At 40.7% G+C, this 71633-nt stretch overlaps 3 protein-coding genes and 1 long non-coding RNA gene across 6 annotated transcripts; 1 reads left to right on the top strand and 3 right to left on the bottom strand.

Moving 5' to 3' along the window:
• Nucleotides 1-1512: 1512 nt before the first annotated feature.
• LOC145421447 (uncharacterized) lies at nucleotides 1513-6009 on the bottom strand. Of its 2 annotated transcripts, none has more exons than XR_013902801.1 (2): nucleotides 5879-6009; nucleotides 1513-5453 (listed from the first exon to the last, which is right to left on the bottom strand). It is a non-coding gene; the product is annotated as an uncharacterized LOC145421447 (long non-coding RNA). The 2 variants fall into 2 exon arrangements; XR_013902800.1 differs by having other exon boundaries at nucleotides 1513-3807; nucleotides 5879-6001.
• Nucleotides 6010-11392: 5383 nt separating this feature from the next.
• On the bottom strand, nucleotides 11393-21964 carry LOC113009483 (sorting nexin-4-like). The gene is made up of 14 exons (XM_026147793.2): nucleotides 21853-21964; nucleotides 20821-20945; nucleotides 20507-20645; nucleotides 17686-17835; nucleotides 17491-17538; nucleotides 17331-17386; nucleotides 16600-16672; nucleotides 16225-16286; nucleotides 15620-15685; nucleotides 15429-15518; nucleotides 13324-13423; nucleotides 12579-12724; nucleotides 12361-12475; nucleotides 11393-12273 (listed from the first exon to the last, which is right to left on the bottom strand). The coding sequence occupies exons 2-14, from the start codon at nucleotides 20943-20945 to the stop codon at nucleotides 12226-12228; spliced, it is 1218 nt and encodes a 405-aa protein (XP_026003578.2). The 5' UTR covers nucleotides 21853-21964; the 3' UTR covers nucleotides 11393-12225.
• A 3741-nt stretch (nucleotides 21965-25705) lies between these two features.
• On the bottom strand, nucleotides 25706-38420 carry pnpla3 (patatin-like phospholipase domain containing 3). The gene is made up of 9 exons (XM_026146758.2): nucleotides 38108-38420; nucleotides 36362-36594; nucleotides 36215-36280; nucleotides 33415-33624; nucleotides 27356-27416; nucleotides 27069-27242; nucleotides 26846-26978; nucleotides 26627-26734; nucleotides 25706-26418 (listed from the first exon to the last, which is right to left on the bottom strand). Exons 1-9 carry the CDS (start codon nucleotides 38292-38294, stop codon nucleotides 26196-26198), a joined length of 1395 nt encoding a protein of 464 aa, XP_026002543.1. The 5' UTR covers nucleotides 38295-38420; the 3' UTR covers nucleotides 25706-26195.
• A 1223-nt stretch (nucleotides 38421-39643) lies between these two features.
• Nucleotides 39644-54127, top strand: sult4a1 (sulfotransferase family 4A, member 1). Of its 2 annotated transcripts, XR_003270192.2 has the most exons (8): nucleotides 39644-40008; nucleotides 44339-44469; nucleotides 46768-46848; nucleotides 47324-47450; nucleotides 47565-47659; nucleotides 48676-48814; nucleotides 53626-53697; nucleotides 53824-53963. XR_003270192.2 is itself a non-coding variant. In XM_026147831.2 (7 exons), exons 1-7 carry the CDS (start codon nucleotides 39840-39842, stop codon nucleotides 53934-53936), a joined length of 855 nt encoding a protein of 284 aa, XP_026003616.1. In that variant the 5' UTR covers nucleotides 39651-39839; the 3' UTR covers nucleotides 53937-54127. The 2 variants fall into 2 exon arrangements, 1 of the variants encoding a protein (XP_026003616.1); XM_026147831.2 differs by lacking the exon at nucleotides 53626-53697 and having other exon boundaries at nucleotides 39651-40008; nucleotides 53824-54127.
• Nucleotides 54128-71633: the final 17506 nt, after the last annotated feature.

Raw genomic sequence — 71633 nt, 5'->3', positions numbered from 1 at the left:
CATTTCACGCTTCCATCAGAGCTAAATGAGTCCATGTCCTGGGATTCATGTATTCCTGGGATAGATGCTAGAGAACCTGGGCGCATGACTTTGGGTAACTTGCATCAAAAACAAAAAAAATGTTCCCAACAGTTCTTCATCAATCAGCCTATTAGTGCTTCCCAAATCTGCTTTTTCAAAAACTCCCAAAGGCACTTTTAAGAACCACGTCAGTCTTTTTTAAATATGTACTTACTGCTGCCCTTATTTGTTCGTCTCTCTGTTTCTGCCTCTCTATTGGTCTCTCTCTCTCTCTCTCTCTCTCTCTCTCTCTCTCTCTCTCTCTCTCTCTCTCTCTCTCTCTCTGTGTGTGTGTGTGTGTGTGTGTGTGTGTGTGTGTGTGTGTGTGTGTGTGTGTGTGTGTGCTTATATCCAGGTGAAATGGAGTGGAGCATATCAGGATGGGGCTGGTTTGACACTAGGGGAGGAGGTGGAGCAGTGTCATTCTGTCAAAGATTGCAATTACCACAAAACATTAGTCCAAAGCATGCGAGAAGGCCAAATCCTGCACTAGATTTGAAGTGTCTAACTATGATGAGAGAAAATGGTAACATTACGTTTCCTTTGTTTGCAGGACAGACATGCTAACTCTTATGGCCATGCACTGGAACCAACAAACGTTAGACAACCTGGCCACCTCCCTGACCCACCAATATCAGAAGGTCATGATATTGGTATTGTATTTTTAGATGATTACTCCTCTGTGTTCTAAATATTTGGAGTAAACATGTCTTTAATGCTTTGTTTTTTAATCCCAACTTTTTAATGTGGGCCACAAAAGCTGTTCTAAGCCAGCTTCAGTTGGCAGTGACTGACAGTCAACTGGATGACTGTGATGTAAAGGAGCGGGCAGAAGAGTTGAGCAAAAACAGGTTCAAAAATGTGATGCTGATTGCACAATGACTTTATGTTAAGTGCAACTATCTCATTTCTTCTAAGCAGCAACAACAAGCACACGTGAAGCACAAGCTTCAGCTGTCAACCTAAAATCACTTACGACTTCAGACGTTCTTTGCGAACTGATCTCTAACTTTGCTCTAAATGCATTTCAGTCTGTCAGCCTTAGAGCAAAGAGAAAGGCATTCGATATCATCATGGCAGTAAGAAGACTCGAGGAGGAAAAGAAGATTGTTGTTAGAGAGATGGACCATCACTGGAAATCTCTTTCAACTTATGATGATACCCTGAAAGAGCCGTCCTGCCAGTGACATATTTAAAAGTATGTATTTAAGTTATGCATACATACAAAATTTCAGTCAGTTCAACTGCACATAATAATCGATCAAAGTCCAAATGCCACCATCTCTATACACTAAAGACAATTAATGTATTGGTCATTAAATTATAGCATATTTCCATAAATTATGTGGTTTAACGTATTTGTCATGACATCCTAAATTTTATACTACTACATAATAATAATAATGGAAACTTTAAGTCTCAACATAAAAAAGTACTACAAGTTCGCACATCTCAATGAACCTTAGATTTTTTTATTTTGACTTGCAGTAGCAGTACTCAGTATAATTACACCAGCCTTCATAGTTATAACTAAACAAAATACATGCTTCTAATGCCAACTTTATTTGAGAAAGTACAGGAAAGAGAGTGATGGGTTTATGGGCTCAGTTGCTGGTTTCAGATCATATTCATGGCAACATGACACTGACTATGTGAATTACAGCCTCCAGTACAGTCAAAGGGACCCGGTTAATGCAGTGATGCGAACCACTTTTCACATTTGACACTCACTTTTTACAGAATGTAGTGAAAAAACAAATGTTGTACAAAACATTAAAATCTTGAATTAAAACATTCAAGAATACAGAACTACTGTTGTAGGTAACAACATAAGATAAAGGTTTTTGCATAACACAATGCATTTAAACAAGTATAAATATGTGTCTAACATTTCTAACCAATCAAACTGCTTAAAATGAACACAGTCAGTTCACCTGTCAGTGAACAGCAAAGACCAATGTGGTATCTGGATGTATGGATCTTTGGTTCCACATATTTTTGACACTTTTCTCCATAGACAGTACACAACTACAGTTTGCAGGCATTATATTTTACTTGTTTGTAGAAAAACAGTCAACACAACATCATGAAAAGGCTTGCTCAGTGGCTGAAGGAGGTGGCACATCAGGCATGGCAAAGTGGGGGATGTAAAAAACCCTGAAATCTGCTGGCAGTTGGAGCGTTGGCAGACCGGACCGAGTTTCGATGCTTGAATCTTTTAGTCTTTATTTTTGGTCCCCACTATTTAAAACTGATTTTCCTCTCAGGCAAATTCGGTAGCTAACTTTTATAAACTACCCAGCGAGACTCTGTTGACATATTTGGCAGGTGTCGCAGACTATAGGTTAAACGGTTATCTGAAAGGTGGTAGTGCTGAGGGCTCAAGCTCGAGCAGATCTTTTCAAAACTACCAGGAGAGAATCTGCTGATATATTTGGCAGCTGTCGCATACTTCGGAAGAAGACACACTAAGTGGAGGCAACTCGTTTAGTGTACGAGTCAACGTTAACTAACAGTAACGTTATCATCACAAAACCGTCATCTCAAAGGTGGTAGCTGAGGGGTCGAGATGACAGAAAAGCTGGAACAGATTCTGTCACAGCCTGACATTGAAGTTATTCAGCAGGTATGATTAAAGTTAACGTTAGCATTACTTTGCCCGGCTACAAGGGAACTTTTTGACACGGCTGCTGTAAATACGCTAGCTGATGTTTGTTAAGTTTTGGTTAGCTAACTGTAATACCACTGGTACTGATATTTAACACACTGGGTTCTCATATTAGCTGTTTACTGCCTGAATAGTTGGTACCTTAAATAAAATTCAGGCTTCGGTTCAGAGTCAAACATTTAGTAAACAATTAAACAAATAAAAGTAAACTGCAATAAATTACAGGTAGTAATAAAATACACTACTAACTCTTTTACGCTACGTCCCCACCTACACGGGTATTTATGAAAACGAGGCTGTTTCTATGTGTTTAGGCCTTTCGTCCACACATAAACAGCGTTTCGAATCACTGAAAATAGAGATTTTTTAAAACTCAGCTTTTGTGTTTACGTTTGGACGAGGAATACAGAGTTCGTCACGCAACGTCAAAGGTGTGTGCCTTTTTTCACGTCACGCTGTGCGCCAATTGTTGTTTACATGAGATGAATTTAATAATAATAATACATTTTATTTATGAGCGCCTTTCAAGTCACCCAAGGACACTTTACAATAGGATAAAACACATAGTAAAACAATGGCAGAATAAGAACAATAAAACAAAAGCACAAGACAAAATTAACAAACAGTGGATTCACAGTGAATATGCAGATTTGAACAGATGAGTTTTGAGTTGGGATTTAAACTGGGGGAGAACCAATATTTCTTATTTCTGAGGGCAGAGAGCTCCACAGCCTGGGAGCAGAGCAGCTGAAAGCTCTGCTTCCCATGGTGGTGAGGTGGAAGGAAGGTACAGCAAGCTGGATAGAAGAAGAAGATCGAAGTGAACGGGCAGAACAAGTTGTGGTTAACAGGTCAGAAAGGTAGAGAGGAGCGAGGTTAAGAATGGCCTTGAAGGTGAGCAGAAGAAGTTTGAATATTATCCGGAATTTCACAGGGAGCCAGTGAAGTTCCTGAAGAACAGCAGCAGAGTTCTGAACCAGTTGAAGCTTATGGAGGGATTTTTGGGGGAGACCATGCAGAAGAGAGTTGCAGCAGTCAATACGGGAGGTAACAAGACTGTGGACAAGAATGGACGTAGACTGGGTGGAAAGAGAAGGAAGCAATCTGTTAATGTTACGTAGATGGAAGTAGGCAGAACGGGTGAGGTTATTGATGTGAGATTTATAGGAAAGCGAACTGTCTAGGATGACACCAAGGCTCTTAACCTGAGGAGAAGGGAAAACTGTGGAGTTATTGATGGTGAGTGAGAAAAGGTTCGCCTTCAAAAGGTTGGATTTGGTGCCAATAAGGAGGATCTCAGTTTTATCCTCATTGAGCTTTAGAAAATTAGAGGTAAACCAGGATTTTAACTCGGATAGACATTCTGTAAGGGAAGAAGGTGGGAGGGAGGAATCAGGTTTGCAAGAGAGATATAACTGGGTGTCATCAGCAAAACAGTGAAACTGAAGATCAATCAATCAATCAATCAATCAATCAATCAATCAATCAATCAATCAATCAATCAATCAATCAATCAATCAATCAATCTTTATTTATAAAGCACTTTTCATACAGAGAAAATGTAGCACAAAGTGCTTTACATAGTTAAAAGCAGCCCACCCCACCCTCCAACTCACTCCCCACACTCTCAATACACATATATCCCCCCACCCACACACACATACACACACGCGCACACTTAAAGAGTAAAAATTGGGCTGGGCTCGCATGAGCCAAGTGAGGAAACACTATAACAGGGAGCCGTCTGCACCGGGAGCCGGTCACAGACCGCAGCCTCCAGGCTGGGCACACAGCAGGAGGGAGGCAAAGGAGCCCCCCAGCCAGTCTGAGAGGACCCCAGAGACCCAGCAGCCACGGTCAATAACAGCCCCGGTGCAGAGAGCGCCCTCCGAGGAAACACTGGAGATATGACGCAATACAATATATATAGGGTAAAATGATAAAATAAATAAGAACAGGATACAATATAAATATAAATAGAATAAGAAGATTAAAAAACGAATAAGAATAAAATCAAACAAATATTAGGTAAATCCTAAATTAATAATAGAATAACAGGATAGAATAAATAAGCATTAAATAAATAAACGCTAAGTAAAAGCTAAATTAAAAAGGTGGGTCTTGAGCCTGTTCTTAAAAACATGTACGTTCTCTGCGGCCCTGAGCTCCTCCGGCAGGCTGTTCCACAGACGAGGACCATACCACTGAAAAGCTGCCTCTCCGTGAGTATGTGTCCTGACTTTAGGGACAATCAAAAGGCCAGTACCAGAGGACCTCAGGGTCCGCGAGGGTTCGTATGGTAAAAGCAGATCTGAGCGATAAGAAGGCCCAAGACCATTAAGACATTTAAAAACCAATAAAAGAACTTTAAAATCGATCCTGAAACACACGGGGAGCCAGTGCAGCGATTCTAAAACCGGTGTAATGTGGGCCCGCCCTCTGGTCTTCGTCAGCACACGAGCTGCCGAGTTTTGCAAGAGTTTGCGGAAAATGGTACCTAGAGGGAGGATGTATATTATCAAGAGAAGAGGGCCTAAAACTGAGCCTTGAGGTACACCAGAGGTGACGGGGAATAGACGAGAGCGGAATGATCTTAGTTGAATAAACTGGGAACGGTCGAGGAGATATGATTGAAACCAGGCGAGGGGTGTGTCAGAGATGCCGAGAGAGGAAAGTCTGCTTAGAAGTACAGAGTGAGAAATGGTGTTGAAGGCTGAGCTCAGATCTAAAAGGACGAGAATGGTGAGAAGACCAGAGTCAGCTCCGATTAGAAGATCGTTAGTGACTTTAAGTAGAGCAGTTTCTGTACTGTGACATGAGCGAAAACCAGATTGAAATCTCTCGTAGATGTTATTATTAACCAGGTGTACATGAAGTTGAGCTGCAGCCACTTTTTCGAGTATCTTAGAAATGAAGGGTAGATTGGAAATCGGATGGAGGTTGTTAAAATTTCTACAGTGGCGGATAGAGACAAAATACTGTCAAATATGGTCACCCTAATATTTCAGTTCAAAGTGGGTATAATGTTCCAGGACATAAAATCTATATGTAACTTTCTATCTCTGTTTAGAAACTTTTTCGACCCGGGGTAGTTTTGATACAGTGCAGACAATGCACTGCCTAATTCAGCATGCTGGTATCCTGTATTACCCTGGTGGTTGTCCTCGGTGGGATTCTCGTTGCACACTTTGTGCTGAGCTTGACAAAACCCATGGCTCCAAACACTCCCCTGCAAACATCCTCATGGGGAAACTGGGGAGAAAAGAAAGAGAGAATACCGCCCCCCCCCCCCCCCCCCCCCCCCAAAACAAAGCATCAAAACTACAGCTTACTGGGTGGGGCTGCCAGACATACAGACATAACAGGTTCAACGACTGACCCTGACATTATGGCGGAACCAACAAGGTTTGACCCCTAAAAAGGGACACTGTAATGCCAGTCCTCGAGGCCAAATAGTAAACTATTCCTGCTGTCCATTATTGCCTTGGTCAGTAGCAGGTATTCTGAGGTTAGAGGAAACACCAAAAAAGGTCTCTAGAGGGGGTTAAGGTCACAAACCTCTTGTTATGAAAAGACCAATGAACCACCATATCACTTCCATATCACAAAAGAACAAGTGTGTTAAACTAAGATATTTTTGTCAGAGCATTATCAACATATCCTTTGAAAAAGTAAAGTATTAATAAAATGCTACAGGCACAACACCTAGCAGGAAAACATTTATTTTAAGGAAAGGGTTTTTAATGTTTATTACACACATTGGGTTTTGGTGTGAGTACTTGGAAGAAGATGAACTACGTGTGTGCATGTATGTGAGCCTTACCCAGCCACATCATGGATATCTGTCTCTTTGTCATCTTCCAAAAAATCCTCTGTATTTTTTTCCTCATTGTTGTCGTCATCGTCATCACCGTCCAGCAGAACAAACGTCTTGTCCTCCTCAAGCTGTTTCTGAAAACAATAAAATAGGAGGTGGGAAATTAAAATACTTGTTTTAACTGGGAATATTTCAAACACAAGCGCTACAGCAATAATTTCTACCATGATGCCTTCACTGGACTTCAGGGACCAGTAGGCAAGTAAAGTGTCTTGCCCAAGGACACAACGACCGAGACTGTTCAAGCCGGGGCTCGAACCGGCAACCTTCCGATTACAAGGCGAACGCCCAACTCTTGAGCCACGATCGCCCCTGAAGACCACAACAACACAATACAGCGGCTTGCAAAAGTATTCGGCCCCCTTGAACTTTCCCACATTTTGTCACATTACAGCCACAAACATGAATCAGTTTTATTGGAATTCCAGGTGAAAGACCAACACAAAGTGGTGCACACGTGAGAAGTGGAACGAAAATCAGACATGATTCCAAACATTTGTTACAAATAAATAACTGCAAAGTGGGGTGTGCATAATTATTCAGCCCCTTTGGTCTGAGTGCAGTCAGTTGCCCATAGACGTTGCCTGATGAGTGCTAATGACTAAACAGAGTGCACCTGTGTGCATCTAATGTCAGTACAAATACAGCTGCTCTGTGACGCCTCAGAGGTTGTCTAAGAGAATATTGGGAGCAACAACACCATGAAGTCCAAAGAACACACCAGACAGGTCAGGGATAAAGTTATTGAGAAATTTAAAGCAGGCTTAGGCTACAAAAAGATTTCCCAAGCCTTGAACATCCACGGAGCACTGTTCAAGCCATCACTCAGAAATGGAAGGAGTATGGCACAACTGTAAACCTAAACTCAAAGGCCGAACAAGGAGAGCGCTGATCAGAAATGCAGCCAAGAGGCCCATGGTGACTCTGGACGAGCTGCAGAGATCTACAGCTCAGGTGGGGTAATCTGTCCATTCCCCCACCTGAGCTGTGGGGGAATGGACAGAGGGGGGAATGCAACACAGAGCTGCTAATTAGCGCTTAGTAACAGACTAATAAAAAAACAGAAACTCTACAATTAGCTCATTTAAAAGCTTTCTTCTAATAATAAAATTGTTTCCTTCTCTGTGTTTCATTAGCTTTTGCTGATATCTTTCTGTCAATTACTTTAAAGCACCTTGAGTCGATGTAGTCAGATGTTTTTTTCCCAAAGGGTTCACAAAAAGCTTGAGAACCGACACCGAGGAGAGCAACAGAAAACCTCATTTAGGAGCTAAACTCTAGATTAACTAAACTCAGATTAAAGTTAGCTCACTGAATGTCTCTTCCCTTTTCTTACGTCCTTAACAAATGCCCTACCAACTTTTCAAAGAGGTTAGGAATTGGAGATCATAGGTACTTTTGGCATGCACTCCTGGTCTCCACCACTACTCCTCACCAGACTGTTATCCTGATGATCTGGTTGTAGCGCAGAGCTTTTACATACCTGATTTCTCAGTGTTGATTAGCTACGTATCTTTGTGGGAGGTTAGGTTGCACTGTGGCTAAGTTGGTTAAAGTGCCAGCCTAGAAAGCAATATAGTAAGCAGGAGGTCCTGGGCTCAAATCCCAGTAGTTCCTAAAAGATAGTAGATGCTGTCTGTCTGTTCTTAGTTGTCAGGTCATTGTACAGAAAAATGATGGGACTTCTTTAAGGGATAACTCCTGTTAGTGTTAAAAAAGCAGCCTTTTGCTTTTAGAACTGAAGAAGCCTCTTGGATGAGAGGTCTCATTGTTTCTTTTATTTGTTCACTCTGTATAATGAGAGCAGGTCATTTCTTCACAGGTAGGACTGTAAGAATCAGAACACTATATTGCTCACCAAACTGAATGTAACAGAGCTCTTAACTGAGAATTCATTTGTTTGAATTATTTTTTTCTTGTATTTTGGAAACTTCTTCTCACATTTGACCCTAAATAAGGTGATCAGTGAACAGCAGCTGCCGGTAACATAGGTAAAACACTGATGAGACCTGGATCAATTGCTAACTAAACAAGGACTGCATAAATTTTCATAGAGTTAACTAAGGACCACATGGTCTCCTATGGAATTTGAAAGCAGGCCCCCTCTCACCCAAAGCCAGAATCAAATCTCTAAACCAAACTGACAGACCTGTGTCACCAAGACAGAAGCAGACTCCGGGTGGACAGGTGGAGCACTCTCAGCTCAGTTTTTATTCAATGAAAACTGCTTCAGCAGCAGTTTAATAATTTGTAATAGCTCCAATAATAATAATAACAACAACAAATTGCATTATTTCTGCAAATATTGGTTTTGAAACATCCTTAAAAAAGACAGAAAAGTTTTGCTTTAATGTTCCCAGTGTAAGCATTCACACTTTGATGTAATAGCCTCAAGAAGTGTTTCAAATTCATGGATATCAAAGGATTGAACAGTGAATGTTTAAGTTTATTTATAAGACCTTAAGTTCAAAATTACATCAAATCACACAAGACAAAGGAAAGAAAAAAACAACAACCAAACAAACCCCACAAAGCTTAGTCAGTCCAAATCAAAAGTACAGGAGAAATGCAAGAGTCTGAAGAAGATCTTCTGTGTTCGTTAGACAGGGCAACAGAGAGTCCACAGAGTCCAGAAGAGTTTCTACAGCACTACAGGTGCATCAGCACAAAAACCCACAGACGCAAGAAGTTTCTTCCCAAAGGCTATAACCACCCTGAACTCACACATGCACCGATAACACATTTCCCTCTATGAACCACCACTGTGCAATACCATATTCTATGTGCAATAACCCAACTGTATATACATAACACTATTTATTACATATTTACTTTTTTTTTAACACCAGTTTGTATATTTGTACATTTTATTTAATTTCTCTCTGTTAATACTGTTCATATGTATATAGTGCTGCAGAACTGCCAATGAGGTTAGGGAGCAGCCTAGCACTGCAATTAAACTATCTATCTTTACTCTTAAGCCATAAATCAGGTTATATATGTTAAACATATTTAACATATAATATAAGTTGTAATCTGGCATTTCATTGGCCCATCAAGCGTCCAATATCTCTGCTTCCATGTCCTTAACCAAGCATCTCTGCTGTGGTGCTGTAAGTGTACAACGTGTAGTAAACTGGCTGATTAGGTAATAATAATGATAATAAAAGTCACTATGAGCAAGGGGCTGATCCAGATGGGAGAAAGACTGTTTAACAAAATTCCTGATAAGTTCCTGATTTGTAAATGTTGAAATAAATGAGCAGAGGGGAGCATAAATTTGATTGCTGCTGAGCAAATGAAGCAAACAATTGTCGATGTAGACGTGCTTAATAGTGTGAAGACCTAAATCTGACCAATGCTTATACACGGGGTCCATCAAGCCAAGTGAAAGAGAAAGGTTTTAAGTTACGGGGGTAAAAAAATGATAGGTCTGGAAGGCACAGAGCATCCCTAACTTGCTTTAAGATCCTGACTGAGTGACCAAGGACAAAATCTTTACTCTGAAGTTTGGTAGGTACGGTAGGTTTAGAAAACAGAATAGCATCAAGCGATGTACTAAAAATGGATTCAGGTATGTGCGCCTCTATAAAAGGCCAGGAAGGACCGCATCCCTTCTGAACCGCAGGAACAGCTGAAGTATTATTCCAGAAAACCCACGTTCTGGCATTGCAAGCCCAATAAGATTCCTGAAAACTGGGAGGCCTAATCCGCCCTCTGAGGTGGGTTTCTGTAACTGTGCCTTTACAATTCTACGTGGTTTATGTGCCCAGGTGAAAGGCATCTCAACTGAACAGTCTGCATGCATTAGCTAAATGTTAGTGTTTTATGTTCTATGATTATTTGTAAAAACATAAACAAACAAAAACACATTACAGGCATTGTAGGACAAAAGTATTGTTTTCAGTCCTCGTGTATTTTTGATAGTGTATTTGTGAAAAACTAATATCAAATGTCAACTCTTAGCCTATATACAAGGGCAAATTATTGTTTTAGCTGTTTGCATTGCAGCCAATTGTACAACTGGGAATTTTGTACAATGGGATTCACAGGAAGTGGAACTGTGCTGGTAAATTGGCTTTGACATGATGCCGATGACAAAACAGTTCTGCTCACAGTCACCAGCACCATCACCAAAAATGATTTAAACCATCAAAATGAACAAAGATACGGTTTGCAGTGTCAACCCTTTTTATTCAAACAGACCAAACAGGGGCTACACCTTCACTCAGCTTCAAAAGGAAACATCGCACTCACAAAGCTTTTAGTGCTGGCAAGCATTTCCAACAAATCACATGTTGTTTAAATTATACACCGAATATCGAAGACAAAACCTTCAGAGAGTTTCAGTCAAAGATATCGTTAGATCAGAATCAGAGAGACTTTATTGATCCCAGAGGGATATCATACAGAGCTCAACACATTTATTAGACCTGTCATAAATTTGAGCCAGGAGAGGCTACAGGATGTAGGAAGAGGCTACTTCAACATCCTGTAGCCTCTTCCTTTTACAGACAGAGCAAGAGAAAACGTAATGTGACTTTGGTTGTTTTAAAATTAACATTTTGTATTTGTACAGTACAACATGGACTCTGGCTTCATTAGTCCAATACATGTGCTTTATATAACCTCAATATTCTGACCAATCAGCTCCCTTCACACGTGTAGTTCAGTTGGTTCAGACCAAGAAAAAACATGACACACTGTTGCCTGGTAGCACTGGTCCCCACTGAGATATAATGAGAGATATACGACAGAAATGTCTGACACCATGATGGAAAGGCAACTTTAGCAGTGTGAGCTGTAGTTTTATTATTCCACATGGCAAAATACACATCCCTGTAAACATTTATTCATGTTGTAACCAAAGACTGTAGATAAAATCAACTGATTTTGATGTTTTTCTGCTTCCATGTAGAAAAACGGAGAAAAAAGAGAGACTGGAATGCGAGGAATGCTGCAACTACGAGTAGCAAGCTTAGTTAGCAGGCTGCATTCATGAACTGCAAAAGCGCTACATAAAGACACAGCTGCTCGTTAGTGATTAAAAGCACATCAATAATATTCTTGTATTTCACTCATCCAACCTCAGTCTGTGTCACACAAACATTAAAAATGCTTCAAAAGGCACAAAATCCAGGGGAAGGTTTGGAATCATCAGTTATCAGGTGAAGTTACTTTATCGTTTCACTATGTTTATGCCTACTTTACTTTCACAAAAATGAAACAAACTGCACTTTGGTTCAGTTGACAGGTTTCAACATAAATCAAACCTATGGGATGGTCCAATGCAGAATTTGAACTCATAAAGTGGATAAAACAAAGGTGCCTGAGATTCCACCAAGGTTTATGTGTGGATCTAAACACCACGTATTCTTACATTTCTTTGCCAAACATGACTTTATCTGCCCCAAAGCATACTCACGCATCCCATCAGCAGTTATCCAGCTTTAAAAACTGAAAGAAGCAAAGCACCAGTTTAAAGTTAGAAAAAACGTCTCAGTTAAGTCTGGGAAGATTACACTCCAGTGTTCAGGTCTTTGAATGATCCACCGCCTCCTGGCGTCATTTTCCCAGAATCATCCTAGAGGGAGAAAATCTTCGGGATATTTCCTCAGCCTCACATCTTGAGGAAACATTCCTTGGCATTGCTCCAAACCTGGATTCCCTGCAGTTAGGGAGCAGAAACAAAATCATCCAGTAAACTTGAGTGCCAGTTTTCCTTTCAACCTTAGCTAGCTGATGTGCGACGTACCTTCTTGCACATGCTGATCTGCATGACAGCGTAGTTGATGAGAGCTTCCCGTAGGTCTTTGTCTTTCTGCTCCTTGAAGCGCTGGATATCCACCCAGGCCTTTTCCACGTGCTCTCTGCAGTCAAAGATATATCATCTTTAAATCCGCGTCGATCTCGAAACATTTCCAACTGCTTTTACCCAAAACCTTCCCACACCAGGCAGCTTTCAACACTCACGCGCGCTCAATCGTTTTCTCCTTGACAGTCTCTTCACCCTCTGCTATCAGATCCTCCAGCAGCTTCAGCCTGGCCTCCCTCTGCTCAGGTGCTTCTTGTCCAAAAAGCTTGTTGGTCATGCCTTTGAAGGAGAATGTCCGCACGATCTGAGGAGGTGAAGGGGAGAAGGGACAACACTGAAAATTGCAGGTGTCTCCTAAAACTAGATCCTCCTCAAACTCGGAATCTTTAACATTTTAATCTTTGCTCAAGTGCAACTGAAGAGCGTCAGTATTTTCATGGATCAGGTTTCTGGCATGCAGTTTCCTATAAGCACGTCTTATCCTGCAGCTGATGGGTGTTCAGTTACTTGGAATGACAAGTTTCTATCAGAATGAATGTGTAAAAAGCAGAGATGGATGCTCAAAGCACAGTGACAAAGCTTTGGCTCTGTCCTCTACTGGGGAAATTATGGTTCAGCAAACTGGGAACCTACTGGGAGTCCACAGCTTCAGACTGGTCTGCTTGGATTTACCCAGGTATACAAACTCAGCGATAAACCTGAAGTTTCCAAGCTCTGCGCTTGGTCCAAAAGTTAAAGACATAACACAGTCCCAAAAGCTCACCATCTTGTTCTGCCTTTAATTCACAGATAGGTAAATCACACATCTGCAATGTGAAGGATTCCATATATGTTTCCTATGTAGCCGTGTGTAAGTGTTAACAGGCAAGGAAAAGGAATACATGTAGAACATGAGCAGTGTACCCCTGTAGCCAGCTCTTCACGCTGCTGCTTCTTCGAGATGAGATCCTGCGAGGCCATCTCCAGCTCAAACTGGGTCAGCTCATGTTTCCTGCACACTGCCCTGCCAGAGCGAAATACACAAGAATGCATCATGAACTACATGCTGCATGTTCAAACAGGAGCCTTTGGCATTGTAGAGGAACGAAAAAGAGGAGAGATACATAGACATATGTGACACATGCTACATCTGACTCTGAGATGCTCTTCAGCATCATGGAGAATCCATCACCACAGCCTACGCAGTAAAAGGCTCATTGGCCCACAGAGGAGAGCCTTTTTACCTGCGGTAGAGCTGGGCGATATATGTTTTTTTTCATTTCAGGCGATAACGATATCTATCACGATATCAGCCAAATAACTATATTTGTAAGATTTAAATGTGCCGTTGCTCACAAGTAAAATGTGAAATAATCAGCAGCTTGTTTTGATTTAAATATTTATTTCCCATAATAAGTTCAACAGGGTAGATGTACTTAAGGAACACGAGACTTTTTCAGATAAATAAAGGCAAATATTGCAAACTACACAAAAGGCAGCCGCTAAAGCGTTTAAGTTTCAAAATAGAACAAACGAAACAGACTAAACTGTCAATTCCACTTAGAAACAAAATATTAATTCTAAAAATAAATCTTAGTTTGTTTTACAGAAGAACAGACAAAAATGACTAACTTTTGTCAATATCAAATAAACTGAGAACTAAAAGGAAATTCTCGATCTCTCCTTGTTGTATAGCTGAGCTTTTCAAACAGTTGTAACAGTTACTTTATTCTGACAAAAGCCGAATGACGAATCAGCGCTTCCAGTCAGAGACTGAGCTGCACCGCTTTATTGTATTTCCAGACTTGCTTTCGGCACATTTACAGTGCAGCTGCTCTGTTTTTGTCAGACTTGAAATAGCAGAAATACCTTCACACTACGGGACTTCTTTGGCTCTTCCGTTCGACAATCTCTCCGGCGTTGGAACCATCATCTGTTTTCTCTTCGGTAACCTTCGGTCACGCTCGGTTGATTTTTCTAGTCGGCACACTCATTTCCTCCGTTACCCGGGCGGCACGGCGGCTGGCTGCTTCCCAAACAAATACACATGTGCGGCTTGGCACTTGTGCTGTACGTAACAAGTCACCTGACGTGACGCTGCAGCTGTGATTGGTTCGGCTCTGCGCTACTTAATTTGGATTGGCTGTTCTTTTTTCTTTTTAAGAGGACAAGAGCGGCGAGGTCTATCGCGACAGTTTAATTTTTCTGTCGAGAAAAAGTTATTTCGCAACACATATCGTTATCGTTCTATCGCCCAGCTCCAACCTGTGGCTATTAGACTGTAAGACTCTGATTTTAAAACTCTACACGTGCACATCAACATGTTAGAATAGCATATATATAAAACATATCATTGTTTTGGCAGCACTCACTGGATTGACCGATCTTCAGAACAATAGGAAAGTAGCTGCCATCACCAGTGTGTGACTGTGTGTGTGAATGGGTGGATGACTGGTTGTGTAAAGCGCTTTGGGGTCCTTAGGGACTAGTAAAGCGCTATATAAATACAGGCCATTTACCATTTAAAGTCCAAGGAACTGAGTAAAAATCTAAGAAAGTAGGAAGGTTCCTCAACAACTGCTTATTCCAACATTGTCAGTTCAAAGATCTTCAAACCTGACTGAAATGTCCCGCTGCCCATGTGGACATGCCAGATGCCTCGTGGAGAAATGTTCTCTGGTTAAACAAGACAAAGACTGAGCTATTTGGCCACAATGACAGGAGGGATGTTTGGAGGAGCAAAGGTGAGGCTTTCAGACCTAAAACACTGGCAGCTGTAAAGAGCAGCGGTGTTAGCATCGTGCTGTGGAGCTGTGGTACTGGTACAAAGTAGACGGAATAACGAAGAAGGAACACCTTAGATTCTTCAACTTTATTACAGATCAACAGCTAAATCATTGCAACTTGTGCACAACTGGATACTCCAACAATGATTCCTAACAAATACTGAAACTGGCTTTGGAATGGGTAAAACAGGCTAACACGGAGCAGCTGCTGGAAAATCGCTCGGTGTCGCAGTTTGGTCTTACCTCAGAGCTTCGGCATAGAAAAGATATTCTTTCAGCTGGTCTGCATAGTGTTCCTCCTCCTCTAGGATGTCATCTATTGAAGCAGCATATCTGCAACCATGTGACAAAACACAAGATCTCACTTCAGCAGAAACACAGCTGGTGGTAACATCTGTAGCACTATGTGGTAAATCTATGTCAGGGAAACGTACGCATCCATATGATGACCCGCACTTTGCAGTCCATCTCCCATCTCTTTTTCAATGGCACTCCACTCACTGCAGTGAAGACATGGATGTGCACACATAAGTATAAACAGTACGCCACCCAGTGCAACATCTGACAACACAGCATCTTAAAAATGACGTTTTCTTTCCTTTTACTTAACACAAAACGGCACGTGAGCAGGGTTAGAAGAGTCTGTTACTCTGTTACTAGATACATCGTTAGAGCCATTCATCTCTACACTGCAAACCGGCCCACACTATGTGTGACAGCGCAACAAAACCACGCTATCATCCAAAAACGCCTCTGCCACTCGGCTTCACACAGGAACAAAGAAGACAAAAACATACATAATGTGAACATGCGTTCTACATATACTCAAGTAAACATTGCCAGTAGATTGTTTAGTTAAAACCCCAAATTGGCTCCAGTTTGAGGATATAAGGACAGATGGTGCAGCTTGTGAAGCTAAAACTCAGGATTTGTATTAAAACCAACTGAGAGAATGAGAAATTAGGCAATGAAACTTGAACAAATTAACGATCAGTACATTTTTTCTTAGCCTTGCAGACGCATAATAAACTTGTCAAACCTGAAGACTCGTCCATAGTTTCCATGAACTTTAAAAACACCGTACAGTCGGTCAGCAACCCTCTACAAGAGACACACAGAAGGATGTTTGTTAACCTTAATGTTCCTGAGGTTAAGGACGAACTTTCACTGTTATTTTTGAAGTTCAGTATAAGTGACTCATTGATTTTTAAGCAGCTGTAATCACAAGTTCACCTCATCATGTCTGAGGCTGGATGATGAAGATGTCACTGTTGTGTTTAGAACTGGCTTCAGATATTTCCAAGGGGCAAAAGATTCAGTGTGTGTGTGTGTGTGTGTGTGTGTGTGTGTGTGTGTGTGTGTGTGTGTGTGTGTGTGTGTGTGTGTGTGTGAGACAGGCAAAAGTGAGACTTACTGCTCGTGCTCGGAGCAGCTGAGATGTGTGAGACTGCAGCTCATCGCTGTAATGCTTCATCTCCATGAAGCATCTGAGTGATAAAAGAAGAGAGACACATTTACACAAGATTCATATTTTTATTTCGTTTGATCAGCTCCTTACGAAGAACAACATCGATGCAAATGACCACCAAGTGCCTAAAGGTCCTTCCGCACACAAAGTGGCGTGCACTGTGGGAACTGCTAGGTTGCACAAACATCCTAAAACGTATCTTGCAGCTGATGATCGGCCTGCACTACGTCGTGGTTTGAAGTCGCTCATGGTCTTGACATGCATCACATGCACACTGCTGTCATCCTGCATTTCTATTGCTCATGCGAGAGTATGTCATACCCTGCCGTTCGCTCCCTGGCCAGTGGACACTGTGCTTTGCTCAATGCAATGGGAAACAATTTTTGCGTTGCATTAGTCATAAAAATGAATGTTATTGTTTTTTATGTGAAAATCCCTTATTGGTTACTTAAAAATATCTCAGAAATCATCAAAGACTGGGCTTAAACATGCAGGAAGGTCCAAACTAGTGTGTGTCTGTGCACACCCACAGACACACACTAGTTTGCGTATCTGTGGACATTTAGTTTAGGCTTCTGGCTGAGTGGTGGCAGAGTCTGTCTTATTTCTGTGTTGATGCTTTAAATTAAATGTTTTTACAAAAAGAAAATAAGTCTCTTATTAAAACAGCAACTTACTTATCTGGATTTCTCACTCTGAAGGTGGCACTGAGAGCCCTGAGCCTGGAATCAGCCTGCAAAAGGAGTTCCAGGAGATATTTACACTTACTGAACACTGAGAATATCTGCACAACTGTTAGTACGAGTTCAGCAACAGATGCTCGCAAATGTCCAGTACCTTTGCCTGAAATCCTGTCTCGTACACCGCTTCTTTCCAGCCATGCTCCTGACACACACACACACACACACACACACACACACACACACACACACACACACACACACACACACACACAGAAGAACAGGTTAGTTACACTTCAGGAGTTCATCTATAAAAGATCAGCTGAATTTGCCCAGATGCCGCACCATGTACCTCAGTGAGGAAGTAGCAGAGGATCTTGTCATTGCAGAGGACTGGATGAGAAGCCACACGAAGAAGAAAGTTCTCGAGTCCAACCCTGCGTCGCTCCACAAAGTCAGGGTCCATGTTGTCTGCAGACAGCTTGTGCCACACAAACTCTGCCTGTATACATGAAGACCAACCATTTTCACTCGACCTATTCACACATGCATTTGTTTTTGACACTAGGCTTCTGTTTACATATATAAAGAAACCCCCCTTATCTAAAGGATCACTCCAATCAAGTTGTAGCTCAGGCGGTAGAGCAGGTCCCCTACTGATCCAAAGGTTCGTGGTTCAATCCCTGCTCCTCCAGTCTTGGGCAAGATACTAACCAAGTTGCTCTCTGATGCATCCATCAGAGTGTGAATGTGGTTAAACCGCACTCAGTTTAGAGTCAGTGCTTGTGAGAATGGGTGTGACTGGGTGAATGTGGCATGTTGTATACAGCGCTTTGAGTACTCCGGGACAGTAGAAAATGGCTATATAAGAATCAGTGCATTTACCATTCCATCCAAGTCAAGCACGTTAGCATTAGTTAACATTAACAAGCAAGAATGAAATATTCTGGTGAGACATGCTTCATTAAATAAATTAGCACTAGCTACATCTAACTAATGCAGCTAGTGCTAATTCAGTAGCAGTTAGCTAGCTACTCTTAGCTTGTTTGACTGCTAACGTTATCGCTAGAAAAATCCTCTTTGATGCCACGTCACTGTTTGCTTTTCTGTCCTACTGTGGAATCTGCTTTGGAGTGTGGGTTGTGCTATTAAGTGGATGCTAGTCAGAGGTGGGACCAAGTCATTGTTTTGCAAGTCTCAAGTAAGTCTCAAGTCTTTATCCTCAAGTCTCAAGTCAAGTCTCAAGTAATGTCAGGCAAGTCAGAGTCGAGTCTCAAGTCACTGGTGTAAAAGTCCGAGTCAAGTCTCAAGTCTGAAACTTTGAATTTCAAGTCCTTTCGAGTCTTTAAAAAAAAAAAAAAAGCATGTTGCAGTTATGCTAAATGTAAATATTAGACCATGTAATTTTAAAATCTGTGTTTTTCTCAACACATGACAAAATAGTGAACTTAGAAAATATACACAAATTGTAAAATTGCACCTCTTTAAAATGCAGCTCAATTAAACCTAGCTCCAAGAATAATTTTCACCGACGGTTCTGAGATAAGCTGCATGTTATTCTTGGATGCGGTTGTAGGACCAGCTTTAAAATCGCATGACAAAAATATCATACACATTAAAAAAAACTGTATCACCAACGTAGCCTGGACAACATTTGCTAGTTAGATGAAGTCAGCTATCTCATCTTAGCATATTTATATGCATATTTATAAGCATACGGTTCTTGGAGTGAGTGCATACACTCATGAAGTTTAGTAACTTCAGGTCACTGCAACAAGCCCAGGTACAGTTTACCGCCGGATGGGTGCAGGACCTTGAAATGCACCGTGTAGAACGAAAGACCATCGTACATATCATAAGTTTACCAGTCTCACAAATTGTCGTCATAAATACACATTCGTTAACCGTTTATTAATAGGACCTTTGAGCTCAACGGTAATTAATTAGTAGTGGAAATAATTTCTGGTAGCATCACAGAAATGTAGCAGTGACAATAATACTGTATGCTGTAATCGTACTGGACAATTAGTGATACAAAAAACCTGTTTTACCCTGTGAATAAAAGTATATGTTTTTGTCAATGTACCATAATAACAGAAGCGAAACGCAATATTGTGTCAGGACAATTCACTATTTATGCACAATAAATAAAGGAGCATAGCGCGACAATTTCTGTTCAGCGCCAGACTTGCTTGTAACCTATATCACCAATTATGTTAAGAAAAATGACGCATTAACTACAACAGCAGACTGACCTTTGTGTAAATGCTTGGAGCAGACTAACCTGTGAGCTGGAGGGTTCTAGGACGTTATATTTGATCTTTGAATGGCTGCAATCCAGGCCATCCGTCGCGTCTTTGTTACTTCGGAAACATGGCTGAACAATTTCTCCTCAACGACGTAATCCGATAACAACCGATCTCTTTACCCGTCGGCTTCCCGTGGCTGTCATGCGACCGGCTATTGCAGTTAATAATACAACAGCTTCTTGACATTTTTGTGTTTCTTTTTATCGCTGTATAACTGATTTTAATTGAAAGCCTAGTACCGCTTGCCACGAGTTCCCAGAATCCTTTGCGGTTCTACCCGTGAATGACGTCACATTTTCAATCTCTATATAATATGCATGTTAAATTTTATATTTGGGGTAAAATATCAAGTCTTTTCAAGTAAACCGGTTCAAGTCCAATTCAAGTCCCAAGTCATTGGTGTAAAAGTCCAAGTCAAGTCACAAGTCTTAGAACATTTTTTCAAGTCAAGTCTAAAGTCATAAAATTAATGACTCGAGTCTGACTCGAGTCCAAGTCATGTGACTCGAGTCCACACCTCTGATGCTAGTCATTAGTGACATTAGTGATTAATGAGCAGGGCCAAGGCGGTCTGGAGGAAACATCACATCCTTCACAAAGAAATTACTCTACAACTTAATGTTGCATTTTGACCCATTTTAAAATTCAGCAATAAAAAGATTAATACATGACAAATCATTATATGTCAGTGTTATGATGGTATTAATCATGTGTCATGCATTGTATGAGTAATGACAAAGATTTTCAGCTCAATATTGACTAAGCCTTCAATTGCCAGAGTTAACTGGAAGTGCTTACACTTGTGTTGTCATATTAGATTATATATTTCTTAAAAGACACTTAACAAAGTCACACTGGACTCACCCTCTTCTCAGGCAGAGGAGGTACCACAATGTACGGATAGGTAACTATCAGGTAGTTCCGCAGCAGTTCAAACTCACTGTACCTCCTCCACAGGCAGTCGGGGGCTGGGTTATGGCCTTCAGCGACTGCATCCATTGGCCTTTAAAGAATGGACCACAGTAGAATTTTGTTCTGTTTTTGCTGAGCCAATAGATGCAATTCATGCAACATCACAAGAGGAATTACAGATAAAATATATACAGTGTGAAAACCTCACAGCTTAACCCACAGAACTTCCTTTCATACCAAAGAGGCTAACAGCATGCTGTGCTCACCTTGTTTCGATCAGGTACACAGTGAACGTCTCCTGCATGCTCACTGCATTTTTGCCGCTCCTCTTCTCGGCCTCAGCTACGCAGATCTCCATCCTGCGCATGAGGGTCGAGCCCTCTTCCACCATCTGAGTCGACACAACAAAAGAACACATGATTTGGCCCTGACACTTAAACCAAGAAACACAGAAGTCAGTGAGAAAAGCTGAGGTAACATTAGTCAGCGAAACAACAAAGCCTCAGACGGGTATGGAGTTTTATCCTTCAACACTTGATGTTCTTTACAATGACAAATATGAATGAGTTGATACCACTAAAATCTTTTGGTGTAAATTTAATTACGAAGAGTTGGTAGGAGCAGGAACCAAAAGCAAAGAGGAAGTGAGAGCTGGAGTTTTATTTTTTACACAGATATTGTCACATGTTCTGAATATGCATGACGTGCACCCCACCTATGCCAGCTGGGTTATGCTCCAGCCCTGAATTGGACAATTAATGAAGAAAATGGATGGATGACGGAGTGTATCCCTGACACAGGTAGACAAATTGATTCCATTAAGTTCCTTAAATGAAAGACAAAAACGTTTTAAACAGACTCCGTGACTCTCACATAGTAATTCGTGTTTGTTGACTCGTAGGGTGAACAACTACTCTGACTGCGCTGCATCCCAGGAACATGCACAACTCCAACCTTGTGTTTTCCTTCAGCTGTCTCTAAAACATGCGCAGCTCGATCATCCATCAGCTCCATGCTCCTCCCTACGCTAACAGCTGTTTATATGACGCACGCGATCCGCTTTTATAGCCAAATTAACATGGTAATATCCGCAAAATGACTTAAACGCAAAAACATTACTGAGCACAGTGATATGCTGACGTGTATGGTCCTGCATGTGCTAGACTGTATGTAAGGAGCCTCTGCCCTGAGCTTTAGGTCAACGCTAAATGCCATGTAGCGTTGAATAACGCGCAATGACAAATAAAAACGAAACAAATGAGCAGGTCAACCGGGATAAAGAGAAGCTACGGTCTCACAGTGTTGTTCAAGCTGCCATCCGCTCCCGTTTGGTCTGAATCATCGTCAGTCCCCAGCGACTTCCGCCATCACCTTTCTCTCCGTGATGTTGATGTTGATCACGGCGCATGCGCAACACGTCCCTTCATCCTCGAACTCCCCCGTCCCGTGGTCGTTAGAGCCGTGCCAAGCAAAACGGGTATTTTCTGAGATTACACAGTCACATATTGATGGAAATACGAAATGTGTGTTCAGTCAGCGAATCGCGATTTTAAGGAAACACCAAGCTACAAGCTAGTTTTCATCTACATGAGTGGTGCTCAGGGAGAAGCAGGGGTGTGTCTGGAGTGAGAACTAGGGTGCCACTGACCCCTCCCACCATCACCACCAAACCTTAAATTAACACTTTGCAAAAGTGTTCTTGGGCCCTTTATGCCACTCCATTTCAAAAGTCCTGTAAACAGCCCTGGATACCTCCTGGATGTTTAGTAACATTAACAAAACTACTGACACAGCAGGGAAAATCAGCTGTGATACAATACTGACTCTGGAAACAAATGAATAATTTACATGGGAAGGGGTCTATAATTTGAGGAAAATGTGGAATCATTACTCAATGAATCAACTGGTTGGGAGTCTGAAGTTTGATTTAATGAATAGTGGAGGTTCTACGTTCCATTTTTATAATATAAGGGTGAAATCTTCTGACAAGAATTCGTGGAGACTGCGTGGTCCTGAGAACTGAGACTTGGGTGGACTCCTGGACTTATCCAGGGAGTTCCAAAAGGTTGATTCTGTTCATCTGGACGTAGCGTTTTCAGTGGGAAAAACATTGACTGAAGTATACACTTGGATGATTGACCAAACGTTCCTCCCACTGAAAACATCCAGATGAACAGAATCAACCTTTCTGGATTCACCTGGATGATTGAGCATGCATCAAGATATCCAGGGAGTTGCCTTATTACAAACGATTCCTTCCTGTATGTGTAACAGCTGACATGTAAGAAAACATTTCTGTCAGATCTTTAGTTGTTTGCGTGTTAATAAACATACTATCATTTTGCATGAATTCATGCATCACTCTGGGGTTGTCTGCAGTGCATGAAACTGAATTATAATTATTCATTGGGGCTACTAACTCACATGCAGATAGGAATCCAATGCAATGTATTTTATAGTAGCCTAAGAATTGAATCCGTGTCTGCACATGGTAATCAACTGGCTGTCAAATAAAACAAAGAAGTTACAGTCCAACAATAGTTTTCCATTTTCACACGTGCTCTAAATAAAGCATTTGATTGGCTTAGTAGGGCCACGTGGGAGGAGTTGCAAGGCAAGAGGTCTGTGTGTTTCCTGTGTACATACATTTATGGTAAAGGAAAAGGCTGCACAGATTAAAATAAGGTAATCAGAGTACAATACAACATGAACTATTTTTATTGTTTCCATTAGAGTCAGATATTAATCAGATTTGCTTTAGCGCATGTCATGTCACAAAGACAAACTTTGCCTTAATAATATTAGAAAACAAAAAATAAAAATAGTCAACAAACTCAGGAACATCAAGAAGTATTCTAAATCAAATAGGGCCTGGAGCTGAAAGGTGTTCTTCACCTGGAGAAAGAGGAGAGCAGGTTTTTTCATGCGCTGCATGAAGAATGAGGAGGTTTGTTTCAAAACTATATCAGCCATCCAGTCAAAATCACTGCACTTGTGCAGGAACTCTCCGTGTTTGACTTTATATATAGAACGTGCATATTTTTGTTGTTTTGTGATCATATTTTAGTCACACTTGCAGGTGTCTGCTCTACCATACACACTTGAATTATGGACTGCTCCTGAGATTGTAATCCTTCTGGGACTTTCTCCCGTTGTTGCGGATGACTTCTGAAGTTCTCTTGTGTCAGGATGAATCTTTGTGTTTCACAGCCTCATGTGCAAATGTGGCTGAGACCACATGTGGCTTTATGTTGTATAAAGTGCTTTGAGTACTCCAGGAGAGTAGAAAAGTGCCATATAAGAATCAGTCCATTTACCATTTACAGCAATGGAATCAATTGTTTAATCTTGAAATATCACAGTGCCTTAACACAAATTACATTTGCGGGAAACAAAACATTTCAATATTTCAAGGTCTGACCATGTAAATACCAGCAAATCTCTGGGAAATAGCACATTGAGTTGATATTTTATACTTAAAAGAAGGGAATTAAAACAAGCCTGTCTTCAAAGGTCATTGCACTGTTATCTTTTAATTTTGAACTTAATAATATAACAAATAAAAATTGTGACTGTGACATGTGCAAAAGTTTGGTCACCTTACAGAGGAAGAAGCTCAATAACCACATCTGATGGCGGTTATTGAGCTTCAGTGTTGGAACCATTAGCAAAGGTCTGCCGCTGGCTTTATGGCTCAAAATGATTTGAAAGTGAATAACATGACTTGTGCTGTTTGGTAGATACATCTCAATATTTAACATTACTTTTCCATTTCAAGTCAGTCACCCTGAAAGTTATACTTACAGTGAGCTGCAACTTAGATATAAAAGCCATTATTGTATGGCGGGCTTCAGGCAGCCGACTGTTACTTATTTAACACTGAATTATATGTTATGGGAGAGTTATTATCGCCTACAGAAGACAGTTTAATGGCATGTCTGAATACTGTGCCTGTGCAATGTCTAAAGTGTTAAAAGTTTGTAAAGTTTTGTGGTGTACTGGACCATGTCTTCATCCATGCTAAAACTGTGCGTTTGTCCTATAAAAATGGAACGTATTGGCTCCAGCACGGTACTGTGTCGGTGCTACAGAGCACTTTGCAGATGCAAACAACTTGACATTGCTGCTATAGTTTAAAAACATACATGTACTGTTTAATAACTGGAACATGGGCCACTCTTGTTTGTGGTTCTGTTGGTCCTTTTGCTGGAATTACAGAGTTCATAGTGCACAAAGAAATTCTTTGTACTGCAGATTAAGGCTGTGGTCATTCCCTTTTCAGTTTACGCTTCCTTTCAGCCAATCAGCATTCAGCCTATGCACTGCATTATTGGCCAGAAGCAATGGGCTGATGTGACTTGTACTACTGATTGCATTCCCCTTTGCCTAGCTGGCCCAGGACCAGAACCAGCCTTTAACCTGAAAATGTCAGCTTCAGTGCATTTTCTCTAGCAGAAACATTTCAGGTTTCAGTGGCCGACTAGTAATTTGGGCATGGGTCATTACTACTGCACAAAACAGCTTTGGCTGCCTTCTTCTCTCCCTTGAACATATCTACAGACACCGCTGCCAAAACAGAACCACTAACATTCTCAGACACTCATCACATCCAGGTCATCATCAGCTTAGAAGAGTCGCCAAATAATAGGCAACCAGTCTCAGGAACAGCTTTTTACCCCAGACCCATCATCACACATAACTCTGCCCAATCATGTGAAATAGCCTCTCCTTATGCAGTAGAGATTTACTAATACAAGACAGCTGCAATGACGAAGAGTTAAAAGTTCCAATTAAGTGAACAACTTGGTTTTACTCAAAAATCCTGGAAAGGTCACCTGGATTAATGCTAAGGATTGTTGCACCAAGATTTGTAATATTAGAGCCTTTATATATAATAAATAGATTTCAGGTTTAAAAGGCAATAAGGAAGTGCCTTAAACTTGCATTCTCCTTAAAGGCCACCACAGACTGACCCCTGTAGTTGCAAAAAGTCTCTTTTTAGTAAAACAGCTTTCAGCTATGACCTAAAAAAAGACTCCTGATGACTTTGAGGTCTCACTCCCTAGTTTCACATTATACTGAATACAATCAGTCTCTCTGGAATTTGATCGCACTGAGAACCAAAGGACACCTTCACACGGTAGCCCCGCCTTCTTTGGTACCCGTTTTACTCTGTGGAGTATTAATTATTTAGAAAATTAAAATCATTATATACTGAAAAAAACTTTAAATTAGTGATTGGGACCACAAACCTTGGACATATCACTCAACGGTACAAGTCCATCAGCGTGGTGAAATGAAGAAGGAGTCAATATTTGAAGGGAAAGAAAGAAGCTGTCATTGAATGCACTGGGATGGTTCCTATGAATGCATATTTTAAACCTAAAAATATTTAGGGAAGTAGATAGATATCATACTGTGCTGCGCACCGATTTAGGTCATAAAACACATCACAGAAGTACAATACTCTTTGCACTGGATGGAGTGTTCAGAGTCAGTGTAAAAAACAGATACACACCAGTGAGTACTGGCTAAAATTTCTACCATCCATCGATCCATCCTTGTCTCAACAAGAGAGCTGACATTAGACCGTGTTTCTGTTAAAGTTCAGGTCCTGGAGCATCTGACTGTTGTGAACGTTCTATGGTTCATCTTGGATGCCAACAAAGAAGCAGACATCCTGTGGGGAGGAGGGATCGATGGCTGGATGGCTCTGATGAGACGCGGAGAAGGCAGATTTGGGGATTTCCCAGTAGTTGCTGTGGAGCTCGACAGAGGAAAGAGCAGGTGGGATATCTTTCTGACTGGGCCCGCACTCCGAAGATAGCGGTGGAACACTCAGGCATTTCCTCAGGCAGGGCTCACTGTACAAAAAGCAATGGAAACAAGATTCATGTATAGAAGTGAGAGGTGATCTGGACTCCACAATGAGAATAGTGAAAACAGAAAAAAATGAAGACAGATATTTTTCCAGCTTTCAGATTATTAGAAAGAGGACATGTCTGAAAGCGTCTGACGCTAAACCTCTAACGTTTGTTTGAAAATGACTCTGTATGCCATATTTTCTGTCACCTCATAGCGCTGGCTTGTTCTCCTTTCCAGGCCTGTCTGTAAACATCACCTGCCACCTCAAACAGCCAACGGACATCAGCGGGCACCTCTGGGATCCACTCTACAAACCTGGTCCAAAGCAAAGTGGTAATGGTCACGGATTTGACACCAGCTAATTTTAAGTTCAAAGCTCATTTGGTTAAAAGTGATATACCGTTATTGATGCGACCTCTGTCTTACCTCTGGGCCACTGAGTATGCTGACTGTACAGGAAGTGTGTATGGCATGAGCATGTAGGAGGCCACCCTTACTGGCAGCATCCCAGATACCCTGCCATACAGTCCGGATCTCTCTTGGCAGGCCTCACAGAACACTGACAGCCACATACAGAATAGGATGCAGTTCTTTAAACATTTTAAAGAAGAATGATTCAATCTGTGCTTATTCTGGGATGATACCTTACCTTTCTTGATTGAAGTAGGCAGACTAATGTGTTCATCCACCCCACAGTGCTGTTTACGAAGTAGTCGGAGCCTTCGGAGCACCCACTCCTTGGTTGTTTCAGTATTGTTGCAGCAGCTGATCGAGCTCTCTGGCAGGGAAGGGCCAGCAGTGGGACACTCCAGTGCAAGCAGGTCTGCAACCAAAAAACACCACATAGGTAACACAGTCCAAATGTCAAACTAGAGGCTGATATGAAAGTGTGTAAGTTGGAGAATGACCAAAGCAACCAAGGAATAGAGGACTCACTGTTCTCTTCAAGAAAGCGTAGAGCATCTTTATAACCGCTCTGACACATCTCAGCCAGCACCTGTGGACGGGAGGCAGAAAATATATCTAATAAAGCTGCAATTCATTCAAAATGGAAAAAAGTTAAATATTTACAATAAGACATTTTACTTCTTCATAAAAAATATCATCATAGATATATCAAGATCCACCCCCCACCAATTTGCATGTTCTCCCCATGTCTGCATGGGTTCTCTCCTAGTTCTCTAGCTTCTCCATCTCCGTGAAGTTAGTGGGGTTAGGTTAATTAGTGATTCTAAATTGGCCCTAAGTGTGAATGTAAGTGTGAAATGTTGTCTGCCTCTCTCTTATGTCATCTAGGATATGCTCCAGCCCCCCGGGACCATGAATAGGATAAGAAAAAGATGATGGATGGATTTGAAGGCATAAAAAAGCTAGGATGGTTCAACAAAGGGTGGAAAAGTAGGTGGTACTAAAATGAAGTAATTAGGTTGATCGACAGCAGGTCAGTAAGCGATTTGGTATAAAAAACAGGATGTTAGAGAAGCAGAGTTTAAGAACGCAAAGATGAGCAGAGGTTTACCAGTGTGCAAAAATGTTTCTACAAATTATGGTATACCAATCTGAGCACGCCCAAAAAGAACTAGTCCATGGGACAATTTCAAAATAGTGATCTTCAAGGTGAAATTCTGAAGGCTGACTATGTCATTATTTACAGCTCATAATGTTATCAGAAGATTCAGAAAACCTGGAGAAGTCTCTGTGTGCGAGGGACAAGGCCAGAACTGAATATTGGTTGCCCGTGATCTTTGGGCTCTCAGGTCGCACTGCATTAAAAACAGATATGAGTCGTCCATGTCTCTGAGTCGACTCTGGAGGAGAAGTGTAGTCCTTACACAAAGTTCATGCAAAGAAAAATCCACATGTGAACATTGTGGACATTATTCCAGAAGCGGCACTGCCTTCATATATTTAAAATCTTCCTGCAGCATCTAATCATTGTTTGAAGTTCTGCTGTGAGTGTGTACATTTCATAGGCGAAGATTGACACTGTAAGTGCAATCAGATGTTTCTCTCTGGCTGGCCTCACGTCTTATTATTGCAGTTGTTGTCTTTGGTATACTTGCCAAAATCTCAGGATTTAATTTTTCACCTGATATGACTGAACCGAGGTAGCTGGAAGTCTTCACGGTTACCAGCCTCCACTGAATATTTGGTCTCACTTGCCTGGGTGTTGTTGGTCATGAACTTTGTCTTCTTGGACCTGAGCTCCATACCACAAGCTGCTCCATTAAGATATTCCACTAAGCAAGCAAGTTCATTTCATTCCCTGCATGTCTTTCCTCTGATGGGAACTGTGACTCATTGCTTTCTATTGGCATCTTCCATAACTGTCATACAGTACTGTGTCTGAATCTGTATAACTCCTAATTTATTTATATTTTGCCTCCAAGGAGTCAGACTTGAATTTTTTAACACTCTTGAGCAACAGTTCTGTGGGGTTTTGAAGGTCTTTAAAAGTTTTTCTTTGGACATTGGCTGCTTTTTCACTCACTTTCACTCAAGTCCTTGTACCTGAGTACCCGAACAGGTGTTTTTTCTTGTTTGCTAAGCCACTTGAACCTGAGCTGTGAGTCATTCAAGGATAAATAAGCACCTAACTCAAGGGATGAACCTGTGTTATGTTTAAACTAGCAAAAAACGTAGAATCTCTGTCATAGATAACATCTTGAAAGGTGTCAAGTAGTACTTTTGTACCAATAAAGGTGATTCCAAAGAGCTATTAGCTGAAAACTTGGCATATCATGGCATGGTGTGCAGCGTGTCTTTGAGGAAAGTGGAAGACAAAAGAAGAAATGGCTGGCCTATCTGCAGCAGACACTTGGTACCTAAATGTCATGACCTTAAGAAGTAAACAAATCCTGCCAGAGGACCTGAGAATTGCATGTGGGCTTTCAGTTGATCCATCTATTGTTCACCAAAGCCTCGTCAGAAATTATCTCAGTGAAAGTCATTTCAAGGAAAGGAAATGGGGAAAAGAAATAAATTACATATCAAGTGAACTGAAAAGGAGTCTTGGAATGTTGGAAGCCAGGAGACATGTAAATATGAGTGTATACAGCAATCCGTAAAACACGGTCTGTCATGGTTTGACGCTGTATTTCAGCTACTGGCGTTGATGATCTTATCAAAAATGAAGGAGTCATGAAGGTGGTCACACCAAGACGTTGACTTTTAAGCTTGTTGGAATTGTAATACTGTAATATTGACACAATCTCCCTAAAAAGGTCAAATACTTCCTAATATACAGTTTAGCATTGTTAAAACTAAATATACATGCCTTTCATTGTTATGCTATTAAAGTGTTTTGGCAAGTGAAAGGTACAGAGTCGTGTCATTAGGTCTACTGTCAGTTTGTTTTATTGTGTAATAGCTTCAATACCAGCAAGCTGTGACATTGTTAGGAGATGCTCATTTCATTGGCTGGGATGGTCAGGCCACAGGAGACACATATTTGCCAAGCCTGTATGTTTGTATTAAGGACTCACTTTGTTCAGGCATGTAATGTGTGCACTTGTTTTTCAGGTGAAGTGATATAGTGATGTCATTCCAGGAAAAAACACACACATCCCCCAGACACAGATAAGTGAGCTCATTGACAAAATCATAGGACCCAGATAAGGGGGTGAGGCTATATAGCAATGATACAGCAAATAGATGTACTGCAACAAGGTCAAAGGTCACCTTATCTTAGAGGTTAACTGACAGTCATCACAGTGGCAGGAAATAACAAAAGGAAACTTGGCTTCAGTTTGAATAATAACAATTACATTAAAAAGGCACTTAAAGGCCTAAAACCAAATCTGAGAATTTTGGGGAATTTCTGTTCAGGGGATATTCATTTAACAGATGTTTTAAGATTTAGGTTAATGTTGCATTCAGCACCATAGGACCTCTGTGGCACAGACATCAGGAAAATCAACTGTACATAGTGTTCACTTGAGGCACTTAGAACAACTACTGTAATAAAAATGAAAGATAGTGTACAACACCACTTTGACTTCTCCTGCAGAGCAGCCACTGTGACAACAGTTAGTAGGTAAATGTTACAATATACAAGCACAGAGAGTCACTACAGATATATGACAAATATTTAAAGATTCTCTTAGGTAATGCAAAAAAGCACAAAATCCGACAATAGGTAGTCTGAGGTAGCGCTGAGCTTCTAATGACTTTGCACCATATTTTGTTGCAGATATAGAGTTATAAGGTGGACTTGCATTATTTCTGTCTAGTTGTTGTAGATTTTTCTCATTGTTTATCTGAAGCTTAACAGCGTTACATTGACGCTGTCTATTAACCGTCAGCAGAGCTAATCAAATTAGCTGCCCAGCTCCCACAGTAATTTTGTCAGTTTACTATCAACCATAGCTGCTAGCTGTTACCTTAAACATAACTTCACAGGCAGCTAATTCTGCTGTTTTTTGCGTGTTAAACAGCTAACTTTAATGTTTCATGGGGTCACGTCTTGAAACATGATTTCCTTAGGGATTATTAAAGTATTCTGATTCTGAAATTCCTCATAAAGTGGTGTTCACATTAAAAGCACTGACATAGAGTTTGGTGTCTTAAACCTGCGTTCCATATAAAAGCCACCATATGGTGACAGCTGTGGTTGTGTTCACGTCTCTAAACATTTTTGGTCATACTGAATATAAATATTTAGTACATTTTGAAAATATGATTCAATTTATCTGTTGCACAAAGCCAGCTGGTTAAAAACTTACTGGTTAACAAAGGGCTAACACTAGTCAGCAGCCAATGAGCATGCGGTCTCAGAGTAAGCCCCACCCCCTTCTCGTCACAGCTTTTTTTGCAACAAATCGCAGCAAAGCTCATCTCAGTGCTTCAAAGCAGGACTTTTGAAACCGGTGGTTGAGTCAGAGCAGCTCCTGTATGCCTACCTGCAGGGAAGCTGTTAGCTGGAAGAGCCAAAGGCTGCGCTGTTGGTAACGATACTGTCGCAAATGAGTCATTTTTAGTATTGATTCGTGTCTGCGTATCAATGTTTTCACATAGTTATAGTTCATTTACTCTGAATTACTCTGAATTAGCTGACGGGTTTGTAAACATGTAGCTTTTTCCTGTGCTTTGGTTCGTTTTCACACAGAAAAATCAAGTGAACTCCAAGCAAACCAAAATGCGACACTTCAGCCTGCTCAGTGGCCAGATGCTTCTGGGGCGGGAGCAACAAAGGTAAATACAGGAAGAAGGTGTTGTGCTCTAGGCTACTAGAAAACACAGAGAAAGTGGTTTACACTGGGTCCGAGGCTCAACCACCAGTGCTCCCAATGTCTCTTCCATCACACTGCACAGCTATGTTTGGTTTGAGGCCATGGCAGAGGTGTGTGGTGCAGGTTTTACCTTGCTGCTGGGAGATGCTCAAACAGCACTTGAGTGGTGCTTAGTTTGCTGGCAGTGTCTCAGAGCTGCTTTACACACGCTTTCCAGGCTTTGGCGACTCCATCAAATAGGGCTGCTCAATTAATTGAATTTTAATCACGATTACGATCTGGGCTTTCAACGATCATTAAAAATGACTGAGCCGATTATTAGCCCCTCCCTCATTTATCCGCGACACCTTAAAGGCCGGTCCGTGAAAATATTGTCGGGCATAAACCGTCCGTGGCGCAAAAAAGGTTGGAGACCGCTGATTAAGAGGACCCGAGGGAAGCTCGGAAAGCTAAGCAGAAGTTATTTGGAGAGTGACTGCCGTTGGTTGAAAAGAGAGTTTAAAAGAAAAAAACTTCAGTGGTGTTGCACACTATTTTATATTATTTTTTAAAGTCATTGTTAACCCTTTAAAGCTGATCAGAGCAGCACGCTCCGTTTTGTGTAACTATTTTTAAATCCCTGTAGAACCTGAACCGTGTAAGCTAGCGCAATAATTTGTTTTGCATATGAAACCGGAGGAGTTGTACTTACATCTGATGCCATCAGCTTGTCCTCGGTCACGGTTTCCTTCCACATATAGCTTTGCAAAAACTGCATAAAAAACTCTTGCAGGAACAAAAACATAATATTCCAGAAACACGCTTTGCCGTTCCTATCAGCTGTTCGTAACACTTCCCACAGTGAAATGATGCACCTGCTGTTTTCTTTGCAAATTTGCATCATAGGATTGTTTTTTGTTTTTCCTGCAGTATATAAAAATTGCTGTATCTCCAAAATAAAACTATGAAGACACTCAAAGTAAATTTCCCGTGGTGGGAAACTATTTTTTGCAACTTTATTGTATTTAAAGTTTTGAGGGATAAACCTCTTAAATTTCTCCAAGTAGAAATATATGTAAACAAAACAAAAGCGATTTTCAATTTTTTTTAGTTTATTGCACTTTTTTGCAATTTATGTAATTACTATGGACTTAATGCATACATATTATTAAAATATGGGCTATAACAGTTGTATTGATGTATAGCAACTTGAAATGCTCCCACAAATGGCACTACAGCATGTAAAAAAAATAAATAAAAATAATATAAGCTCTGGTGGACTTGGTTCTATAGTAGGTCTTAAAGGGTTAAATAAATATCGTCAAATAATCGTGATCTCAATTTCAGTGAAAATAATCGTGATTATCATTTTTGCCATAATCGAGCAGCCCTACCATCAAAGACCGCCGCTTCTGAGGTTCTTGTCTGGTGACAAAGGATTGACCCTTTGCCTACGCACAGATGCTTTTACTACTATTGTTAATCCTTGTAAAGGTGAAAGAATGATTGATTTACTGTTTTGTTATTTTAGATTTTCAACTTTAAAAGATGAAAATCTTAAGTAGGGGTCTCCTTCCTTCTATTCTCTACTTAAAAACATGTGACAGAAGCGACTATCAGTGAGAGTGCAAGATACTGCTGATTGACATATGGCCTGGTAGTAAATACATTACATGGCCTACGCAACCAAAGCCTGGAATGTCTGCAAGAAACTGACCATCAGCTTCAGTGCAATGCACAACGAGTACATCGCCTCCAGTGTGCTAATGCTGCACAGGTACCTACCTTGGGTTCTGGTGGAAAGAGAGCCCTGCTGAGGCGGTACATGTTGCCCATGTTCATCTGGATGCTGGTGTTAGTGAAACGCAGCTCATGAAAGCTGGTGGACTTATCCCGTGGACAGATGTCACTTTCGCCAGAGAAAGGAGATATGGTGATGGTGTTCTTCAGCTCTGACTGAGGCAGGTTATCACTGATCCCACCGTCTACATAACGCTGAACACACACAGACAGTTACCAATATACCTGGAATAAACACATCACTCTTGGTTGTCATTTATAGAACAGGCCACAATGAAGCACAAGGAAACTATTCATTTCTGCTATACCCTGATACCTGGGCCATGCACAAACTACAAACTTTTTTGGTATGCACATTTTGATCCACCATCTAATTTTTCCTGTGGCTGCTCTCACCTACCATCACACAGGACACTTACAATATTAAAACCCAGGCTTCACATTTCACACAATTTTAAAGACTTTACCCAGTTTTTATGTAATGAAAAATTCTGATTACATTTCATTCTCTCAACCAATGGGATACGAAAGCAGGGTTTTCTCATTTAAAGCGCTTAAAAGCGTGACGGAAAGTAGGTCAGTAAGGGAACAGTTGACTGTGCACACAGAGTAAAAACATGATGTTCTTTTTAAATGAATCTTTGCTACATGAGTGTATTTAATTAACTTAAATATGCTATAATTACTATTTTGTTACAATTTTGTTATAATTTCCTTAATAGTAATAGCTAAAGGTTTTAAAGGTTTTAGCACTTTTTATTTGTTTCTTTAGTATTTGGAGACATCCGACTGGAGTCAGATCTGTGGCAGAACAACGTTCCCAAACATTTCAGGCAAAGTGAAAAAAAAGAACTTTATTAGAAAACTACACCTGATGTTAGACATCTGTCTGCATGTGCATACACAACCAGCCGTGGAACACACAGTTCAGTGAAATCGCACATTAGCTTACTGAGCTGTACTCCCTTTTCTGTGTTCACACTGAACTTCAGCACCAAGTTTCAGACAACAACGTCTACACAGGGTGAAAAGAAACCAGGTGTCCTGTTTTGTTGTTTGGATGGAGTTTACAAATCTTTGACTGTACCAACTGCATTTGATTTTACACATTATAAATGCCTATATTCATTTACAACACTGAATTTTATTTTTTTAAGTTGGACCCTGATTTTTGTCACTGTGTTTATCTTTGATTACAAAGCTTTTAGATTTTGTTATCACACTGACATGTCAGCTGCTTCAATTGTAAATGAGAATTTAAATAAATTTTAACTGACACAATTTATTTGAGGATTTTCAATATTATTTGTTTTTTCTGTTTTCTTTAAGACTTTCATTCCCTTTTGTAAATCAAAGTACATTCTTGTTATTATTAATCCACCATGTCTGCTAAACATGGCATTTCTATAACATCAGTGTTTGTTGTTGGACTCTTTTTAATAAATGAAACATGTATGAACTGTAAGTGTAACTGAAAATTGACATTCTCTGATAGTGGGAATCTGATTATCACTAAACTACAAAAATGTGGAGTAACTCAGCCCTGCTGTCATTTTTACGACACCAATATCAACTGAACTTCAGTATAACTCAGTATAACAACAGTCAAGTTTCTTTTTAGTTTCACTTGTAGTTTTAGTTTCTCTTCTGAATGACATTTGTAGGTGCAGATTTAAAAAGTTCAGAACAGGCATTTTACTGTGAACGTAACACTTACAGTCATTTAGATATCTCACTCTAAATTAACACACTGTACGTTGTAAGTCCCAGCAAAGCCTGTGCTTCCTCAGACAAGTGAAGAGCCGAAAGGGAAAAGTCCAAGTAAGTCCCTGAAAGTGTGATATCATTCAAGGTTACTAGACGCTGACTCCAAAGGAGTCTGACTCTAAACTCTGCCATTCATAAAGCACTGACTTTTCTCAATACATGTTACGTCAGCACATTCGGCTAAGTCAGTGAAAATCACTCCTGAATACATTTCATTCTTTTGAAAATATTAATCACCTGTTTATTAAATCAGAGGCTTCAGAATGTAAGTCAACAAACCAACAGCTTCTACATTCATTTCTCTATATGGTCGTATTAATTATGTGATTAGTGTTACCATAGCTGTAATTTGCCAGATATCTCCATTATTTTTAGCATAAACCAGTCAACACACTTAATGTTTGTGTATTTGTTAGGCAATTTCAAGGAAATGGGGTTGAATTCTAGAAGATGTTACATTTCTTGATTTGTTATCAGGTTTATTATTTTTATCTGCTGTGACTATGATGAACTCCACTTTTGTGATTTTGCTATTATATTATTCTATAACTGGATCTAAATCCAGTCATGAGTGTCTCAATTATAATTGTGGTAATAGGAGAGTTGAGCTGATTACTGAATGAGATTGCTGCCAAAGTCCAAGAGCTGCTGATAAGTCACAGTAAAGCAAACAGCTATATGCTGGGACCTGCAGCTTCTTTATCACTGCTCAGATTGACTACTACACAAAGCCATCCCACAGTCTTTACTCTGTATATTAAATGTGTATTTTCCTTCTTCATGTTTAATGCTTAAAAGAAGCTAAAATCAAATGTGATTATACAAGACGAGCCACGTCTCAATAACATTTTTTACACTCTTTTGCATCCACTCAGCGCTTTTCAACTTTGCTTATTGCTACATTTTTTCTTCACTGCTCAAGCTTCCTTCTTCTTTTTCTGTTCTTTTTAGTCACATGTGTGCGTCTGCTTCCCCAAAGCAGAAACACGCATACATACATGTAAAGAAGCAAACCTACCATTCCTCTGAAGCACGGAGGAATCAGTCCACAGTAGATGGGGATGAAACAGCTGCAGATGAGCGCCTGTGGATAGAGCACAAGGTTAAACTACAGAACACCCATTCCCTGTTATGTGGAATATACCCACCACCTCTTTGTCCTCACCTGAATGAGCTCCTCTTTGGAGTCAAACTCTGACACGAGCACATTCTCCCCATCACTCACTCTGGTCAGAGAGATGCACAGTTGCTTTGAGGCCAGGGTGTGTGCGTCAGAGGGCAGGTTGCGATTCAGGCCAGACCTTAACACCTTAATCAGGTTGAAAGTTGGATGCAGGGGGCCCAGGTTTCTCTTTCTGGCCTCCTTAGCCACCTCAATCACATCTTCACAGCATTTAGCTGGGAATGAAAACACACTAATTAAACCTGTATCAGTATTGTCTGACGCTATCGATGATAACCTGGGCGTCAGTCTAGGTTTACAGATGAGATCGGTCTGTAATGATTGCTTCATCATGAGAAAGAAAGTGAAAGAGTGCCTCTGACTCAAGCACAGTCATGTTGTGGTATGAGCCAGTCCCATTTGAACACAACCTATACATATATATACATGTATATCAATGAAAGACATTCTCTGCCTGCTCTGTATAAGCCTTGCACATATATGAATTGCTGTCTTAAGTTTATAGTACTACTGGTCTCAAGTTACTGACAAGTAATATGTAACCTTGAACAGAAATTAGCTACTAGACTATTACACTCTTAGTTGTGCTTAAGGGGCGATGGTGGCTCAACCCATATGGAAAAGAAATAGTAAAAACTGATATGTGATTACTCATGAAAGTGGCCACTTTCATGAGTAAATCATATAAGGCTTACATGATTTACTCATGAAAGTGGCCACTTTCTCATTACTTTCATACATTGTTTTCGTAAGTATCCAAAACATACAAGTTTCATTATATAATTTTTCAAGGGATCTTATATCTGTTTTCACTCTTATATGCTTTACATACAAGTTTCACACAAGACAGATACAAACGTTATAAGATTTATATATATCTTTTCCATATGGGAAGAGTTGAGAGTCCGTCTTGTAATCGGAAGGTTGCCGGTTCGAGCCCCGGCTCGGACAGTCTCGGTCGGTGTGTCCTTGGGCGAGACACTTCACCTACCGCCTACTGGTGTTGGCCAGAGAGGCCGACGGTGCGATATGTCAGCCTCGCCTCTGTCAGTCTGCCCCAGGGCAGCTGTGGCTACAACTGTAGCTGCCTCCACCAGTGTGTGAATGAATAGTGGAATTGTAAAGCGCTATATAAATGCAGTCCATTATTATTTATTATTACAAGTGAATTTACAGTACATTTAATGTGGAACATGTGGAACTGCCCCAATGATCCGGTTTAATAGCTTTACACTCTAAAAGGTTATATATTTATTTATTTATTTTTATCTTGGGGGCTTCATGTGATTGTTTTGTTTTGATGTTTTCTCTCCCTTTTTTAGGGTTTCTACTGTTTTCTACTGTAGAAATCTGAAAGGTTCCTTAGATATAAACGTTTATTATTACTTTATTTCATATATCTGCATGCTAACATGTAAATGGTTTTAACTATAAGTAGCCTATGTTTTAAACAACGTTTCGTATATACAAATATTTCATAGTATATTTACAATGTATACAACTTTCTACTAACTTTAAGGTTCGTGTTGTTTATGAAATCGACCTAAATCGCTCTTGTCAAGTGCAACTTTCTTTACGCCTGCTAACTCTACAGACGCCTGCTATCTACACAAGCTGAACCCATATTTATACATATCCCCAGCAGGCTATCAGATCATATTCGGTAATGAATATGATTTTAAGTGTACATTATTATTCAGGCTACCGAGCCCCAGCATTGTATCTTACCTATGGGTGCCTTGCTGGCGAGCATCGAGGCGGTCAGCGCACCGGCCGAAGCCCCATACAGCTTAGTGGCCTCTTTGATAAGGTACGGAGCTTTCTCCAGCAGGCAGCTGGCTACTCCGATATGGTAAATGCCCAGGAACCCGCAACCAGCGAAGGACAGGTTCCAGCCACGGCTTAAGTCGAACATAGCGGGGCATTCCCTCGCTGGGGTATTCTGACAGGTAACGAAGACTGAGCAGGACACCAAGCTGTCAAGCCTGTCACCGCCGCGCGGCCAGAAGGAACGCACGCAACAAGTCAACAACCAGCTATAAAAACAAACTGTGGTGCGTTCAATGACTGTCAGAAAAAGCGTTACGAAACAACGCAACTATGTCCCACTTATCGATTTATTTGTATTATAAGTACATATACATATGTGCATTTCTACTGTCACTGTTTATTAAAAAGGCGTATTTTAACAAAGAGTCATCAACTCGATCATTTTATTCTACTTAAATGACATGTCAAAGCAATATAAAATATGATGTCGTAAGTAATTTGAAAGTCTTCCTATTACCGAGTTAGTACAAAGGCAGCACGGGTTACTGAGGCTTGTCACATGAGCCAATCCATCCAATCAGTAGAAAGGTTTGACTCCGAGACGTCACAACACCTAAAAAAGGTGACAACAAAGTATAAGTTAAAAAAGACAATGGGCAACATTAACAGTATATGAAAGTTCTTGCTTTAAAATCATTTCACTGTGTTTTAGGCTTCGTTTTTATTGATAAAATGTTTTTGAAGATAAATCCACAATGGTAACATAACATGAAAAGATATAGAACTAAAAGATTGCAATGTCCTATCTGTTCTTTGCGGGAATAAAACTGACAGATGAAGTGTGAATGCATGTTTCACAAAGGGCTAGACATTTCTTTTTTGACTTTATTTTCCAAAAAAAATTTTAATTTTTTTTTTATTTTTATTTTTTAAGAAATGTAAGAAAATTTCAAACTAAAATGCCACGTTTAAATAATTTAGTAGTTTCTAGAAATCACTTTACCAGCAGTAACACCTTTCAGTCTTATTATGTAAGACTCCACAGGCTTTGCACACCTGCATCTAAGCAGTTAATCCTATTCTTCCTGATAGATCCAATCAAGCTCTGCCATATTAGATGGAAATTATCTATAACCTGCTATCATCAGGTCCTATTTAACCACACAGATTGAATAACTTTATCATGCAATAACTCGAGAAGTGTTCTGGTTGTTTGCTTTAGGTCGTTGTCTTGCTGAGAGGGGTGCTAGTGCACCAGTCTCAGGTCACTGCGCTGTGGAGCAGGTTTTCTTTTTTGTGTTTGGCTCCATGCAATCTGTACCCGAAGTCATGCTGTATCAACACAACATGCAGTCATCATCACCAGCCTCATAGCCCAATAGTTCTCTTTTGTCTGTGGAACGAGTTTGCTTCTGCAGGGAGCGCGCATCCTCGAGCCTGCTGAGTGGTCCTGATGCTGGTTCTCATGCACGCGTATTACATCACTTCTCTGTTGCGCCATTGGCTGAGGGTCAACTCCTCCGCCCTCCGCCGCGAGCCACAGCATCCCGACGCAAAGCAGCGCTGTTTCAAGCAACCTCATCACGGTCATCATCTTCTTACCTTTAAATACATCAAACCACACGTACACAAAGCTGTTCACGTGGGTGTGCGCGTTTTCTTTTTCCTGCACTGGCGGCTCGTTTCGACGATGGCCGAGAGCGAGGCAGATACGCCGAGCACGCCGATTGAGTTTGAGAGCAAATACTTCGAGTTTGATGGAGTGCGGCTGCCGCCCTTCTGCAGGGGAAAGATGGAGGAAATCGCCAACTTCTCCCTTAGAAGTAGCGACATATGGATTGTGACGTACCCAAAGTCAGGTAAAGGAGCCACCACACCACCCTGTGCACGAGTGTCTTCGTGCCTTCGCATTTCTTGCTGCTCGCTACTGCAGCAGTTTCTGCAGGCCTCTCTTGTTATTATCAAAGTTTAACAACACGAATAAAACACGAATGCACAGGTAGCCCGTATCTAGTATCAGTCACAGGGTTCATTTTGCGTAGCACGCAGGTATCACGGTATCGTGAGAGTTGCAAATCCGTTCACTTTATTGCAGTGGGTGGATGACGATATCTGTTTATGATGCTTGTGCAGTAGAACTACTTTTTATAGGCCTCTATCAAGCATGTACACGTAGCATCAGCAGCCCGTACTTCATACTCAAATATCAGCAAATAAACGAGTCAGACTGATTAGATCGATTAATGGCTGGCTGAAACACATCAGTGCAGCCTCCACAACTACTGTGGCCTTCATCATCCACCTCACTCGCATGAGCACTTCTAGAAGTTGGTGTTTACATCTATCCCCAGAGTGTCTTTGCGCAGCGCTGCTGCATGCGTCGTGCCCTGCTGTGCGCTGGGTGGGTCCGGTCATGTGACAGGTGGTGGGCAGCTGGAGCAGTGCTTGCAGAAGGCCAGAAGGAGTTTGAATATTCAGAGTTTAGTTGCATTTCTATGTAGCACAGCAGAGGAAAGCAACCCAAAGGACGGGGTGGCGACCATCGGGGATGTTTTGAAAGTTTTTGGCACAGGGTGGTTGACGGGGCCCAAAGGAATCAGAATATCTGATCATAAAAGCATTTGCCAATGAAGCAGAACCTTTGAGGAAAAATCGAATTTTACTTATTATTAAAAAGGTTTTATAAGCAAAATATAGTTATACTACTATACACTATATACTATACTATACTATACTATACTACACTATACTATACTATACTATACTATACTATACTATACTATACTATACTATATACTTTGGGATCATAACTGTTGCTTTATTACAGCTTCATTAAAGTGTGTGTGAAACATCACATTTTAATGTTGTTGTCCATAAGACTTACTTACATAAAGATAATTAGCTTTAGCTGTAATAATATAGTCCATTATAAAATAGAACAATGTAATAATGTACGATTAACGGTACTCTAGACCAATGACATATTAAAAGGGGTGGTTTTCATTTAGTTTTGCCTCTTTAACCACCCTATACGCACCTACAGTGTACATCTGGATAGATGCATGCATAGAAGAGCATTACAGATAGCTGTAAGCCACAGAGGCACTTGAGAGGAGCACATGTCTTCTCAGATCTTGCCACTGCACTATTTTGTTCAATGTCAAACATTTTTTGATCCAGTGTGCTGTCAAGACAAGAAACACTGGTATTGCACACATTTCTTAAAAAAAAAAAAAAAAAAAAAACAGTCACAGGAACACTTCAGAAGAACTCTACAAATTCAGCACAGCATCATTAAATTAGTTTATTTGTTAGTGCCTATTATACAGTGATAATGACTCAGAAGTTACAAATACACCCAACAACCCAACACACTCACTTAGAACTGAAGCACAGACTCAGAAATCTCCAGAGAACACTGGTGTGATTTCAAAGTAGTGATTTTTTCCCCTGGATTAGAGCCAGTGACATTTGATAAGGTCACCAGAGCTAAAATTATTGGGAACAGCAGTCACAGATGCCAAGAATGATCCCTTTCATAAGTTTATCACAGCAGGATCAGGAATGATCCGTCACATTTGTACACCAAAACAGTGCATGTTTGAGCAGAACTTGGTGTCCTTGGCACGCAGCTGGTCTCCTGAGGTTCTCTGCAATATTCTGCAAATATTCATTTTAACCAGTTACAACTTTGTGCATCCAAGCAATCTTTGTTTTTAAGCTTAAACAAGCTTTATATATCTGTAGTCTTTTGGTGCATAGGAGAAAGAAAGCACATGTCAGGCCACATGGCTGGGATGCTGCAGAGCTATGATGCCATTGGCTTACATGTGATCATCTTAGCCAATAGGATTAGCAGCACTCCATAAACCAAAGGGAGGGCGTGAGCGATATGATATTACTTAGGTCTGTTTCATATGTCATACTGTATACTTGCACATCCTTGAAGTTAGTGGAATCAGGAGGTCTGGCTCCACAAACATATTGAACTTTTATCAGGGATTTTGTTTCCCCTTTTTAAACCACAGCTGTCTTTAAGCCATGACTGTTCATTTTCCTTAAAACATGCGTTAGGTAACTTTAGGCAAAAATTCTAAACACATGGTCAAAGGAGTTAGAAAGACTGGAAAACAGCAGAGTTTGAAAGAGGTGAGCTGGGAGAGTCTGCAATGTGCTCCTGAGTATCCTGCAGCTTTATGCTCCATCCATTTAGAAACTCTATGTCAGTTTGTGCTACACTGATTTGGTCTTTCTTTATTTAATCTGTCTCTAGCATTTCCATCAGCTTTATGGGAATCCAGTATCAAAGTCTCATATTAAACATATGATGAGTGAAATTTCCAAACATAATATCCATATGCTAACCATACGTTCCATAAGTTCACTTATAATCAAGTGAAGAATTTGAAATAAAGATAAGGACTTTAATTCTTTACTAGGAAGGAGGTATGAAATATGCATTGTGATGTATTTAAATTAAAAACCTGCTACTGATCTGGATCAAAATTTAACAAAAATGCATCCAGAAAAAAGAAACAGATATAATATCAAACATAATATAACACAAACTCAGCACAATGCTTCTTGGCAGTAAATCTTATATCATTGGAGAGCCTGTTTATTTCCCTCAAAATCGTGCAACATTTGCAAGGAAAATGCAAAGTTGAGTACGTGAGTTGCACCTATGAAAAGCTTGTCAAATCTTCTCTGGCAATGACAAACAGTTTATTCTGCTTTTGACTCTTGTTTTAAGCTTCTGGTACCCCAGGTACAGACAATAAGGTGCCCGATAGGCGCCTGTGAGCATGAAGTATTTGCTCCAAGCAGTTTCTAATGTTTCAGTCACAGCAGCTATGTGACTGAAACATTAAGCACTTGTAAAATTAGGCTGCTTACATGCTCAACCTTTAAACACATTGTACTAGAAACATAAACTGGTAACCCGTCCTGGTTACCAGTTATCACAGCATGACAGAATGACATCATATTGAATGAGGATCCAGTTTGAAAATGAACTCATTGCCATTGCTGCTGGTGCAATCCGGACACATGATGGGCTCCAGTTTTCATCTTTCACCAAGACTTACTGTTTCAGTTAACAAAATCAGTTTATATTATTTTATATTGTTTAATGTGTCATGATCTGCATTCAAGCTTAGGTTGCTTAGGCTGATTTATACACTCCGTGCAGGCAAATTAATGCTTTCCATAAAAATGAGTTCTCTATGATTTTTTTGCAGAATCTCTAGGATTTTTGATAAATTATTTTCATTCTTTGTTGCTAAATTAGATGAAAAAAGTGATTCTTTTGTACTTACAGAAAAAAGAGATTTTCAAAATGACCCCAAACTGTTGTGCAATTGAATACGTGTAAAAATCATCCATCATTTGAATCTCAGAGTTATTATGAGAACAGTGTTCTCTGTTAATCTTTGTATCACAGGCTCCTAGAGGTTTTTTAAACTTTTAGTTGTAAGCCGCAAATGATTTTTTTCATCTATCAACACACTACATAACTGCTGCTAATGGGTTATAAAAATGTTCTTTTAGAACGAGAAAGCTTTTACTGAAAAACTTTCTTATGCAATTTATTCGGTTTCAAAGCCAGTATGTGGCTAACTTCACTTTATTTTTCTCTAAGTGAGAGTAGTCAGTCTTATTCATATCACTCTGTAATGTAGAACACTGGCAAGCCTTTAAGTTATTAAGAAACAAGCTGGGATGAATTGATTGCATCGTGTTAAAATGCTGACTTTTTCCATTGCTTAACAGAGAGGCGTCCTTCAAGTTTCACATGGTGTGATCTGCATCTGTGAGCCAAACTGCCCATAAATCTTTGGACTGGCAACAAATAAGACATTAATAATGTGAGAATGGTAATGTTTTGTAACTAGCGATTAAATGGTTACAATGTAATTGATTAGGGTGACTGAAAAAGTGGAAACAGTAAATAATTTCTTCCAAGATGTCTTTTAGTGACGCACACACTTTTACATGTGACTCATTGAGTTCCCATGGACGAATTAAGGCCTCAAAGACTGTTTGGGTGTTCTGTGCTGCAGTACAATAGTTCAGTGGTTAGTTTGTATTAATCCAAGCTCATCAGCTGTGGATCCAGCAACTTTCACTGTTTCATGCTGAAGTTTGACTTTTGTCATTGTCCCCTGATTGTCTTTTCTGTCATTGCAGGCACCAGTCTACTTCAGGAAGTTGTGTATCTAGTGAGTCAGGGAGCAGACCCTGATGAGATTGGCCTTATGAACATTGATGAACAGCTGCCTGTTTTAGAATACCCACAACCTGGGCTGGACATCATACAGGTAGAGTGAGTCACTGACATCACAGTAGCAGACACTCAGCACCATAACCAATTTAGAACTGAGGCAGCAGGTGAGATTAAATTATTCGATCTGGTAAAACAATGCAAAATCTAGCCTGCTAACTTAGCCTTCCACTGTAGCCATGTTAATGGGTAACTGGTTCAAGACTTACTGTCATAAGTCTTGCTTATAAATGCAGATAATTTAGAAAATTTAATAAAAAGCAAAGTCATCAAAAGTTTGAATATTACATTTCCCACTTTTACCTCCCAGATATACTGTTTATTTGCATTAACTGAGCTGAGACTACAAATGGAAACTTGAAAGTTAAAAATCTTGTCCCCTGGATATAGATTCCTCACAGGCATATATCTGTTTATTCCTATAGATTTAGGAATGAATAATTGTGTGGATTACATTATGACAACATTAAAACGAACTAACTGCTGATTTAGATCAGCCCATTCTCACTCCTGAAGCGTAACATCCTGACGATTTGTCACGTCCCACGGCGTTCCTGAGGAACGCGAAAGGCGACCTTCGGCATTCTTAAGGTACGCGCCGGGTTATGGGTGAAATACAGTAGAATGACGGTCCCACGGTAAAAGACGTTCCAGCCACGTATTCCAGCTCTAACCATAACCTTACCCCTAACCTTAACCAGCACTGTAATGACGTGAAATAGTGTTTTCCAAAGCGATTTGAGGAAAATGAACGAACATGTGTGGATGGATTCCAAATGGTTCTCACATTTCCTCATTTTTCCGATCTCGTCATTTGTTCACACTGCAGGTCTTGATGCTCAATTCCAATGTTTTGATCAAATCCGATTTTTTTGTCTGCTCGTTCACACTACAATTAAAATGTGACAGCAAACGCGCTCTAGTGTGAACGCTCAAAGCAGCCGCATGCGCAAAAGAAGACGTCACACACAACGCGCTCTGTTTAGACCCAGACCAAACAGCATTGTTTGACTGATGTTGTTTCGGACTTTACGTTTCCCAATTTTGCTTTAAGTTAAAGTTATTTTGTTATTTACATATGGCCTAATAATGATCCTTATTGCTGTTTTAGAGGAGCGGTGTTGTAAAGTATTCAATTCAATTCAATTTTATTTATATAGCGCCAAATCACAACAAAAGTCGCCTCAAGGCGCTTCATAGATACAGAGAAAAACCCAACAATCATATGACCCCCTATGATCAAGCACTTTGGCGACAGTGGGAAGGAAAAACTCCCTTTTAACAGGAAGAAACCTCCGGCAGAACCAGGCTCAGGGAGGGGCGGGGCCATCTGCTGTGATTGGTTGGAGTGAGAGAAGGAAGACAGGATAAAGACATGCTGTGGAAGAGAGACAGAGGTTAATAACAGATATGATTCAATGCAGAGAGGTCTGTTAATACATAGTGAGTGAGGAAGGTGACTGGAAAGGAAAAACTCAATGCATCATGGGAATCCCCGGCAGCCTACGTCTATTGCAGCATAACTAAGGGAGGATTCAGGGTCACCTGGTCCAGCCCTAACTATATGCTTTAGCAAAAAGGAAAGTTTGAAGCCTAATCTTGAAAGTAGAGATAGTGTCTGTCTCCTGAATCCAAACTGGAAGCTGGTTCCACAGAAGAGGGGCCTGAAAACTGAAGGCTCTGCTTCCCATTCTACTTTTAAATACTCTAGGAACAACAAGTAGGCCTGCAGAGCGAGAGCGAAGTGCTCTAATAGGGTGATATGGTACTACAAGGTCATTACGATAAGATGGGGCCTGATTATTTAAGACCTTGTATGTGAGGAGCAGGATTTTGAATTCTGGATTTAACAGGAAGCCAAAACAGGAGAAATCTGCTCTCTCTTTCTAGTCCCTGTCAGGACTCTTGCTGCAGCATTTTGGATCAGCTGAAGACTGAAGAATGTTTTTAGTCATAGCGCCCTGCTCTACTCGGGAGTGAGAACGTGTTGTTTAGATCTATAACATAAGGAGATGCTGGTAGTGGTCTCTATGTTTGACCAGCACCATCAAACTGATGCTAATGCTGCAGTAAGGTTATTGTCTATCAGGCTGCTCTTTGGTTTGTTTTTGTTTCACCACCAGTAACAATGACCTCATCTGGTGTTATTAAGATTTTTATTGGGGGAACTTTTGTAGGACCTCTTCCAGGGTCGTAAAATGTTATATGAGACACTCTACTGGCTAAAACTCAAACACCTCAGTCGTGTCAAAGCTGCAGATTTCTTGGACAAATGTCCAGAGTTGCACATGATGGGAAAAGTTCAGTGCAGATTCACTGTGTTTGTCTTTCACAGGAGCTGTCGTCACCTCGTTTGATCAAAAGCCATCTTCCCTATCGATTCCTCCCTACAGCCATGCACAATGGAGAAGCTAAGGTTAGTTCTCTAAGAGGCTGAGTTCATCAAATCAACAAGTAAACAGGGAGATTCAGCAGTCATTATTATTTCACTAAAACACAGAGGTAATATATCAACCTAGTATCACGGCAAAAAGTCAAATAGACCGCTTTGCCTCATGTACATGCACGCAGGAGCTGCAGTAAAACATCAGATGGAGATATTCCATTTCAAGCCAACATGAAAATAATCACGGGAAAGTGTTCAGACATTATTAACACTCTTACATGTAGATACATTTTAGCTGCCTAGCTTTATCGTTTCTGGCATTTGAGCACCCTGAAATGTACGCCACACGTCTTTTGCTCAATGCAGACTTTAAATATATTATCTCCCACTGCTGGTAATCCAACTTCTGTCCACGGTGGACCAGCGTGTCTGTTACACGCCTTGCTGTGATACTGGGTTAAATCTATACTTCCTGTTTACAGCGAGTACTGTTGCCCTCTTCCAGGTGATCTACATGGCTCGAAACCCTAAGGATTTGGTGGTATCCTACTACCAGTTTCACCGCTCTCTCAGGACCATGAGCTACCGGGGAACCTTCCAGGAATTCTGCCGGCGCTTCATGAATGATAAACGTGAGTATACAGATTAATAGAAGATTTGGACATTTCATGTAATCCACTCCATAGAAGCCCTGTCCTGTTTTGTCGAGTCCCTGTATCTCACTGATTGATACTTTTCCTTTATAGTGGGATATGGTTCCTGGTTTGAACATGTTCAGGAATTTTGGGAACACCGTATGGATTCTAATGTCCTTTTCTTGAAATACGAAGACATGTACAAGGTAATATCACAACTGTTTTGTGGGCCCTTTTAGCATCTTATTGCTAGTTCATGGAAACTTACACCCAGCTGTCTGCCCCTGACAGATGACTTTACTGAATTTTGTGTGCAACGTAGGCAGTAAATTAGGGGGAAATTGCTCCTATGGAGCCTGGATTTTCTGAGCAGGCATTCTGGCCTTGAACATACCCATATGGAAAAGAAATAGTAAAAACTTACATGATTTACTCATGAAAGTGGCCACTTTCTCATTACTTTCATATATTGTTTTTAGGAAGTGTCCAAAACATACAAGTTTCATTATATAATTTTTCAAGGGATCTTATATCTGTTTTCACTCTTGTATGCTTTTCATACAAGTTTCACACAAGACAGATACAAACTTTATAAGATTTATATATCTTTTCCATATGGGTAGTTTTTGCCCTCTTAGTATACTAAACTATAGTTTGACTAAGGAACTCAATAGGATAAAAATCAAGAAGCATTGAATATTTCCAACTAAACCAAAAATCTATTTTAATAGAAATGTGTTTATATAATATGTTTTTGCTCTTTTTTATGCTCTATGGGCGTTAAACTTACCAGCCTGTATCAACGCATAAGGGCATAGATAACATCAGAGGTTCAAGGCACCAGCTACTGATTGATAAAACAGTACGTCAGGACTCTAAGATCAGGCAGACCAATCTTAGAAGACACACAGGATAGCTGCAAGTACCAAGTATCCAAATACATTTCTACCGTTCATCAGGCACCCAGCTGGAGTAGTAATCTGAACGAGTTCAATGTCACTGATGTCACAATATGAAAACTTTTCACGATGCATGGAGGCTCAACCTTCAGCACACCGAGGGTATACGGGCAACAGAAAGAGGGGGAGGGAGGATTAATGCGTGTCAAATCCAGGAGGAAACAAGCAGAATCACGCATTAGCGTTATTTTAACAACAAAACATTTTCTCTGTGTTTGTTTGTTACATTTGCTTTCATAGATTTTTCTTCCTCTCCTCTTCAGGATCTGGGGACATTAGTGGAACAACTGGCACGTTTTCTGGGTGTCTCCTGTGACAAGGCTCAGCTGGAAGGCATGGTGGAGAGCTGCAACCAGCTCATTGAGCAGTGCTGCAACTCAGAGGCACTGTCCATGTGCAGAGGTGAGTGGGAGAGGAAAGCTCAGTTATTTTGTTCTGGGCACAGACAGCATAAAACATGCACATACCGACTGAGACATCAGCCATTGGTTTAGGACTCTACACTCTGAGTAGAGGGAGCAGTGCTAATTTAAGAGCTAACACTAGTTAGCTATATTCACAAGTTGTCTCCATAAACTGTATGGGTGCAACAAAAACCCCCCACATATAGTTACAGACTAATAAAGCAATTGAATGCACCCACCAAAACTGCAACACAATCTTCACACAGAAAGCCATAATTAGTCAAATCATGCAAACACAGTGAAGACACCCATCTTAGCAGACGCCCATCAGAACCAGCTACAGACACTCATTAATCAAGGCCACTAACTCAAATATCCAGGTGGATGTAATTCAGGTAAGGCTCTTATAAAGAGGGGATCTTATCTATCGGCAAGTAAAGGGAACTGCAGTTTTTGTGATTTCTATGTTCATTTTACAGCTCTGGAGGTTGTTCATTGAGTCTTCTGAATAGGCAGTTTAACTGTATGTATGGTGATTACCTGCATAGATATGATGCAATATGTTAGTTGATTAATCAGGAGAAAATCAAATGTGTCTGATGTTATATTTTTATCTATTATTTGTATTATTTTGAACTATTTTCCAAGTGTGGCTAAGGGTAACACATAAATACCAATATAAAAACAGGACATGCTAGTTTACAAAATCCAAGCACAGAGCAGGCAGCTGTAATATGTCACCGCTAGTGGTGGCTGTGTAACATCTTAGAACAGGGGTCCACAGACTGTAGGCCAGAAGTGACCCACCAAAGGGTCCATTCCACCCCCACTGATATCGCTGTGAGTATGCAGAGGAATAGAGTGCAGGAATATCAGACTGTTGGTGCTGCTGCTCTGAGTTTGTGCATCTAAACCTAAAGCAATGCCTCCCGTTGTTTACATTGTGTCTGTGTGTAGTATGAAGAGTAAAATATTACTGGAAAAATGAATGAACACAGAAGAACAAATTCAAACAAATGCTGCAAACAAGAAAGAGTACCAGGAAAACACAAATCTTACAGGACATTGCCCACTTTATATTTCCATGAATAAGTGCAAAAAATGCAGTTTCTGGTAGAAGATTGGGTAAGCTCATCGTGGTAGGATTGCCAAATGCCCGAAGCAGTGGAGGAGAATCGAATTTTATGCGTTGCTCACGTCAGTGAAAAGTCAATTATATAGCAGCTTCTCTTTCAAAATCACTGCCCTTTCATGCTACTTAATGCTACTAAAGAAAGTAGCAGCTGGGTCAGATCTTTTTGGTCCTTTGCTCTGAGCTGTTTGCTGAGAGTTGTTAGTTTCTTACAGTGCTTACCTCCTTGTTAACTCTTGTGGTGATACTACAATATTGTGTAGTTCGATTTCTGTATGCTCCATGTAGGTGTATTCAAACCTTTTTGTTTATAGCAGTTTCATTGTTTTTCATTCTGTTCCCATTAAGAGATTAGCTGTTCCCATTAGCTGATAGAGGTCAGGATGCAAATAATCGAAGCTAATCATATTTGGGGTCAAATTCAATACAAGCTAGTGCAGACAAACTCAGACAACAACTAAATCACTAACTATAACTCTCGACTGCTGCAAAGGAAATGTGTAGCATTGCAGATTACACATTTCCTAAAGTCAACCACACCATAAATTATTTAATGTACACTGAGCTTATAGACAACATTTTTTAAGGGGAGATAACTACATTGATTTGTGTTGGTTAGTTATTAATGTCCCTGGAGACGATAGTTATGTTGCAAGAGTTTGTGTATGCAGACCAGTCTCAGGTCACTGACCTGTAGTAAACAGAGCAAAGGCTTACCCATGCAAATTTACCTAATACTAATAATATCTCACAGCTGGACTAATAATCTGATACAAGCTAAATACATCCACGTCTAAGTTGTTCCTTATGTGAACTATGGTAAATGGTAAATGGCCTGTATTTATATAGCGCTTCACTAGTCCCTAAGGACCTCAAAGCGCTTTACATATCCAGTCATCCACCCATTCACACACAGGTGATGGCAGCTACATTGTAGCCACAGCCACCCTGGGGCGCACTGACAGAGGCATTACAATGAGATTAGGACTTTATGAAGAGAAACACCTTTCTGTTTCAGGAGTTTAGATCATCACGCAGTGTCATAGTCAATACTTTACACTGCAGGTTAGCACAAGGCTACTTAACGTTAGCTTCTTAGTAATTCAGTCACTCAGAGCTCTTGGTGCACAATACTACTTTAACTCATGTAGTCAATGATTTATATCAGCGGTCTCCAAACTTTTTTGCGCCACGGACCGGTTTATGCCCGACAATATTTTCACGGACCGGCCTTTAAGGTGTCGCGGAAAAATACAACAAAATAAAACCAGTACCGGTACCGAAAAAAAGAAGATTTATTCATAACACACGTGAAAAGACCCAGGAAAACCGAGTTAACGATAAAAACGATAACAAAATAACGCTGAAAACCGATAAAAACCCTGAAAACTATACATTTCACACCTGAGCCTCAACTCTCGCGGCCTGGTACCAAACGACTCACGGACCGATACCGGTCCGAGGCCCGGGGGTTGGGGACCGCTGATTTATAACACATATGACTCGGGACTTGACAGTAGGTCTTCACATAGCAAGGGGCAGGTGTTAGACACAGTTTAGGATAAACCCTGCACTCCACCTGAGCCTCAACTCTCGCGGCCCGGTACCAAACGACTCCTAAACTCCTAAACTCTGTGTCTAACACCTGCCCCTTGCTATGTGAAGACCTACTGTCAAGAAGAACTTTACACTTCTATGGGTGCAGCTTTGGAAATGCTGTTCACAAACACATAGCTGACTCTGTACTTCTTTGGACAAACCCTGAAAGCAGGTTTTTGATGTCATAAGAAAATTCTTGTTAAATGTGACCCTTGTTATCACAATGAGAGCTCTGATCACTCGCTTCATCTTTATTAACTTTACTGTATGAAACTCTCTTAAACTGACAACTGAAGTTATTAAGCTAACTGTGAATTTATTATTTAAAATGGGCTGATCGCTCCATCAGGTCTACACCTCTGATCAGTAAATGTTAACATACATGCTGCATGAGTTGAGAGGTGAATACTATGTTTAACTATGTTTAATTATTTATATACTGAGTTTTAAACGAGTGAATGTTAAATTGTTTGATTAATGCAAAGACAAGTTCTGTGAAAAATATATAAATTTGTGAAAAACCTTTTGACTGGAAGGATTATGAGCTTGGTTTATTAACGTGCCAATGTTAAGATAGTTAATTTACAGGTTTGGTGTTTTCTCAATATGACCAAATATTAAGAATATGGTTTCAAAGAGAAACACACACTGAGCCTGCTAACAATGCTTATACTGGCATTTAAATTTATACAACTTTCATCAATAGATGTTTCTGGTTTGCCTCACACACTACATAGTTTCATGGTCACATAGCAGCTAGTTAGTGTGTGCTTGTGGGTCAGTCAGTGCCTCCTATGACAGTTATAGGTGATAGCTACCAAGGCTCTGTGACAATCAATCACAGCAACTGTAACAAATTGCAGCTGGTAGGGAGATTCTCATTTTTTAATCAGCGGGTCGATGTAGTCACCAACTGATCTCCGGGTCTGTGTGACTGGGACCTAAGAATTTAACGCTTAACTTTATCAAAATGATCGCAGAAGAAAACAAGATGATGTGATTCAACTGTAGGAATGACGATGGTTCGAATACAGAACCAAGTTATAGTTAAATTAGTTATGGCGTTAATTTAAATAGTTTTGGTTAAATTAAAAATGAGTTGTGCCAAGGTTACCTGCATGACATTTCATATTGCATGACTATGTGATTGAATATTTTTGGATTATTACATAATGCATTCTGATGAAAACATTATAGCACCAGTGTGTCTGACTCTGCACTGCAGACTGTAGTTTAACACTGGAGTGTTGTGCAGGATGTGACTGCGTTTGTTTTGATTGAACCTTTCATGAGTTCCATGTACAGTCATATGAAAAAGAAAACTGTCAAATGATGATTTATTATCTATCAGAACTATTTTAGCAGCAGTAACTTGAAGTGTCCCCTGTTTTCTGTGTGACCTCCAGTCCCTTCAGTAGTTGAGGAAATCTGGCGTACTCCTTCATGTCATTGTTCAGTTCACTGAGGTTGGAGGAACTGTGTTTATGCATATCTATCTTAAGGTACTTCCACAATCGAGTTGAGCTCTGGACTTTGACTGGGCTATTGCAAGACCTTGACTCTTTTCTGTTCCAATCATTTTCATGTTGCACGACCCAGTTTTGGCCACGCTCTAGCTGACTCTAGAGTACTTTGGTACACAGAAGTCTACACGGTGACTGCAACAAGTCCAGGTCCTGTAGCTGCAAAACAAACCCACTCATCACCTCTCCACTGCTATGCTTGAAGGATTTCCGCTTGGTCTCTTCTGTCCAAAGGACGTTGTTCCAGATCTGTTGTCCTTTGTTTCAGAGAAAGCTTTGCAAACGCGGTCAAGTTCATTTTAGAGAGAATAGGCTTTTTCCAAACAAGCCATACTTGATCTGTCATTTTGTAATTGTGCTTTCTGAAGCTACTTAATTCCTACAGAAACAGTAAGGGTGCGCATAGTTTTTCACATGAGTGTACATGTGTTTTACATTTGTTTCCTTATTTGTTATCATTTTGGTTTATGTGTATATTTAGTTTTTTATGTTCACTTACAGTTTCTGTCATCTGTTTTTGTTCTATGTTTTTCCATCTGTTTTTTTTCCTTTTAGTCTAAGGAAGTCTGGTGTTTGATCTGCTATAGGTTAGAGAGCTGACAGTCAGTCACATACACACTGCAACTGGTGAGTCACTGCCGTGCCGGGCTGCATTCAGTCTGCAGCAGAAATACGCTCAATAAGTTTTGGTGTTTTGAGCACAAATAAAGACGGTGCTTATTAAAATCCTTACTACGCTCCATTTCCCTGCAGGTCGTGTTGGTCTGTGGAAAGATATCTTCACCGTGTCTATGAATGAAAAGTTTGATGCGGTATACAGACAGAAGATGGGGAAGTCCGACTTGACCTTTGACTTCTGCCTGTGAGGAACGCCTGACCATCTCTCCGTATCGCTTCCCGACTCACTTATCTATGCTAGCTCATTTCCTGTCGAAACCCAAACTCCTACATCTTCCCTCAGTCAATCTGAAGTTCAATAGTTCAACCTAACAGTGAGCTCTCACTAAAAGACTTTTCACATATGCAATCCCATGTCAGCAGAAATCAGAAGTCACACTGTTGTGGAGATTACCGAATTTTTTAAATCAATAGTTAAACCAAATCTCCCTCAGCCCCTACCTCCACTGCTGTGTGTGTTTATAGTATATATCGACTAGATTAGGGTCAGCCACTGAACTGAAGTCTTGGTGGGTGGATTCATAACAGGAATTTAACCTGTATGCAGATATTTGTGATGAAAAACGTTGGAAATGAACGGGGAAAGTTGTTATAGCTGTCCTCAAACATGCTAACGACAACACTAACGATGTTGAGTCGGCACTAGTTGAAGGAAAAAAACGATACTTTGAACCACCAACTGTTTGGCAGCATTATGGACACGACCTCGAGCTGTTGTCAAAGAGTTGTATGTTTACCATAAGTCCAGAATATTCAGGAGCCACAGTCATTTATCGCTGTGGCCATTTGACAAACATAAGCTCTGTTTTGGTCTCAGCTAAAATAACGATGAAAAATATCAGGTAGACGAATAGTGCTCGCCATCAACTTGTAGGTAAGACTGTGTGAGGACAGTCGATAGGCGCAGCAGCAGCGTATTTCTGGAAATGGGTTAGAAAAAACCAAAACGATGAGCTGCAATGCTAAAAACGTCTTCATCGGGTTGTCGCTATGAGCCACAACTTTGAGATTACACAAAATGTTTTGACCAGTTTTTACTGTAAACACATTTACCACGCAGTCTGCCAGATCTTTTATTTGTGGTCTATATAAAATACCTTTATTTAAACAGGGAAGGCTTTGAGAGCAGGCTCTCTTTTACAAGGACCCCCTGGTTATGACACACATGAAAAACATTTACTTTGACTCATTACATAAAAATAATATAAAGAAACCTCTTGAATTATGTATAAAATCATAACAGATAGAAACTGAATAAAACAAAAATAATATTGCATCAGAAAGAAGCAAGTATGATGCAAATATCCATAATCGATTTATTGCAGCAATTTCCTACATTGGTATTATTGTGATAAATTTAAAGGACTAAACAGTCTTGGTACCAAGTATAGTGTGAAGTTGAAATATAAGCAAGAAGACACATCCAATATTCCCATGAAGTTTGCCAATAAGAGCTCTGTAAATAAATAAAGTCCAGTGTTGTTCTCGTCTCACTGCCAGCAGCTGCTACCTTGCTTTCTTATATAAAGCATTGTAATGTTTTCTAAATCTGCTCCCAGATTTGAAACTGAGGGTGGACTGAGGCCGAGTCAGGGGAAAGCATATCGATGATTTCAACACGATTCAAAACAAATAAATCGTTTGCTTTCTGCATCACTGGGAATACAAGCCTTAATTTATAGAACAATGTCAGCTTTTCTGTGAAAGACATCTTTATTCCACTAATATAATTTGAAAGCATAACTTGTCATTAAGGCAGAAATCTGGGTATTTACAGCAGGTGTCCTGGTAAAAGTAGTAAAACTCACTACAGTGTAACTATTAACCATCCTCCTGATGTCAGCAAACATTTGGTGCGAGTTCAACAATTATTTTTAGATTAATTAACGTTTAAAACTGCTTGGTGATTAGAGGGCTCTGCTCTGCATCAGCTACAGATATTTGGACACGTCTGATGTGAGTGTGTATGAGATGTGGAGAGGGACAACTGTCTTGTTAATCCTCAAACATGTCACCCGAGTACATCAGGGCCCCGTCAAATTCATTGACTGTGTCTAGATCCACACAGTAGTGGTCGGGTCAGGTCTGGAAACATTGACATAAATGGATATTTATGCCATCAAATTCATCTAAAACAGCTTTTGTCACATAAAAGAATTGCAATACTGGATTTAAAGAAGAAGTTATGTTATCTGCAGTTTACCAGCATTTAGCTGAAAGTAATGGAATGTCGCCCTCTGGCGGTCTAAATGGGGAGCTGCACTCACTTGCACATGTCGTGTTTTGGAGGCAGTTTTGGGCATCATAATTGATGTTGGGTCACCTGGGCGGTAAAACCTGATGACAGAGCTGACACACCAGAGCTGAGCTGAAGCATAAGGATCATTTGGAGTGCATTATTTCTTTTTAAATTACTTTTAAGCTTTGACAAAAATCGGTGTTGGGGACACAGATCTGTTGGACTCATCGGAAATTCCTACTGCTAATCCCACGCATTTGATCTTATGCGTGGGGCCAGTTGTTGCGACATACTCACAAAATTTAACCAGTTTTTTTTCTCTACAAAGAAGGGAACACAAAGGGAATCAAGCCTGTACCACCACAGTGGACAGTAAAATGTTTTTTTCTCAGAAATGTCAGGTTTAAGAGGGGTGGGCAGAATATTAACCCATAACCAGCATTAACTGTGTTCTGCTACTCAGTGTAGGGCAACAACAGCACCACTGTCTAACTGGAGTCAGACTGGAATCAACCTGAGCATCACTTCCAAACAGTATAGCACCTTCTACTCCTTCTCATCCTCTGTTGCTGCAGTAGTTCATGCAGACTAGTCCCTGCGCTCTACCTGACACATGTGAATGTCTTTATTGTGTGGATGTACACTACAACCTCAGCACAACTCTGCACATTCGTTTTTTCATTGTTCTTATTTCCTACTGTAACACTGTTTACAACCATTGGCAAGGCTTTAGCAAGTCCAACTCCACCTATCCTTTTATTTGGGGTTTTTATACATGCCTGTCTCTGTTTCAGGACATCCTTTTATTGTATTTGACATGCTTTGCTTTGCTGGTTTATTAATAAAGTAATGTCTTCATGTGATATCCGATGGATGGAGAGTCTTTCTTTTAATTGCTATAATGCAATTTATTAAAAAAAGTTTAGTTTTAAAATACTGTTACTGGACAAATGGGGAATGAGAATCATTTACTCAGTTGTTTGCTCAGAAATCTTTGCTCTGAAAAAAGAGGCTGGCCACAGACATCTGGAAAGCACTGGGCTTCAGCACGTGAGGCACATTATTCCTAATGACTGCATTGAGCCTTTTAGGTTCTAAACGGACATTTTTCTATATTTTAAGGTCAGCTGGTAAAATGTTTAAACATGCTTGTTAGATTAAATGGTGATTGGAAATTGGCAACAGGTAAAAGTGATAAATTACGGTACATTGCTACTTACAAGTAACTGTCAAGTAAATATCACATATATGGAGGTTACATCAGCCATCGTGATACTGCTGTTCAACTCTTCGCCAGTGTAAAGCTGGTATAAAGGTGAAAGACCATCAGCAGGTTAAGCTGACTCTTTCCAAAAGCAAGTCCCACAACTCAGCAACACATTATTGAAATTTTCATTTCTGTGGTGAACAGGACATAAAAACTGCATGTACAAAAATATTCTTGGCTCAAAATCATTTGCCCCTGTTAAAGTTATGCTTCTACCACCATCTTTGATGTTGCAGATCTCACTGCTGGATGCCACATGGCTTACATGAAACCCATGAAATCGTAAAACAAAACAGAACAATTACAATTGTTTTTATACAGCACCAAATAACAACAACAATCGCCTGATGGCACTTTATATGGTAAGTTAAAGACACTACAATATTACAGAAAACCTCCAAACCAGATGATCCCCTTTGAGCAGGCACTTGGTGACAGTGGGAAAGAAAAACTCCTTTTTAACAGGAAGAAACCTGCAGCAGAGCAAGGTTAGGAGACATCTGCTGCAACCAGCTGAGTGTGTGGCAAGCAATACAGGACAAAAGACACTGGCTGTGGAGGAGAGCAAGACATTAATAATAACCAACGATTATTAATGAAAAAAGGTCAGTGACGAAGAAACACACAGTGCATCGTGGGAAGCCTCCAGAGTCATAGGGTCACCAAAATCCAGCCTTAAAATAATCAAAATTGCAAATCAGAAAGTTAAAATCAGCCTTACAAGAATATTTTGACCTCTTTAAAACAATATCAGCTGGGTCTTCAGATTGTGACTTTTTGTGGATTATTAGATTTTCTTGAAATGTGAAATATACTTATTAAATGTGCATATATTATTATTTCGTTAAATTAAATAATATCATTAATATAACATCAAGATACGGCTCACAAAGATGGGTCTTTAAAGTTGGACTGTCTTGTGTGACATCCTCCAGAAGATGGCAGTAGAAGCTTTTTAAAGCATCTGAAAGGGAGCTGACATTGATAAATGAGGCTGAGTGGCTGTGTGGCCGGTCAGGCAACAAGTCAGTCTAACAGACGGTATTTGTTTCACCTCTGTTGCATTAGCTGGCACTAGTTCTTCCTCTGCTACAGCCCACTGGCTTACTTTGTGCTATGTTTTATTTCCTGTTTTCCTCAGCAGCCTGCAGATGTTTACTAAAAATAAAGGTATAAAAAAACCTTTGGACTATAAAAGAGGTTGCTAATATTTTGGGTGGTGTGTATGTGGTTTTAAGTCATTACTCTGCATCCACAAGGCCTAATGAGAATACGAGGCCTTGTATCAGGATGTTTCTCCTCTCTGGCATTGATCAATCGAGCGTGTGCGTCTCTGTTGGTGTATTTGGCATCTGTGCGTGGTGGAGTAATTCCCGTTCTCCCTTCATCTTCATCAGTGTGCGCCATGCCTCTGTCACTCTGCTTCGCCACTGTAATCGTCTCCACTGTTCTTCTTTGTTCCGTCTCAGCGCTCACGCCTGACAGTTTGACTGCCTGTCTTTCCCACACAGATTTCTTCCTATAATATCAGCTCTTTGTGTCCCCCCGCCACCTCCCTAACACATACACAATCACACACACTAGCACAAACCCAACCTCACATTCCTCCATCTCCTACCCATCTCCCAACTCACTGTCTTATTCATTAAAAACACTTTGTGGGTGAATGCATGTGTGTGCTTTCAGGAGAGTTGGGGAAAGTTTACTTTAAAGGACTATCACCGGAGCAGCAGCTGTTGTTGCTGGTGACATTTTGATGTGGAAGTCGCTTTGTGCTTGAGGGAGCGACATACCACAAGCAGCTCCACAACCCAGTCGAACGACTGCTTCTTTTAAAATCAACATTGAGAACTAGGGTGAGAGCTTTGCTGTTAAATATGGATCAATTTTTAAATGTGTCCTGGTGTTTGTGCTTGTGGAAGAGATGCTTTTTGGATAATTAGAGCTCGTATAGAATGAGGAAGGGTTAGTGAAGAAAAAAAAGAACGAAAAAAGACCCCATAAAATATTTTATAATTTTGACTCAATGGCCCTCATTTTTTTATTTTTTGTTTCCAAGGAGACAGACTTCATTCAAATTAAAGTGGTCTTGGGCAACTGGCCTTCCTGAGACTATTTAAAGGTTTTATTTGGACATTGGTTGCGTTTTCATTCATTTTCAGTCCAGTCCTTGTATCTGACCCATTTATTTTCTCTTCCAAAACCGACTGTCTATAATAAATAAATAAATAAATAGCAGGACCCAATAGATGCGTCCGTTCAAAAGCATGAAGCATCTACTATCTTCCGTCGCCTCTTCAGAAATGGTGTCAATGGGTGACTGACAAGAAGCAATTCTTAGGAAAGGGAAACTGAAAAGAGAGGAAGAAGAAAAGGTAAATGACAGCGGGATGCCAACATACACACGACTAACACTGAAAATCCGTAGTAGTGGGTCTGATGGAGCGATGAATGCAAATTTTACACTTTTGGTTCAAATCATCATCAATACCTGTGGAGGAGGTGAGAGGAGGGGGGTACAAAGTGAGTGTCTACAGTCATCTGTAAACCATGGTTTGAGGCTGCAGTTCAGCCAGCGGTCTTGGGGATTTTCCCAAAATGGATGGAAGTATGAACATACGGCACTGCATGGTGAATCCACTGCAACTATGTTTGCATGTGTCAGGAAATTATTACACCTATTTCCTATTTTCCATCATACAGTTTTTGCCCGTTGCCTGAACACATTTTGCAAAACTTTGCTCATTGTGCCAAAACCCTAAACACAAGATGACACAACACTGGGAAATATACCATTCACATCTGCACCAAATTGAAACTCTACTCCCAAAACCTAAACTCTGCTATCAAAACCTAACATTCCTTTGTCAAAATGTAACTCTGTTGACAAAATGACACATACTTGCATCATATGCAAACACTTACAGAGCAGGAGGAACACACTAGTCTACTTTATATAAAGCACTGCAGTCTTTGATTTCCATTGTTCATTCAGAAGGCATATTTTCAGGAGACACATTTGCAAACAACCAAAAAAGCAAATAGACCTACTCAATATTGTACATCGCAGTACCATGAATTCAGATAAAGCAAAAAAAACCAAAACAAAAAAAACCCCCATAATACAGTAATAGAAAAAACACTATACTGTAAACAAAAAATCATGACAATTGTGCATACGTGGGCTCATGGATCCCGCCGTCTGTTGGGGTCTGGCCACAGGACCTCATCAACATCGCAAGCAATGTCCTCTCCCGCTAGGCACCGGGGAAAATATCCTCTTGCATGTCAAAACCATCCATGGATTTCTGTCACCTGAATGTCGCCGCAGGCCTGTTCCATTGCCTGCAGAAGAGGCATGCAGGCATGTAGTTGGCGGTCATATACACGCCATCTCCAAGCCGAAAAAAATTCCTCTATAGGGTTTAAAAATGGTGAGTAAGGGGGCAAGTATACCACTTCAAGTTGACTTTGGTTGGAGAACCAGGCCTGGACCAGAGCAGCCCAATGGAAACTGACATTATCCCATATCACCACAAACCTGGGCTGATCTGGTCTGTTCTGTACAACTATATCATGGAGAGCATCTAGAAATGTGAGTATGTGTTGGCTATTGTATGGACCTAGTATTGCATGATGGTGCAGAAGCCCTCGAAGGCTTATGGCGGCACATAATGTGATGTTTCCCCCGCGCTGCCCTGGGACGTGCACAATTGCCCTTTGGCCAATTACATTACGACCCCGTCGTCTTGTTTTGCTCAGGTCGAATCCAGCTTCATCAATGAAAATGTATTCATGAGGCTGTGCAGCTCCATCCATGGCCAAGATTCTCTGAAAAAAAGGGGAACATATCACTGTACTTGTTACGTTCCCCTGAGGGGTCTAGGCGGTGAGGGGGAAGTAACAAAAGGTGTCCAGGTCAGAAAAAGGAGTCAAGGAGGCAAAAGGGTTAAATTAAAGAGTTTTATTACAGTTTTTTACAGTCGCTAACAAGCGTTTGTCCAAACAGTTGTCACATTTGCAAAACTCTAAACACAATTAGCACAGCATCGGTCTGTTGTGGCCATACCAGTCACACATTTCATGTCGTGTTCACCCAATATGCAGTCAGTGAACACATTTCCACAATGCTTACATTTTCTTAACAGACAAGCTATACCTCCCAGCAAAATCATGAACTGTTTTTGTAGTATCTACGAATGTTAACACACAACATCCCACAATAGCAAAAACAATATTCCAAACCTTAGATACAGTATAAAAACCTCTGCTTCTGCAATGATATGTCGGTGGATCCGACATACCAGGCGGTTTTATCCCAGGTGCATCGACTTGGATAACATCAGATGTGATGTTGATGAAAACATGTGGCCTAACCCTGAAGATCGCAGAGATTAGATGCAAATCTTTTGCCTTTTTTTAGCCCCCCTCCCCCTCCCCCTCCCCCCCTTTTGATCTTGGCTTTTTGCTGTTGTTTTTTTGTTCAGAATGCTCTTGTGTGTTTCATGGATATTTTGTTCACTGTAAGCAATACTGTAAAACTTTCTCTGTCCTATCATACCGTGTTTCTACTGTACCTCCTGTGGTAAACAGTAAAGAAACAGAAACTTGTTTGCTTTTTACTGGAATGCTTTTGAATGTGAACATTACTGTACATGTGGACATACAGTTACCAACCAAGACATTTCTGGTGTCAATATGGTGGATTGCATGTTTCGCATGCAAATACCTGTGAAACTGAAACATAAATGTCTATGCAGTTTTTGTAATGTCAATAATAGCCAGTATTTTGAAACCTGGTGTACTTTGATTGACTGCATGTACCTTGTGAAGTGAAAACAAGTGTTATTCTTTGACAGACTAATTTCATTTTGAGTCAGATTTATAGTGTTTTTGTACAGTTAGTGTGTGCAGAGAAAGATGTGTTCTATTTTGAAATGAAGAGGTAGTATATATTTAACAAAGTGTATTTTTGAGAAGAAAATTATCCATTTGGCCAATTGTGTTTTGTAGGTGTGGGTCTGTGTTAAGAGTTTAGAAAAGGTATCTGAAGTATGGGTAGGCGCTTGTTAGCGACTGTAAAAAACTGTAAAGTAGCTCAACTAAGAGAGACGGACAAGCCGCTATCACCATTTAAGAAAAACAAACAAAACTCAGGCGTTGGTCAATAAAGCAAAGTCAAAAGGAAAGCGCAGCTCACTAGCTGGAAACCACAAAACACAGACAGCTCACTAGCTGCAAACACCACACACACACACACACACACACACACACACACACACACACACACACACACACACACACACACACACACACACACACACACACACACACACACACACACACACACGCTCACTAGCTGCAAACACCACACAAAATGGCACTCTGGCCCAGAGCTCACCTTTCCCTGGGCTTAAATACTTTTAATTACTGATGTGAGTCAGCTGTGTTACAGGGAAAGGTGGCACCTCAGGCAGAAGAAGTGGTGGGACACGCCCACACAGGCACCTTCAGGAGGAGGCCCTGCTAGGGCCGTAACAGTACTACAGTGCTACACATGCAGCACCCTCACCCCATCACACAGGTACCTGTGTAGCTCTCAGAATGGATCCATGTGGTACTGATATGGTACATATTCAGCTGCTACTGGACTTCACCAATACTCTATTGTAAATGTAAGGGACAGTTACACGTACCCGTACATATTCAGCTCGAAGTCCTTTGACCCTGTCACTGTTCCTCTCGAATGGGACTCTGTAGAGCTGCTTCATGGTGATGCTGTGTTTACCCAAGATGCGTCTGATGGTGGTGATGCTCACATGGTCTATGTTGCTGAACACTCGCCTGTCTGCAAGTATTTTCCGTCGTAGCTGGTGGAGACGGATGGCATTGTCTGCCCTCACTAGGTCCACAACAGCAAGTTCCTGCCGTTGTGTGAACAGGCGTTGGCGTCCTCCCCCAGAAGGTCTTCGAGTCATTCTAGAGAAATACAACCACATATTGTCATCGGTTTGCTTATTTTTCTTACAGTACTTCACTGTATATACTGTATCATCCACTGTACAACACTGTACTTCAATATAAGTAATCATGCTATGTTTCACAGAAACTACCACTTTGGCTGCAAAAGGAGCATTAGCACCCTGCAGTACGCTGTACACTTGATATGGTAACTGTAGAACAGTACTATGAAAACCATCTGAGTAGAGTAGAAGGCAGTGAGATGAAGACAAACCTGTTTTCTAGTCGGAATTTTCTTATTACAGATGCCACTGTGAAGCGGCTTAGATGTGGGTGGACTCTCTGCCCAGCTTCCCTCATAGTCAGGCCGTGGTTGATGACATGGTCCACCAAAGTTGCTCTTATATCATCAGAAATATGGGTCCGTGCATGGCCTCTTCAACCTCCTCCTCCTCTTCCTCTTGCTCTCCCTCCATCCATGCTTGCAAAGTTCTTGAAATGGCTACGCTGAGGGCTTTTTGTGGTTGGCTAATTGGTGTTCAGTTTTGCAAGTAAGTGCCTTCAGGTGTATATTTGAGTGGTTGCAATTACCCGATGTGTTTTGTATTTTGGATACATGTGTTTTCCAAATGGCACCCTGACATTTCATTTTTGAACGAAGTGTCTTATGTATGAAATAGAGTGTAGTATGCAGGACCATGTGTGTTGCATAAAGGAGTAAGTGTGTTGCATAATTGCAACCAGAGTGCAAAGCAGCACTTTTGTTTAAGGTATGGGTACATGTGTTTGGGGTATGGTAACAAAAGCTTCAAGTTGTGTTACTTTAGTCTAAGCATGGGTTTATAGTGTTCAAGCAACGAGCAAAAACCGTAATATAAAGAAATAAGGAGTGGCTCAAGACTTTTGTACAGGACTAGGATGTTAGGATGCTACAGTTTAAAAACAATTGTAATCCCACATTTTCAGCCATGATTTTCAAGACATTGGAGAATCGGTTCCAGAATTATACTGTAAATCTAGATTTGTAAGGATTATTTGTGTTTGTGTTTTTCTTTTTTGTTGCTTTACTTTAAATGAATAATGGTTGAGATCTCTTTCCATGCTAATTCGTTTCAATAACGATTCTATATCCGGTCTTTAAATCTGACGTCATTACCCGTGTCTGGGCCCAAACTCTGCTGCAGGTCCGTAAGTCAAGCGATCACTGCGGCATCACTAAGAGTTAAAAACTGTCTAAATTCTTTCATCTGTAATAAAATGATCAGCGTTGCTGCTTTACCAGGTGTAACAATTAAGTTTAACATCCAGGCATCCATGAAAACAGAATTTATTAAACTTAACGGAGTTAGAAGTTAGCAGGAAGTTAGCTCGCTAGTTTCCATCTAAATATAATATAGCATGTTCTGACTGAGGGATTTCTGAAACAAATTCAAACGTACAGCTCTGCTATCACTTCCAACATAAATGAAGACCGAAAACTAAACAGCAGTGACGTTTGTAGGGTTACTAAGGTTTGGCTAGCTGGTATATGATCGCTAGCGACACAGCTATGTTAGCATAATATAAACAGTGAAGCTGCAGGATGAACGCTAACTTTTTTCACCGCGATAAAAGTGAGGGTTCCCGATGGTTAGGGACAAATGTAATCACATGGCAGGATGCTGTAAACGGACCAAACGTCAGCCAGGAGAACAACTGAGATAATCCATCCACAATACGAGGTTAGTGATTCATATACTGCTGCATGGGCTGGGCTGGAGGGGGCTTAAAAACTGAGCTTTAAAATGAACAGTGGTAATAAAAATCGAGAGAGGCTGACAGTGATCACTGACTGGTTTTAGGGGCTTTTTGAGAATAAATAAAACAACATACAAAGCATTAAAACATGTTAAAAACACAAAAGCCTTATTAAACACAGGGTAGTTTGGGCCCGGAAGCAGGATCCATCACGCCATCACTTAAAGACCAGATTTTATGTGCATGATCAGCAATGCACAAAACCAAGAATAATACGCTGGTTTTATTTAAGAATAATTGTTTTTAAACAGCTAGGGCAACATGGACCTTTAATAAAGAGAGACAAAATCCATCCATTTTCTGCTGCCCATCCAGGACCAGGTGTGTGCAGCAGTTTGAGCAGAGATGCAGAAACCTTCTTCTCCCCAGTTACCTCCTCCAGTTCTCTTTCCTGCCACTTCACAGACAGCAGTGAACTCCTCCAGTATGAACTGAGAACTGTACAGGGACCAAATGGGCCAGTCACCTCATACTGCTGAAGCATTTCTCACAGGATCCCCTGAGGGATGTGGTTGAATGCTTCTACACGTCTACAAAACATATGTGGGCAAACTCCCGTGCACCTCGAGAGGATAAAGAGCCAGGACCAAAAAGAATATTGTTCCTTCTGAGTCCGAGGTTTGACTAACGGATGGACTCTCCTCTCAAGCACCTTGGCTTAGATTTTCCTAGTGTGGCTAAGTAGTGTGATTCCCCTAAACTTGAAGCAAACTCTCTTCCTCAAGATGGCAACCACCACCCCAGTCTACAAAAGCAGCTTCCAACATCTCCACGTGATTTTTCAGATATGTGTCACCAGCACAACCCTGCAACATCCAGGGGTTTAAGGAACTCTGGGCAAATCTCATCCACACCAGGGGCCATGCCATCAAGGAGCTGTTTAACTGTATCAGTGGGATTGAGGATCCTGGAGGTTTTCAGACTATATCATCAGTTGAAGTCAGCAATACCACACCTGAACTATACACTGTGTATATGTTCCTGTCACCTGACAGTGTCTTAAAACCCATTGAAGGCTGACTGAAAGTCATATTCCATGACCTCACCTAACTCCTCCCACATTGTGGTTTCAGCCAGAGCCACAGACACTGTGCACTTATGAACCACCTAACAGTCTGTTTGTTAGCGATAAAGTAGAACACCACTTAGGTTCAGATTAGGTAGGGTGTTCTTTCAGTTTCTCAGTAGGACAGCAGAGTGGGTTACCTTCCAGGATCACATCCAGATATTCCGAGAAGGCTGGGTACTCTTCAGTCTGAGACGTAAGAAGTCACTTGGCAGAATGACGAAATGTTTCTCCCATTGAAAGTACTACATCCAGATGAAGAGAATCAACTCTTTGGGATTTACCTAGATCAGGGGTCGGCAACCTTTCTGATGAGTGCCATCTAAAATTTCCTCAGAAGTCAGTGTGCCATATGATTGCATTAGCAATAAATTTAATAACTCTCTATATTGACAGTTACACACTATATAGAACAACTTCATTGAGGGTACCTAGACCCGGTTTGTAGAGTACGCTTCGGGAGTGTGATCGTGTGTACAGCGTCTCTTTATGTCTGTCTCCACGTTGGTTGAGTGTGGAGTAAGTGTATATGAGAGCATGAGGGTGGGAATGGATGTTTGTATCTGTGTGTGCCTGTATGTCTGTGTCTATATGTCAGGTTGGGTGTCAGGCGCCACCTCTCTGGGGACATCTCAGGCCCTCCAAGGTTTGGAGGCCTATCTCCACCCACCACCACTTCCCCTGCCAGTGGTGGACTCCCTCAGGTGTCGGTGCGTTGGTGGTTCTTTGTGTCTGGGGGTGGGCGTCCGGGTACACACTGGCTCACTCCTTGGCGGCCGCTTATCGGGGCTTGGAGCCTGGGGCTCGCTCGGGCCACTTCGGAGGTGGGGATTCCCTTGGCCTCTCGGCCTGGGGCTCGGTCACTCAGGCACAGCTGGCTGCCGGCGGAGCTCACGGGCGCGTCACTGCAACTCCCCCTGGCTTCTGCTCCACGGCTGCTGAGTGAGCCCTCATCTGGGACTCTCCTCAGCTCTTTCTGGGACAGTGGCGCGGCTGCCCCTCTGTTGGTCTTCCTTGGTCTCTTGTGTTCTGGGGGCCTCTGGATGTCTGGAGTTTTGATCTCCTCCATACCTGCTTCATGCCCTGGAGGACGGGGCTGTGGCCCCCCCACACCCTGTAGCAGATCGTTACATGGAGAAACCTTTGGAATGCAAGCATGCTGATCCACACAGGTATGCACACCGGTGTACACACGGGTGTTCACAGACGCGGACTAAAGCTTTCTTGGCTGCTGCCTCAAAGCACATTGTGCGCTGTCTATCTTGCGTGCTGCACAATATCGTTTATTATTTAGTATCTACTGATATCTACTGCTAGCTAGTTTATTGTGATGGTGCTGTTTTTTTTATTATGTTGCTCTTTGTTGTTTGCTTTCTCTTCTGTTTTTTTTCTCCATACAGGTGACCCAGGTGTTTTTCTTTCTTTCTTCCCCCCCTTCTCACCGTCTCTTCTCCCCTTTGGTTTTCTCTCTCTCCCTCTCTTCCTTTCATTCTTTCTCCCTGTCCTATCCCCCAGTCATGTCTGTCCCATTTGTAGCAACTGAAAATAAAATAAATTCATAATTATAATAAAGGTCAATCAAATGGACCAATATGGCAAGGCCCTGATGATCCACTTGGTAAAATAAATCCGCTTGGCATCTTTCTTGGCCTTAAGACAACAATTCTGATGGCTAAAGATCCAAACGGGACACAAAAAAAAAAGAAAAAAAAAAGAAAAAAAAAGAACAACTTCATAGAATTATATTTGTTCGCAGATGTCGGCAGCTATCAGCGAATAGTTATCAGCTATTTGGAAACAAAAAAAAAGACTTTTTAATCCATAACAGCAAATGAACTGTACAACAGAAAATACAAATGCTATTTATGGTCTCCTCACAACAATGATAAGAAAAATAAACTGAGCCAATATAGCATGTTTGTTGATACAGAGACACACATGTTAATGTGATCACTGGTCTCCACTCAGACACACAGGTCTCCGAGTGTCCAGCATTCAGGACACTGAGGACTCATGTGAGAGAAAATCTGCTCACACAGATATGTAGAGCCAAGTACTGTCAATAAGGCCTCTACAATGTTCTGAAGACCAGCAGGTGAACATGCAGCTCCATGAACACGCACAGCTGTGGATTCCAGCTGCATCTGTAGTTCTGCAAACTTTGACCCCACAGAGTCGAGCTTTTCAGTTCAATCAGCTGCATTTCGATGTCGCATTAACTGGCATTAACTCAGCCAGTTAATGCGAGACAAATCCAGCTGCTCATTAAAGCTTTCTGGTTTGATCAGAAATGAAAACATTGTGGCCCCCCCACACCCTCTAGCAGATCATTACATGAAGGAACCTTTTAAAAAAACAAAAAACAAGCACGTCCATGCTCACAGGTGTACACACGGGTGATCACACCCACAAACTACACCCTTTTTGGCTCCTACCTCAAAGCACACTGTGTTCTGTTGATCTTATGTGCTGCACAATAATGTTTAATATTTAGTATTTACTGTCATATTCCCATATATCATTGTGATGTTGTTTATTCTGTTACTCTTGTTCTCTTCTGCTTGCTTTCTTTTTTCTTTCTCAGCAGGTGATCCAGGTGATTGATATATGCATTTTTTTTTCTGCTCATTCTGTTGGTTTTTGTCTTTTGCCCTTCTCCCCCGTCCCTCTTCTCAGCTGTTTCTCTTTCCCTCTTTCTTTCTCCCCTTCTTTCCCCCAGTCAAGTCTGTCCCGTATTCAGTAAGTGAAAATAAAATAAACAATAAAAGGTGAATCAAATGGACCATTACGGCAAGGCTGGGATGGTCAATTTGGTAAAGTAAATCCGTTGGGCATCTTTCTTTGCCTTTAGACAACAATTCTGATGCAAAAGAGCCAAACGGGACAGGCAAAAAAACAAAAAAAGAAAAAAAAAAAACAAAAAAACAAAAAAAGAAAAAAAAAAACAAAAAAAGAAAAAAAGAAAAAAAAAAAGAAATAAAGAACATGTTAACTTAAAAAAAAAAAAAAGAAAAAAAAAAGAAAAGAAATGAAAACATTGGTCCAAACGCCTGAAAGTCCCGAAAACGCATAGTGAATTCTGTCTCGAGTCTACGGATGTATCCGAGTATTTCCACGGTGCTGATGCTGTGCTGAGAGTGCAGATGCTGAAGCATTTGAAGTGTCGGAATGTGGAAATTTCAACATCTCTTGAAAAAACTGCCAGCTAGCAATGTCCCTCTCACCAGTAGGCTAAGTTATTTTTAGCCAATTACAAGTTGAATCTGGTAGTTGGGGTTGTTAGCTAAGATACCGTCATTAAGAAGCGACACAGCTAATGTGTCTATGTGAGCTAATTTGCGATGTGCACCGCTGGCCCAGCCATTTATTTTTTAATGCACCTTCTCAGATTAATTCACTGCGTGTCGTGCCCAGGGCTGGACTGGGACACAAAATCGTTTTAATTAGAGACCGGCCCACCAGGTATTAAAGCCATAAAGCCTTTGAATGAAAGCAAATGCTGTTGTGACAGTGATGTACAGTCTTGTTGGTATATGTATGATTTCTATACATTTTACATCAGATAAAAACTTTGGTTGTAAGCTTCAGATAATTATTTAATAACAGCGAGACATTTTAAATGAGAATAAGAAAGTATTTCTGTGTGCCCCCCTCTCCCTGTTAATGCCCTACCTGCCCCCCTGGCAACACTTTTCTAGACCCGCCCCTGCACAGTTACCAGCTGTCAGCTACTTAGAAAAGGATCCTGGTGTTATTTGTCTCTCAGAAACAGTTCATAACTTCAACTCATTCATGTCACCTAAAAGGTAAACCTGTTTCTCCATCACCTGTTCAGCTCTGATGATCCAGTAAGGACATCTCCTGGTTTCATCTTCATGTTTCCCTCTCACCACATATCCAAACCGACATCATGACCAGCAGCTTTACAGCTGTGGCTCCAGCAAACATCAGCTGATACTAGAAATTAATATTAAATAAATTCTAACAACAGCTGATCAAGCTTAAACGTGCTGCTGTTGTTTAGCGCGACATCCGCTGGTTTCCTCTTTCTGGCGCAAACTGGGAGATAAACAAACGAGAGAGAAAAGCCGATCAGCTGATCACTGATCAGTTTCATGATTGAAGTAGCAACAGGAGAGGGAGGGGGAGAGAATGAGAGAAGAAGAGGCAGCTGTGCAGCAAAGACACAGAATAACTCCAGCTTTGTGTCTTTTTTTCATTCTAGTTGAAGTCCGGGACAAACTGTGTTTCTTTTCAGCTCTTATCAGTAACATCATAGCACCACCCAGCTGTATAGAAACTCCGTCATGCTAGCTCACGCAGTACGAGTTATTGTAACTGACGGTAAAAAGTCAGCACAACGAAAATAAACTCCAGCTAAACTTGGTTCATATCTGACCCAGATAGACTGCAGCTCATAACTTCTTACCTGAAGTTCAGTTCACCTGACACTCGGACTGGCGGCCGCCTCGGGTCTCTCCTCCTCCTGCCTCCCCTTTCTCTCATCCACCTGCTGGCCTTTGTGGAAGCTCCGCCATAGCCACCACCAAACAACTGAGTTATTTTTACACACCGGCCAGCATCTGGACAATCCACCACCTTTCATTGTTTATGCTGTTAAAAATAAATAAATAATAATAATACGTTATGGTAGTGGGTCAAATTGATCATAAACTAGTGACTCTGTTAAATGTTTACAGGCCGCCAGATAATGATCAGGAATTTATTAAGAAACTATTTAATCTGATCGCGGAGCACACCAAGGGAACCCTCATCTGTGGTGGGGATTGGAATATACAACTACAGCCCCACTTAGATTCTAACAACAAAACTAAAAGGACGACTCGGGAGACCAAGACAGTTAGAAGGCTTCTTGTAGAAGGAAATATGATAGACGTTTGGAGGGAGCTACATCCCAAGGAAAGAGCCTATACGTTTTTCTCATACCCCCATAAAGTACACTCCAGGTTGGATTATTTTTTTATGTTTAATACTGATAGACATAGAATTCTTAGATGTAACCTAGGAGTAAAAGATGTATCAGACCATGCAGGTGTTTACTTGTCTATACATTTGGAGACCTAAATAAAGCAGAATAGCTGGAAGCTGAATACGAGTTTGTTAAATGATACCAAGTGTATACAATTTGTAAGAAATGAATATAAAAACTACTGTGAACAAAATGATAATCAAGAGGTGTCCCCAAGTGTTACATGGGATGCATCCAAAGCGGTAATGAGAGGAAAATTGATCATGTGGCCCTCGTACAAAAAGAAAGAGAAACAAAGGCAAATTAATGAGTTACTACTTACATTAATAAAGAATTTAGAGACTAAACACGCCACTGTTGAAGACTCTCAAACATTGGAAGAGATAAATTTAACAAAACGTAAATTAAATGATATATATGACAGACAAGAAGAGCTAAAAGCCAGATTTGTTAAGCAAAAGTATTATGATTACGGCCCTAGGGCAAAGAAACTATTAGCCTGGAGAATTAAAAAAACAACAAGAAGAACGAGGAATTTACAGTATAAAAGATGATGAGACACAAA

Source organism: Astatotilapia calliptera, chromosome 17, assembly GCF_964374335.1.
Source record: "Astatotilapia calliptera chromosome 17, fAstCal68.1, whole genome shotgun sequence".
Classification (NCBI taxonomy): Eukaryota; Metazoa; Chordata; class Actinopteri; order Cichliformes; family Cichlidae; genus Astatotilapia; species Astatotilapia calliptera.
This window is presented reverse-complemented; position numbering and strand designations above follow the sequence as displayed.

What these genes read in the sequence shown, in the direction of transcription:
- LOC113009483 (XM_026147793.2), bottom strand. Translation starts at nt 20,945, where the DNA reads ATGGTGGAAGAGGGCTCGACCCTCATGCGCAGGATGGAGATCTGCGTA. An exon ending in AGACAGGATTTCAGGCAAAG is followed by an intron (nt 17,387 to 17,490) that starts GTACTGGACATT and finishes CTCCTTTTGCAG; the next exon opens with GCTGATTCCAGGCTCAGGGC. An exon ending in GCGGGTCATCATATGGATGC is followed by an intron (nt 15,519 to 15,619) that starts GTACGTTTCCCT and finishes ACATGGTTGCAG; the next exon opens with ATATGCTGCTTCAATAGATG.
- pnpla3 (XM_026146758.2), bottom strand. Translation starts at nt 38,294, where the DNA reads ATGTTCGACTTAAGCCGTGGCTGGAACCTGTCCTTCGCTGGTTGCGGG. An exon ending in CGCCAGCAAGGCACCCATAG is followed by an intron (nt 36,595 to 38,107) that starts GTAAGATACAAT and finishes TTTCATTCCCAG; the next exon opens with CTAAATGCTGTGAAGATGTG. An exon ending in CTCCGTGCTTCAGAGGAATG is followed by an intron (nt 33,625 to 36,214) that starts GTAGGTTTGCTT and finishes GTGTGTGTTCAG; the next exon opens with CGTTATGTAGACGGTGGGAT.
- sult4a1 (XM_026147831.2), top strand. Translation starts at nt 39,840, where the DNA reads ATGGCCGAGAGCGAGGCAGATACGCCGAGCACGCCGATTGAGTTTGAG. An exon ending in TGTGACGTACCCAAAGTCAG is followed by an intron (nt 40,009 to 44,338) that starts GTAAAGGAGCCA and finishes CTGTCATTGCAG; the next exon opens with GCACCAGTCTACTTCAGGAA. An exon ending in CTGGGCTGGACATCATACAG is followed by an intron (nt 44,470 to 46,767) that starts GTAGAGTGAGTC and finishes TGTCTTTCACAG; the next exon opens with GAGCTGTCGTCACCTCGTTT.